Consider the following 72089-nt stretch of genomic DNA (forward strand, 5'->3'; position numbering starts at 1 on the left):
CTCTTGGTGCAAACTAGGCTGTTCGGTTGCGAGCATGGAGTTCAACTTGCACTGCAGTCGAATCAAAGCATCCGCTACCACATTGGCCTTGCCGGGTGGTAGTGAATCTCCATGTCGTAATCCTTGATCAATTCGATCCATCGGCGTTGTCTCATGTTTAACTCCTTCGGGTGAAAATGTATTTGAGGCTTTTGTGGTCGGAATAAATCTCGCATCGATTACCCATGAGGTAATGACGCCAAACTTTCAAGGCTAAGACCACGGCTGCAAGCTCGAGGTCGTGGGTTGGGTAGTTCTGCTCATGTTGCTTGAGTTGTCTAGAAAGGTAGGATACAACCTTTCCTTCTTGCATAAGCACGCATCCAAGTCCAGTCTTGGAGGCGTCGCAATATACGTCAAAGGGCTTTGCGATATCTGGCATGATCAGGATTGGGGCTGTTGTCACTACTCTTGAGCTGTTGAAAGCTCTCTTCACACTTGTCGGTCCACTCAAACTTTCTGTCCTTTTTCAGCAGTTGGGTCATTGGTCGAGCGATGCTCGAAAAACCTTCTACAAATCTGCGGTAATATCCGGCTAATCCAAGAAAAGCACGGACCTCAGTTTGTGTGGTCGGAGCTTTCCATTCCATAACAGTTTTGATCTTGGCGGGATCTACGGCAATTCCTCCTGCAGACAAGATGTGTCCGAGGAATCCAACTTCTTCCAGCCAAAACTCACACTTGCTAAACTTGGCGTACAACTGGTGCTGTCTCGTGGTTTCTAGAACAATCTCCGAGATGCTGTTCATGTTCTTCTTCGGACTTGGAGTAGACCAAAATGTCGTCGATGAAAACAACGACAAATTTGTCCAAGAAGTTCATGAAGATCTTATTCATGAGATTCATGAAATAAGCGGGAGCATTGGTCAGTCCAAATGACATGACGTTGTACTCATACAACCCATATCTGGTGGTAAAGGCAGTTTTTGGAATATCGGTGGCTCGGATTTTCAGTTGGTGGTATCCAGTTCTAAGATCAATTTTCGAGAAAACTCGGGATCCGGTGAGTTGGTCGAACAAGTCTTCGATCTTGGGTAAGGGGTATTTGTTTTTGATGGTGACATCGTTAAGCTTACGATAGTCGGTGCATAAACGTATTTGCACCATCCTTCTTGTCGACAAACAAGACGGGGGATCTCCAGTGGGGATGCACTTGGTCTGATCAAACCTTTGGCTAACATGTCATCTATTTGCTTCTTCAGCTCCACAAGCTCGGCCATGCGTTCATGCTGTAGGCTCTGGGCGATGGGTCCAGCCTCCGGGATTAACTCGATGATAAATCGATATCCCGGTCCGGGGGCATACCGGGTAGATCATCCGGAAACACATCAGGGTAGCGACAGACGACCCTGATTTGATCCAGAGTAGGCTTGGATACACTTTGGTTGCAGGTAAATTTTCTGGGTAGTTTTTCAGAGACGTGCTCAACTACGATACCGGTGCTGCTAGTCATGGTTATGGCTTTCTTGGCTGATCTATCAATCCATTGTGCTTGGACATCCAGTCCATTCCTAGGACAACTTCCAAACCTTTGGTTCCAAGTATGATGAGATTTGCAAAGAAATCAACATCATGGATTTTGATTGGCACATTTTTACAAAATTTTCTGGCTTTGGTGGTTGATCCGGGGATTTGAACTATCATAACATGCTTCAAACCGAGGGGTTGAATTTTACTTGTTGATGCAAAATCTTCGGTGACAAAGGAATGCGATGCTCGAATCAAACAACACTCTAGCAGGGGTGTAGTTGATGTAAAACATACCCAGTACCACATCTCGGGGCTTCCTGGGCTTCTTCGGCGTTCATGTGGTAGAGGCGGCCGTTGCGGTTGTTGGGGTTGTTGGGGGCGAACTTCTTGCCGGTGGAGACACGGCGTTGCTGCTGAGCAGAGCAGCGGTGTTGCCGGCGAGCTTGGCAAGACGCTTGGGACACTCGTTGGAGTAGTGCCCCACTACACCACACTCATAACAAGTGATAGTGCTCTTGTCTCGTTTGTTCGCAACGGGAATGGCATTGCTCCCGCTCCTGGGTTGGTGTTGGTGTTGGTGTTGTTGGTGTTCGGGGCTCGAGGTGGAGCGCGGTTGTAGTTGTTGTTGTTGTAGTTGGGGTTGTAGCCTCCGGCTTGGAGTTTCCTCCACTTCGGTTACGATAACCCGGGGCGAGAGTTACGCATCGGGGGTTTGTTATGTCTCGGATTGAAACCTCCGCTGAGCTAGGGCGAAACTTTTGGGGGTGGCTTGATCCACTCTGATTTGCCAAGCGGCGCTTGCGGTTCTCATTGGCTTGGTTCAACTTGCCCTCCATCTGGATGGCGGAGTCAACCAGGGCTTCGAGGTCGGCGAAGGGGATGTTGACGAGACGGGCCGCATCTCATCATGCAGCCCGTTCAGGAATCTCTCCTTCCTCTTTTCAACGGTGTCCGTCTCATCGGGGCATACCTTGACAAGGTGAGAAACTTGTCGCGGTACTCAACCACCGTCATGCGACCTTGTTTCAGTTCACGGAACTCATCCCTCATCTTCTTGATAAGACCCGGGGTACATGGTACTTGCTGAACTTGAGTTTGAAATCCTCCCAAGTCATGAATTGACCTCCGTTCATGGCACGGGTACTTGTCCACCAAGCGCGAGCTGGTCCAGCGAGGTAGTGAGTGGCGAACAACACCTTCTCGTTGGCTTCCACTCCAGCTACTTCCAGATTGTTCTCCATAGTCTGGAGCCAATCGTCGGCGTCGAGGGGCTCCTCGGTCTTGCTAAACACCGGAGGGTTGGTGTTCTGGAAGTTCTTGAGCTTGGAACCGGGGTGGTCATGATTTCCATGGCCTTGGGCGATGTTCTGCAAGGCGATGATGTTGGCTTGGCGCTCGGCTCTCTCGGTTTCCCGGTCTGCAAGCTGTGGTTTGCAGAAGCTGCATCATCGCGTCGTTGGTGCGATTCGGAGGGGCCATCTGAAGGTATAGAAGATCATGAGATAAGAGGGAACATTCTATGGTTCATTTAAGTTTGAAAAACATTTGAAAACTTGTAATCTTTTCATGGCAAACATAACATTCATTCATTCATGCAACACATAGTACAAACTACACACATACTCCAATGGTTTTAAGAACCATTCTCATGCTACGATACAAAGGACGGGATACAACTCACACCTACTATAAGTGAAACTAGTGCAACTACTCCTCATCGTCGATATCAATCGGGACGTAGTCATCTGTCCGGCCTCCGTGAACTCGTAGTCCTCCTCCTCGGTGTTCTCGTCCTCCTCAAAGTCATCGTCATCGCTCGAAAGGCGTCTCCTCCCCGAATATCGATGCCTTCATCGTCCTCCTCCATGTGACGAATCTGATCCTCCCGGGCCGTGACAAGGTGGCCTCAAGTGACGCGATCCGGTCCGCGAAGGCGGCGAATCGTAGCGTCCTTCTTGGCACGCTGCCGGCGAAGGTTCCCGCGGTCGTTGTTGAGTAGCTTGATCGCCTCACCCTGCTCGATGATGTGAGCATGGGTCTGGTTCGCGTAAGCGCGAGAGGCGTCGAGGTCCCTCCGAGTCCGGTAGAGCATGAAGTCCAAGTGATCCACATGGTGCCTCAACCGGGGGTGGAGTGGCACATCCATGGGTCTTCCGTCGAGTTACGCCGTGCGAGATGCGCAAAGCGTTCCTCACGAAGGGCTTCGGTATTCTGTCCGCACATGCACGAGCAAGTGCTTCTCGAAGAGCACGTGCAAGCCCGTCGAGCCGCTTGCTTTCCCGAAAGAGAAAAGGATCCTCTCCGAGGTGGGAGGCTCCAGCTTGCCCCTCAAGTCGGCGGTGATAATCCACCGCAGCTTCCTCCCGGCTGGTCGTCCACCTGAATCCCGTGGAAACTCGGGGTGTGGGCGGCCAAGGTGATCCGACAGGGAGTCGAGGTCATGCTCGAAGATCAAGCTTCCTCCGTTTCCAAGCTGATAGAACTTGGTGTTGAGGGGTTCATTCGGCTCCATCTGAAAGAGAATTGGATGAGTAAGTTAGAGAGTGCAAAGTGTGGCAAGGTTTTAAGTTGATTTAAATAAGATAGAACATGATCAAATTTTGGCAAAGTCTCAAAGACAAGAGTGTAGTAAATTTTCACAAATAAGTCCTTTCATTTGATTTCAAAGTTAAATTTTTCAGAACGCCCATTCTAACTAAGGTCTTCTAAGGTCAAACAATGGCTACGATACCAACTTGTCAACACCGGATTTTTTACGTCCGAATGCCTATTATGTCATACATCGCAATCCTGTGAATATTGTTGTTGCGAGGCATAATAGTTAAGTATCACAATCATCATTCATTACAAACCATAAGTCTTACAAATTGGAATCACATGATCCATATTACACGAATAGTTGATCTATTGATCAACGGACAACACAAGTTCATAGTTCAACATAGCGAAGCGTAAGATACAAGGACTCTCTAGTCCATGTGCCAACGCTTGACGTCGGAAGGCGCTTAGTTGTCGTAGGCATCCTGCTGGTCATCTCCTTGTTCATCTTCATACCGGCCATTTGAATAGCCAGGGACAAAGCCGTGAGTATGTTGAGTACTCGCAAACCAATACTAATGTAAGTGCTAGACATTCTAGTAGGGTTTGCTAAGCTCTAGTTTATTTGCATAAAGCTAGTTTTAGTTCACAAAGCTTTGAGAAAAGCCTACTCAAGTGCTAACTAACCCAAGTGGGAACATTAGTGTCATTCCCACCATTCAAGTGGTGATTTCAATTCAATCCACCACAAGTCATTTCACCATCACCTTTCAACATCATTTTCAAAGATATGACATCGGAAACTGTATGGCCTTTCCAACCGTCCGTAACCGTGGACGCGGCTATTCGAATAGGTTTACACTCTGCAGAGGTTGCACACTTGTGCCACAACATTTGATTTCATCCGTCGGGATTTCCCCGAATAATCGTAACACAGTACGCGGATCATCAACCATAACCTTTCACTTACGAATCCTAGTATGAGCACCTCTCCCCATGAGCTTGGCCTCCCAGTGAAGACCAACTGTCAACCTGGGAACTGCACAGGGCTTGGGCCGGACATTCACCTCATTTCGCATCATATCGTATCGTTTCTTTTGTGGTAGAGGCAGCTTTCGGCATAACCCCGATGACGCTTGTTTAGAGGGAACCCATACTAAGACGCATAAACTTCCAGTTAAGCCCTACCCATAATCAGGTATTGTGGGGGTACTTGAGAATTGGAAAGGTATCGCATTCAAACCAACATCATGTTTTATCAAAAAAATCACCATCTTCTCTTGGTCATATTCACCTTCAAAAATCATTCAATGGAATGCATCTTCATTCCAAGGTTTCAAATTCTTTTCAAAATCACAAAGTTCCCATCTAAAGTAGTTTAGTTCATTAGCACTAGCTCTAATTCAGGAGGGGTGCTACCTTGCTTTGCTGGGAAAGGACTAACTCACTACTCTAGTATCCAACTTGTATTTTGACCAAAGTTAACTATAAAAGGAAAATCATTTGGAAAACAAGTAAAAACTTGGGATGGGTTCACATAAGAAAAGGTAAGACATGGTGCCTTGCCCCAAGGGGCTTTGCACTGGGCAAGAATAAAAGCTTGCATAGTAAATTAGCTTGCCTTGGTAGTTCTCAAACTGTTCCTCTTCCTCCTCCTGGTAGCAACCTTCTTCTTCGGCGTACTCTCGATTGCTACCGTCTAAATTTGAATACGAGTATAATTACTCACTAATTCCAGGGCTATTCCACACATCACAAATAAACACACAAACTACTCTATGCACACACATAAATAAACTAGGGTGCATGGGTTGTGGGATTAAAATAGGATTTGTATTCTATATGTAAATGATAGTTTCCATAGGGTTCTTGAGAAATAATTTCCTCTCATTGAAATCTTCTTAAGATTTAATTTCTCCAACAATCATGGATGAACTCATCTTGACCTAGATCAAATGTTCATCATCATCATCATTTGGTAGAATGATTTAAATGAGGTGGAACACCTCATGCCATTTATATAACACTAAATTTGATTAAAATCTCAAGAAATTCATATAAGAGAGTTTGGAACCAGGGGTCCAAACATCCCATGAAGTCATGTGAGACAAGTTTAAATGAAGTGTAAGACTTCACACCATTTAACTTTAATAGTTTTGGATAATATCAACTAGTTAAACTAGTCAAAATATCCATTCATTAAACCATGGCATGATCATGCAAAGTGACCACACCATTTTATTGCATAAACAATTAGTGTAAGTCAAAAGTGAGCTATTAGAGTTGGAATTAACTTAATATCTATTTTGGTTGATTTTTAAGAATTATTTGAATAGGGAAAAGTCCCTGGCTTGTTATTTTTGTCACATTAATTCTACAAAGAATTTGACCAAGAGGCCAGTGGCATTGGATAGAAAATTTCAGTGGCTTTCCAACAATGTCAAATTCACTAAATTTGGTTTAGCCAATTGGAAACTATTTAATTTCAAAGTTTGGGCAGTATTGAAAAATGTTTGGAAAATGTTTAAAACGAATTTGAATTAAACAGGCCGGCGGGAAAAGCTAACGGGCTGAAATGGTTTAAACAGGCCCAAGGCCAGCCCACCACGCGTCTGTGCCCGCGTGGGCTGCCTGACAGGGGGTCCCGCATGTCAGCGGCGTTTAAACGCCGAAGCGGTACGGGGCGACGTGGAGCGTAGGATTAGAGAGGGATCTAACGGCTGAGGTGCATCGTCTCGCCGGCGAGAGAGAGGTTCGCCGGCGGCTCGGGTAGGGGGTCGGAGCGCTTACGGTGGCTCCAGCTAGGGTTGGCAGTGTGCGTGGTGACGATGTCGACGACGGCGAAGCTCCTGGTACCGGCGGCTCGTCCTGGGGCGGCTCCAATCGACGGCGAGCTTCGGCGGCGACCACGGGCAGTGAGGCTTCAATTGGGCGGCGTCAGTGGCTAATCGAGGCAGTGGAGTGGCTCAGGTGATCGAGTGAGAAGAGGGGAAGGTGATGGTGTGCTCAGATCGACGAGGAGAGGTCTCCTTTTATAGGGACGCGAGGGTGCTGCGGGGCCGTGAGGAAGTCGACCATGGCGCGGCTCCTCCGGCGAGCTATCGAGCTAGGCGATGTGGTGGCAGTGTTCTACGGCTCCTGGCGATGCTATTGGCGGCGACAACGGGGTCGGGCGGTGGCTTGGTTGGTCGCGTTGCTTCCGCGACGGGCGCGTCCGCGGCGGATCGGGGTTCTCTTCTCCGGCGACGGCGGGCACGGGTCGTGGTCGAGATCATGTCTAGGCGCCGCGGTGTCACTGTGCTGAGGCTCAACGTGTTCGCCGGGGTCCAGGGGGTGCTCGAGGTCATGGCGTGGCGCGTGGCCGTGGTGTGTCCGCGGCGTGCACGCGCCGACGCGAGCGGCGTCCAGGGCGCCATGGACGCGTGCTGGTCCGGCCAATGCAGGGCTCCTCCTCGACAACGGCCGAGGCTAGGCGACTCAAGAGAGTGAGGTGGAGTGCAGGGACATGGTGGCCAGGGTCGGCGATGAAGGAGAGAGGGGAGGTGCGGCATGGCCGGCATGTGGCCGGCATGGCCATGCCATGCATGTTCTCTCTCTCTCCCTAGGGTTTCTATGCTGGGGTTAGTGAGAGAGGGGACCAGGGGACCATTTGGGGTTGGTTAGAGTAGGTTAGTTTGAGTAGATCACTATTTGCTATAGTGTATGAATAGGGTTCAAATTTGGAAAATACAAAAATATCAAAAATGGAAATAATTCAAATGGTGAATGTTTTTGAAAAGTGAAAGTTGAGATAAGTTGTATTTGACCAGAGATGAGTTGAGGTGGTGGTGGAAAAATTGGATTTCAAAAATGGCCCAAAATGGCTAAGTGAAGATTGTTGAACTTATTATAAAGTTGCAACTTTGGATGAGCATAGCTAGTGATCAAAGATGAATTTGGCAGGGTGGTCTTCATCAAAGTTGTTCACCTTGATGTTGACTTTGAAATGGTGCAAGGAGTTAGCAAAGAATGGTTTGGGAAAATTGAATTGCAGGGGCTCAAAGTGGTGACCAGACTATAATTGGCAGATTTGGTCATCATCACATGTGAGTGGGAAAAGTGTTGGAAATTCATTTGAATGGTGAACCCTTGATTCCAAAAGTTGTAATAAGTGTTTCACAACATTATTCAACTAATGGTGAAGACCAAATAGGTCTAGGGTTAAAATTTCGAAAAATGCCATAGGGCATATGTGAGGGTTTTTAGGGTTTTTCAATTATGGGAATTTCTTCCCTTTGATTTATTTGGTTGGTGATCTTCACATGATCACTCTAGGGTTTTAGAGCATAACAAATACAAGTAATAACAATCATCATGGCATATCACTCAAATGCACAAGTCCTATGCATGGTACTATATGCAACAGAAAAGTTTTTGTTGGTTTGAAATTTTGTATTTCTGGAAATCTCTAACTTTCTTTTTCATTGAAATTTGGGGTGTTACACAACATTGATCACATAATAAAACTACTCTACACTCTCTTGTTGGATGATGAACACCATTAATTGTGTAGGGCTACAAGAGCACCTCGATGCCGGAGTTAACAAGCTCCACAACATTCGATGTTCATATTTAAATAATCTTAGAGTGCATGATAGACCAACGCAATTATACCGAGTACTAACATAGCATGCACACTGTCAACATCAGCTATGAAAGGGGAAATAGATCACATCAATACTATCATAGTAATAGTTAACTTCATAATCTACAAGAGATCACAATCATAGCATATACCAAGTACTTCATGATGCACACACTGTCAACATTACATCATGGAGGAGGAATAGACTACTTTAATAACATCACTAGAGTAGCACATAGATGATATTCAACTAGATCACACAGAGAGAGAGATGAACCACATAGCTACAGCGGAGCCCTCAGCCCCGGGGGTGAATTACTCCCTCCTCATCATGGAGACAGCGATGGCGGTGAAGATGGCGGTGGAGACGGCGGTGGAGATGACTCCGGGGGCAATTCCCCGTCCCGGCAGGGTGCCGGAACAGAGACTTCTGTCCCCCGAATTGGAGTTTCGTGATGGCGGCGGCTCTGGAAGGTTTTCTCGGGTTTCGTCAATCGGTATCGATGTTTTAGGTCAGGAGGCTATAAATAGGCGAAGAGGCGGAGTCGGAGGGGCCACGGGGCCTCCTCACACTAGGGGGGCGCGCCCCCCTGGGCCGCGCCGCCCACACGTGTGGGGCCCCCAGGGCTCCCCTCTGGTCCCCCTTTGACTTTCTGGAAGATTCGTGGAATTATAAGAACATGGGAATTAATTTCGTCCGATTCCGAGAATATTTCCTTTGTAGGATTTCTGAAACCAAAAACAACAGAAAACAGCAACTGGCACTTCGGCATCTCGTCAATAGGTTAGTTCCGGAAAACGCATCAAAACGATATAAAGTGTGAACAAAACATGCAGGTATTGTCATAAAACAAGCGTGGAACATCAGAAATTATAGATACGTTGGAGACGTATCAGCATCCCCAAGCTTAGTTCCTACTCGTCCTCGAGTAGGTAACCGATAAAAGAATAATTTCTGAAGTGACATGCTACCAACATAATCTTGATCATACTATTGTAAAGCATATAAGACGAATGCAGCGATTCAAAGCAATGGTAAATACAATGGTTAAACAATTGAATCATATAGCAAAAACTTTTCATGAATAGTACTTTCAAGACAAGCATCAATAAGTCTTGCATAAGAGTTAACTCATAAAGCAATAAATTCTAAATAAAGGCATTGAAGCAACACAAAGGAAGATTAAGTTTCAGCGGTTGCTTTCAACTTGTAACATGTATATCTCATGGATAGTTGTCAATGCAAAGCAATATAAGAAGTGCAATAAGCAAGCATGTAAGAATCAATGCACAGTTAACACAAGTGTTTGCTTCTAAGATAGAGAGAAATGGGTAAACTGACTCAACATAAAAGTAGAAGAAAGGCCCTTCGCAGAGGGAAGCATTGATTGCTATATTTTTGCTAGAGCTTTTATTTTGAAAACAAGAAACAATTTTGTCAACGGTAGTAATAAAGCATATGTATTATGTAAATTATATCCTACAAGTTGCAAGCCTCATGCATAGATTACCAATAGTGCCCGCACCTTGTCCTAATTAGCTCGGATTACCTGGATTATCATCGCAATACATATGTTTTAACCAAGTATCACAAAGCGGTACCTCTATGCAGCCTGTACAAAGGTCTAAGGAGAAAGCTCGCATTGGATTTCTCGCTTTTGATTATTCTCAACTTACACATCCATACCGGGACAACATAAACAACAGATAATTGACTCCTCCTTAATGCATAAGCATTCAGCAACAAATAAGATTCTCATAAGAGATTGAGGATTGTTGTCCAAAACTGAAACTTCCACCATGGATCATGGCTTTAGTTAGCGGCCCAATGTTCTTCTCTAACAATATGCATGCTCAAACCATTCAACTCATGGTAAATCGCCCTTACTTCAGACAAGACGAACATGCATAGCAACTCACATGATATTCAACAAAGTGTTGATGGCGTCCCCAGGAACATGGTTATCGCTCAACAAGCAACTTAATAAGAAATAAGATACATAAGTACATATTCAATACCACAATAGTTTTTAGGCTATTTGTCCCATGAGCTATATATTGCAAAGACAAAGAATGGAAATTTAAAGGTAGCACTCAAGCAATTTACTTTGGAATGGCGGAGAAATACCATGTAGTAGGTAGGTATGGTGGACACAAATGGCATAGTGTTTGGCTCAAGGATTTGGATGCACGAGAAGTATTCCCTCTCAATACAAGGCTTAGGATAGCAAGGTTATTTGAAACAAACACAAGTATGAACCGGTACAGCAAAACTCACATAAAAGACATATTGCAAGCATTATAAGACTCTGCACCGTCTTCCTTGTTGTTCGACCCTTACTAGAAAATATCTAGACCTTGGAGAGACCAATCATACAAACCAAATTTTAGCAAGCTCTATGTATTTCTTCACTAATAGGTGCAAAGTATATGATGCAAGAGCTTAAACATGAGCACCACAATTGCCAAGTATCACATTGTTCAAGACATTATACCAATTACTACATGTAGCATTTCCCGTTTCCAACCATATAACAATGAACGGAGCAGTTTCAACCTTCGCCATGAACATTAAAAGTAAAGCTAAGAACACATGTGTTCATATGAACCAGCGGAGCGTGTATCTCTCCCACACAAGGATGCTAGGATCCAACTTTATTCAACCAAAACAAAAACAAAAACAAACAGACGCTCCAAGTAAAGCACATAAGATGTGATGGAATAAAAATGTAGTTTCACTAGAGGAACCTGATAATGTTGTCGATGAAGAAGGGGATGCCTTGGGCATCCCCAAGCTTAGATGCTTGAGTCTTCTTGAAATATGCAGGGATGAACCACCGGGGCATCCCCAAGCTTAGAGCTTTCACTCTTCTTGATCATATTGTATCATCCTCCTCTCTTGACCCTTGAAAACTTCCTCCACACCAAACTCAAAACAACTCATTAGAGGGTTAGTGCATAATCAAAATTCACATGTTCAGAGGTGACATAATCATTCTTAACACTTCTGGACATTGCACAAAGCTACTGAAAGTTAATGGAACAAAGAAATCCATTCAACACAGCAAAACCGGCAATGTGAAATAAAAGGCAGAATCTATCAAAACAGAACAGTCCGTAAAGACAAATTTTTAAGAGGCACCAAACTTGCTCAGATGAAAATGCTCAAATTGAATGAAAGTTGCGTACATACTTGAGGATCACTCACGTAAATTGGCAGAATTTTCTGAGTTACCTACAGAGAATTCGACCCAGATTCGTGACAGCAAGAAATCTGTTTCTGCGCAGTAATCCAAATCTAGTATCAACCTTACGATCAAAGACTTCACTTGGCACAACAATGCAATAAAACAAAGATAAGGAGAGGTTGCTACTGTAATAACAACTTCCAAGACACAAATATAAAACAAAAATACTGTAGCAAAATAAACACATGGATTATCTCTCAAGAAGTGCTTTCTTTATAGCCATTAAGATGGGCTCAGTGATTTTAATGATGCACTCGCAAGAAATAGTAGTTAAAGCAAAAGAGAGCATCAAGAAGCAAATTTGAAACAAATTTAAGCCTAACCCACTTCCTATGAAAAGGAATCTTGTAAATAAACAAGTTATGTAAGCATAAGGCAACAAGCATAGAAAGATAAAACAAGTGCATCTTCAAGATTTTCAGCAAAAAGAGAGGTGTTTTAGTAACGGGAAAATTTCTACAACCATATTTTCCTCTCTCATAAAGATTTTTAGTAGCATCATGAACAAACTCAACAATATAACTATCACATAAAGCATTCTTATCATGAGTCTCATGCATAAAATTATTATTACTCCCAACATAAGCATAGTCATTCTTATTAATTGCAGTGGGAGCAAATTCAACTAAGTAGCTATCATCAAATATAGGAGGCATATTGTAATTATAATTAAATTTATCCTCCATAGTAGGTGGCACCAAAAGACCACTATCATTATAATCATCATAAATAGGAGGCAAAGTATCATCAAAGAAAATTTTCTCCTCAATGCTTGGGGGACTAAAAATATCATGCTCATCAAAACCAGCTTCCCCAAGCTTAGAATCTTCCATATCATTAGCAACAATGGTGTTCAAAGCGTTCATACTAATATGTTCCATGAGTTTTTTAATTTTCGCATCAAACCATCCATGTCTTAACTCAGGAAATAGATTAAAAAGCTCCATGTTGCTTTCCATTATGCCTTACTAGTGTAAAATAAGAAACAAAAAGATGCAATTGCAGGATCTAAAGGAAATAGCTTCGAGCACTTACAGCGACACCAGAAAATAACTTAGTTACCTGGGACCAGCGTGTGAGTGCCTTTTACCTTTCCTCCCCGGCAACGGCGCCAGAAAATAACTTGATGTCTACTCACGCTTCTTTTCTTGTAGACAGTGTTGGACCTCCAAGAGCAGAGGTTTGTAGAACAGCAGCAAGTTTTCCCTTAAGTGGATCACCCAAGGTTTATCGAACTCAGGGAGGAAGAGGTCAAAGATATCCCTCTCAAACAACCCTGCGATCATAATGCAAGAAGTCTCTTGTGTCCCCAACACACCTAATACACTTGTCAGATGTATAGGTGCACTAGTTCGGCGAAGAGATAGTGAGATGCAAGTAATATGGATGAGTATGAGTGGTAATAGCAATCTGAATAAATTATGGCAGCGAGTAAACATGCAATAAAACAGTAAACAAACTGAGATTCGATGTGTGGAAACAAGGCCTAGGGATCCTGCTTTCACTAGTGGACACTCTCAACATTGATCACATAATAAAACTACTCTACACTCTCTTGTTGGATGATGAACACCATTAATTGTGTAGGGCTACAAGAGCACCTCGATGCCGGAGTTAACAAGCTCCACAACATTCGATGTTCATATTTAAATAACCTTAGAGTGCATGATAGACCAACGCAATTATACCGAGTACTAACATAGCATGCACACTGTCAACATCAGCTATGAAAGGGGAAATAGATCACATCAATACTATCATAGTAATAGTTAACTTCATAATCTACAAGAGATCACAATCATAGCATATACCAAGTACTTCATGATGCACACACTGTCAACATTACATCATGGAGGAGGAATAGACTACTTTAATAACATCACTAGAGTAGCACATAGATGATATTCAACTAGATCACAAAGAGAGAGAGATGAACCACATAGCTACAGCGGAGCCCTCAGCCCCGGGGGTGAATTACTCCCTCCTCATCATGGAGACAGCGATGGCGGTGAAGATGGCGGTGGAGACGGCGGTGGAGATGACTCCGGGGGCAATTCCCCGTCCTGGCAGGGTGCCGGAATAGAGACTTCTGTCCCCCGAATTGGAGTTTCGCGATGGCGGCGGCTCTGGAAGGTTTTCTCGGGTTTCGTCAATCGGTATTGATGTTTTAGGTCAGGAGGCTTTAAATAGGCGAAGAGGCGGAGTCGGAGTCGGAGGGGCCACGGGGCCTCCTCACACTAGGGGGGCGCAACGCCCACACGTGTGGGGCCCCCAGGGCTCCCCTCTGGTCCACCTTTGACTTTCTGGAAGCTTCGTGGAATTATAAGATCGTGGGAATTAATTTCGTCCGATTCCGAGAATATTTCCTTTGTAGGATTTCTGAAACCAAAAACAGCAGAAAACAGCAACTGGCACTTCGGCATCTCGTCAATAGGTTAGTTCCGGAAAACACATCAAAATGATATAAAGTGTGAACAAAACATGCAGGTATTGTCATAAAACAAGCATGGAACATCAGAAATTATAGATACGTTGGAGACGTATCATTCGGCTAGGCAGTGTGTTGAAATTTCTATCTAATATAAGCCTAGCTCACTTATTTAGATTACAATTTATGGAATTTTAAAAGTCTAATTGACCTATTCATGCAGGGTATGAGGTGTGAACAAACGTTCAGTCTCACCTTAATAGCTTAGAGAGATAGTTAGATCTCTTTATATGGGCTGCTTAACTCGTGGTATGAGCATGAGAAGATGGCTCCTCCTCTGCCGCCCGCCTCATCACGACGCGCGCTCCTCTATAGGGATATGACACACACAACAAAAAAGTTGATACTGGTTCCAGAGCCTTGCGCTGTCGATCAAGCTCCATGGCGCCGTGTGGTGATGGACTACCACTACTAGAAAAAAGCCAGCCATAGGATGACTAGCAGTGGCGTAGTACGATAAGGTGCTCCACTGCTAACCCATTATCAGTGGCGCACTAGGGATAGAGCTGCTCCACTACTAACCCATTACCAATGGCGCACTAGGCATTTTTATGTTTTGGGTTCACCGCCTGCCACAACCAGGCCCATGTGGCTTTTTTATTTTATTTATTTAGGGAGCAGTGACACCCCCTCTCACCCCATAGTGGCGCACCATATTTCTCTAGTAGTGGCGCACATACGACTTAGCAGTGGAGCACTTGCTAGTGCACCATTGCTCCCAACTTACCAATGGCGCATCTTGAGGTGCGCCACTACTAGCTCTTACCAGTGGCGTGTTAGTAGTGGCGCACCTAGGTGTGCCACTGGTAAGCAAAATAGGTGCATCAATGATAGCCTTTTTTCTAGTAGTGTACGATCATGGGGAGCCGCCGGCGTTGTTGAGATGCTCCTGGTGGTGGTTGACATAGGCATCCCAAATGGGCCTGCCGAAGATAGTACCCGGGGTTTACTGAAGGCCCACTACCCGAAGAATAAGAAGATTCGGGAGCCCAAGATATATTAAGGAAAGTTAAGAATTGTAATAGGAAGTGTTATTTGTAATCTGGCGGGATGAGTTAGAAACCGTCCTGGACTCTGTAACTTGTATAGCACGAATCCCTCGGCTCCACCTCCTATATAAAGGGGGAGTCGAGGGACGAAGAGAGAATCGAATCATTGTCTACAAACCCTAGTTTTCACAATCGTCGAGTACTTTTCGGCTGAAACCTTCGAGATCTACTTGCCCTCTACTTCCAACTAAACCCTAGCCTACAATCCATAGGCATTGACAAGTTGATACCTTGTCAATTGGCGCCGTCTGTGGGAACTAGAGGCGTAAGGATCTGATCTCGATGGCACGTTCAAGATCTTCGACATCGTCAACCGCAAGCAACACAATGGATCGAGGTAAACAGATCGCTGCTGGTCTCGTCGATTTTGTTCCTCACCCACCCTCCCGTTTGGATGCATATGCGTATCTGGCGGAGCCCATGGAGATGATGTTCGGAAGGTTTCACTTTCGCGTCGAGAAAGAGGGATCGTATCGTGTCGAAATTCCGATTTCGTCGGGATCGTCGGCGGTCGATTCTGATTTTTCAAGCTATGCATCGTCAACCGAGTCAGGAGAAGAAGAAACTTCGGCGACACACTACGTCAGCACCAGAGCAAGAGAGAAACTCGCCAAGATCTTCGGCGACATGTCGTTTGAGTCATCTGCGGACTCATGCATAAGCGATGGCTCAAGCGATGTCGACAGTTACGACTTCATCGACAAATCCATCACAGTGGGCAAGGTCTTCATCAATCTCAACGATGATGTCACCAAACCCAACATAGATCTGAGTACAAAGTATCATCAGATTTATGCCATTGAAGATCAAGAGGAAACATCTGAGGCTTTCGACGATCTGGGAAATCCATACGTCGATCCCTCCAATCTGCGACAAGGCCTGGGCAACAAATACGTCGGGCCAGAGCCGCGAGATAGAGTTCAACTTTCACAAGCAGCGTGGGACAGAGCCGCGAGAGCTATGAACGGTACAGAACCAATGGCTACCACGGCCACACCAGAGGAATTACAAGCATATCAATATAGGCTCGCACGAGCTGCCAGGGAATTGGAAAAACAGACAGCTGAGTTGAACAGGAGAAAGGAGGCAGCTTCTGCATCCAGCAGGAGAAGGGCAGATCTAAGTCGACAATCTAGAACTTCGGGTGATAGCCACAGGGAGGCGCGGAACAGAGCAAGATCAAGGCTGCAACACATACCCGAAGCAGAAAGAGAACACTTGGTCCAAAACCTCGACATGTCCTTCATGTCGATAGATACAAGAGGAAACATCATCCCTAAGACACCAGAAGCTGGGTATATGGCGACACATGCTTTTATCCTTGCATCTAAACCACCTCCAGGTGATCCAAGGGAAACACTGTACAATATGGCGGTAGCAGGAGTTGGAGCTATGGGGACAGCGTTTGTATCAACGCCTCCCGAAGGAGCGGCAAGGCAAAATAGTCCACGACCCGCAGCAGTTAGCAACAGCGGCAAAGACTCGAAGGACCAAGTGGAGCAAGAGACACAGCAGCACAAGCAAGGGTCGACAGAGGGCGGCAAAGCAGAAGGGATCATCGGCAATCTCCAGAGCTTAACAACGAGGATATGTGCGGCTTACCATGCTTCACGAGGAGAGTCCGAAAAACTCGAGTCCCCTCAGGATTCAAGTTACCCGATAATTTTAAGAAGTTCAACGGCCTTCAAGATACAGAGGATTGGCTAGTCGACTATCTGGAGACGGTGAAGCTCACAGGAGGAACCAGGGCAACAGCTATGCAAAGCATCCAGGTGCATTTGAGTGGAGCCGCACGATCTTGGATAAAGAAACTCACTCCAGGATCCATCGACAGCTGGGAAAGTTTCGAGGATGTGTTCGTCAAGAACTTCAGATCCACGTGCAAAAAACCTGCGTCGTTAGAGGAGTTGAGAGCATGTCGACAAAAGCCAGACGAGCCAATGAGAAAGTATATCCAAAGGTGGAATATCATCAAAAACTCGGCAGAAAATATATCTGACGAGAGAGCAATAGATGCGTTTGTCGCAGGAGTCAGGCGTGGAGATTTTGTCGAGGACTTGGGAAGGACTAATCCAAAGACAGTATCTGCGTTAATGGAGATAGCAAACAAATGGGCAGATGGAGAAGACGCTGTCCACAACAAACGGCACAGGTCGCCAGAGGAAGACCGTGGTCGAAACTATCAATCGAGGCGACGATTTCCTCGGCAGTACCAGAACTATGACACCCCAGGGCAAATTTCGGCAGGATTTCGGACAAGCACAGGAGGGAACAACAGAGAGGATTATCAGAGAAGCAGTGAACAGCGAGGTGATTACAGGGATGATTCTCGCAACAACAGGCAAAATAGCGGACCCAGGTTCCCAAGGCCTTTCGTGTCCCCTGAAGAGATGATGAATGGACCGTGTCAAATGCACTTTTTCCTCGACAGCAACGGTAAAAGACAGTCAGGGCATCTGCAGAAAGATTGTCGAAATTTTCAGGCAATGCTGCGGTATGCAGAGAACGCTAACGCGCGGGCAACACAGAGAAACCCTCGAGAACCCAGAAGCGAGATTCACTTGCCACCTCCTCCAGCGATTACAGACGACAATCGGCATCAGCTCAGAATAGCGGCAGCACCTCCACCACCACCTTATGTTGATCCTAACTCCAACGGAGCAGTGTCGATGATTCAGAAGGGAAGGCCGTCCAATAGAGCTCAGAAAGTAATCTCACGACAGGTGTTTATGGCAGAAAAAATGCCTCCACCAACAGTTGAGTACCTTAATTGGTCAGGACAAGATATTGGCTTCACCATAGCAGATCATCCGCAGCAAGTTCCTCGACCAGGGCAGTCAGCACTTATTCTGCCAGCAGTTATCGCAGGATTTGATGTCTCCCGAGTGTTCATAGACGGCGGCAGCAGCCTAAACCTTATGTATGCAGATACATTGAGGAAGATGAACATATCCTTAGCAAACTTGAAACCAACAGACACAAGGTTCCACGGCATCACACCGGAGAAACCAAGTTATCCATCGGGAAGATCAATCTCGACGTTCAGCTTTGGGACCCGAGAAAATTATAGAATCGAGAGGCTCGAATTTGAAGTCGTGGATTTTCCGTCGCAATACCACGCTCTCGTTGGGACGACCAGCATATGCTAGATTTATGGCGGTGCCACACTATACATACCTGTTGTGGAGGTTGCCTGGACCAAAGGGACCAATCACGCCAAAGGAAGCTTTGCCTTAGCCGATAAGTGCGACAAGGATTTTCACCTACTGTCGAAACTTTCGGGATGCAAGCTGAGTACTTGGCGTCAAAAAGCATGACTGATTACGACGCATCGCCAGACGTTGGAAGGCCAAACAAAGAATCAACTTTCAATACCGAGAAAAATTCAAAAGAGGTGCAGATTCACCCGACAGACCCGAAAAAGACGACATCTATCGCAAACGACATGGATATCGCATAGGAAAGCGCGCTCGTCGAGTTCCTCCGTGAGAACTGGAAAATCTTCGCATGGTGTCCAGCTGACATGCCAGGAGTACCCGTGGAACTTGCCGAGCACCACCTAAACTTGGATCCAAAGAGCGAGACCAATCAAACAACCTTTGCGGCGTTTTGAACCAAACCGCAAAGCCATGCTGTCAGAAATTAATCGACTACGAGAAGCTGGTTTTATCAAAGAGATATTCACAGAAGCCACATGGGTAGCAAACCCTGTGCTGGTGCCGAAGAAAAACACTAAGGTCCTTCGCATGTGCGTCGACTTCACGTGTCTCAATAAACATTGTCCAAAGGATCACTTTCCCCTCCCGAGGATCGATCAAATTATCGACTCCACGGCTGGATGTGAACGTCTTTCCTTCCTGGATGCATATTCTGGTTATGACCAGATCAGATTGAAAGAAGAAGATGAAGTAAAGACCGCGTTTATTACACCTTACGGCGTGTTTTGCTACAGAACAATGCCCTTCGGTCTAAAAAATGCGGGAGCAACATATCAGAGAATGATGCAGAAGTGTTTGGCGACACGGATCGGGAAAAACGTGCAAGTATACATCGACGATGTCGTCATAACGTCAAAAAAGGGGACAACACTGATCGAGAATCTCAAGGAAACTTTTGACAACCTCGACAAATTCTGCCTGAAGTTGAACCCTACGAAGTGTTCTTTTGGCGTCCCAGCAGGAGAACTCCTGGGGTTTCTAGTCTCAGCAAGAGGGATTGAAGCAAATCCCGATAAAATACAAGCTATCGTAACAATGAGGAAGCCAACAAAGTTGAAGGAAATACAACAGCTAACGGGGCGAGTCGCAGCTTTGAGCAGATTCGTCGCTAGGCTGGGAGAAAAAGCGTTACCATTCTACGCTCTGATAAAGCAAGGAGATAAATTCCAGTGGAACGAAGAAGCCGACAGAGCTTTCGAGGATTTGAAGCGCACAATCTCGACACCACCAATTTTGGTGGCGCCAAAGGAAAAGGAACCTCTCCTGCTGTATATCGCAGCCACGCCCCAAGTGGTGAGCACGGTGCTAGTTGTCGAAAGGGAAGAAGAAGGAAAACTCCATGGCGTGCAGAGGCCAGTATACTTCGTCAGCGAAGTTTTATCACCCTCAAAACAAAGGTACCCTCAGTACCAAAAGCTAGCATATGGAGTGTTCACAACAGCACGAAAATTGCGCCACTATTTTTCGGCACACCCGATCATAGTGGTCAATGAAGCTCCCTTGTCAAATATACTAAACAATCCAGAAGCTACGGGTCGTGTCTCCCTTTGGGGAATAGAACTTTCCCCTCGGGACATCACGTATGAAAAAAGAAAAGCAATCACGTCGCAAGTTCTGCCGGACTTCATCGCAGAGTGGATGGAGTTGCAAAACACAGGACCTCCAGACTTGTCGAGAACCTGGACCATGAACTTTGATGGGTCCAAAAGACTAGAAGGGGCTGGCGCAGGAGTAGTACTCATATCACCTGAAGGCGACAAGTTGAAGTACATCCTTCGGATGACGTTCCCTAACGCATCTAACAATGAAGCAGAATATGAGGCTCTCATACACGGGATGAAGATGGCGAAAGCCTGCGGTGCAACTCGACTAAAAATCTTTGGCGACTCACAATTGGTGGCTCAGCAAGTTATGAACCAATGTGACGCAGTCAATGATAGCATGATGGCATACAAGGAGGTGTACAACAAGCTCGAGAAGTTGTTCGATGGATGCGAAGTAAATCATATTAGTAGATTGAGCAACGACGAAGCCGACGTTCTTGCAAACATCGGGTCGCAATGCCTTGCAGTCCCGCCAGGTGTATTCTGGGAAGAGATAACAGAGAGATCCACCAAATCGACAAAATCAAAAAAGAAGGAGAAGAAACCCTCGGGGGCTACCAAGGAAAAGCAAGAGGAAGAAGAAGAAGATCAGGACCTGGTCATGGTGATACAGATACCATGGATGCAGACGTACATATCGTACATCCTCAGGAAAGAAATACCCGATGATCCAGTTGAGGCAAGGCGAGTAATTCGACGCTCCAAAGCTTTCACGGTAGTCAAAGGGGAATTGTACAAACGGAGTATTTCAGGCGTCCTGCAAAGATGTGTCACACCCGAAGAAGGAAGAATAATTCTGAAGGATGTACACGAAGGAATATGTGGCCACCACGCAAGTAGTCGAGCTATTGCAGCCAAGGTTTTTCGGGCAGGATTCTACTGGTTGACAGCAATCGAGGACGCCAAGGACATAGTAAGAACTTGCGACGCGTGTCAAAGGTTTGCCGCAAAACCTCACTCTCCAGCAGCAGAGCTAGCACCAATACCATTGTCATGGCCCTTTGCCCAATGGGGACTTGATATGGTGGGCAAGTTACACAAATCCTGGCCAGGAGGAAAGGAGTACATGCTAGTAGCCGTCGACAAATTTACAAAGTGGATAGAAGCGAAGCCGATAAATTCACCAGACGGAGCATCCGCAGTAAAATTCATAAAAGGCCTCGTCTTCAGATTTGGAGTGCCCCACAGCATCGTCACAGACAACGGCAGTAACTTTACATCCCACGAATTCAAAGATTATTGCGAAGAGGTGGGTATCAAGTTGCACTTTGCGTCAGTTGCACATCCTCAAACCAATGGGCAAGTCGAGAAAGCCAATGGCATCATCTGCAATGGCATCAAGAAACGCTTGTTAGGACCACTGGAAAAAGCTCGACATACCTGGCCAGAAGAACTACCAAGTGTGTTGTGGAGCATCCGAACAACACCAAACACAGCAACACAGGAAACTCCGTTTTTCTTGGTTCATGGAGCAGAAGCAGTATTACCAATCGAGATAGAGCACAACTCTCCACGCGTCGTCGAATATGACGGAGAAGTGTTGAGAAAAGCGCTAGAAGATGATGTCGACGCACTTGATGAAGCTCGAGATGAAGTACTGTCTCGGGTAACCAAATACCAACAGGACTTGAAGAATTACCACAGTCGACGTTTGCGGCCAAGATCCTTTCAGGTGGGAGACCTTGTTCTTCGGCTCACGCAAAAAAGTCATGAAAAACTCGAGTCACCATGGCTTGGCCCTTACATTGTCACGGAAGTAATCGGAGGAGGAGCATACAGGATAAAGGACAAGAAGACAGGGGTGGAGGAGCCAAACCCCTGGAACGTGGCGCAACTCAGGCGGTTCTACACCTAGAGTTGAAATATAGTCCTTGTAAAACTTCAATGTACTGAAACGCCCGCGAGTTTTCAGACGCACTCTTTTTCTTTTTCGGGGCACCGAGTGGGGCCGGAAAAGGTTTTTAATGAGGCGGGCTCGCGGTGCTGCAATATAATAAAGATAGTGTCAATATAATTTTTCTTTATCGGCATACTCAAAGTTTCTGACTCGACGAAATTCAATATAGTTCCTCAAAAAAGAAAAGCCTTGCCTTGGTATTAAAATACCTCGTGAGTCAATAAACATACAAAATAGTGCTCAATAAAGAAGCTCGGGGGCTGATGTTCGCCATAAATACATATTAAATAAATGCTTTGGTTCAAAACCTCGCAATATACAAATACAGCAAATAGCCACCGAAACACTCGGGGGCTAGGCAAATATAGAAATATGATGATTGTTTTACAGTATAATCACAATCATGGGTCAAAAAGAAGAGTTATCTACCAAAGGAAAAAATTAGTCATGATTTAGAATGTCATCAAGGGTAATTCTGTTTTCTTCGGGAGCAGCGCCAAGAAAATCAGCATAATGACCATCTGCAAAAAAGTCGGCATCCATCCGAAGAAGGTCTTCAATCATTTCTTCGGCTATAGGCGAAACCTTCGTGTTGATCCGGTCGACACCAACTCTTCGGCGCTTTACCTTCTCATGAACTTTCGCAACAACTTGGGTCAGGTCAAGATTTGAGTGGCAGATCTGAAGCATAATAAGAGCAAATCTGGCGCCAGCTATCAATTGAGCCCTGACAAAATCATGGATACTGCGGGCATCCTTGAATTTCTCCATTAATTCAGGAAGAATTTTTGGTTGGACGTTCCGAGGAAACATGGAGTTATAAACCATGGACAAGGTCTTGGTACAGAAGTCAAGAAAATCGCGAGTTTGAGAGGCGCGATCCTGAAATCTGACAATCTGGCGGGTCCTCTCCGGGGTAGCCCAAAACAAAGAACCATGATCAAGGGAAAGGTTAACAAGGAGGTTCATCCTAGTATTCACCCTCTCTTCTTCGGCAATAGCATCAGTAAAAAAACCTATTAAAAGCAATGGAGTCGAAAACTTTAAGAGATGAAGCATGAAGATGAAAGATACCGGAGGATGAAACAAGCATACCCGACATATCTGCACTGGCTTCATTCATTAACTCGAGCATGAAATTTTCTCGAGTAGTCGCCTTTTCAGCCTCGGAAGCAGCAATTTCCTTAGCAGCCACGGCCTCGCGAGCTTGATGAAGTGCAATTTTTTCGGCTTCAGATGACTTATGAGACTTTTCCATCATCACAAGTGTTTGCTTCTTCGCATACTGAAGTTGCTGTCGAAGTTCATCCAGTTCTTGCGACAAGGTATCTTCGACAGGTGCAGTATCAGCAAAAGCTCTCCTCGAACGAGAAGAAGAAGGCGAAATATTGGAAGGAGCGGAAGATGGAGTATAGTTATCAAATATCAACTGAAATTTAAACAAGACAACATCAAACAACAAGCAAAGACAGAGTTTTCATTAATCTCTCGGAATAATTACAAAGGCATTACAGTGGAGCTAAGGAAGTACGTGTCGCCAAATGACTACTTTGGCGACAAGAGCAAAAGAAACATAGAAAGAAAAATAAAGAGGCATGCAACTAGACCTCCGGCCTTGATGAGCTAGGAGTCGACGCTGGTTTGATCCCGAGATAGGCCAAGATCTTCTTCGTGTTGGGCTTGGCTGCCTTAATCAGCGACCTCCATCTTGATTGCTCTATCTGCTCGGTGTCGCCAACTTTCGTCCAATCAACAGCCTGTTGATCGTCAAAGAACCAAAGCGACAGTGCTTTCGACGGCAATCTTCATATTTTCTTGGCGCATCTTCAGTCCAAGATCTTCTGGTGAACTGAACATCTTGGCAAGGTTAAGGAAAGTCGAGGGCTCCTCTTTTTTCGGGAAGAAGTAGGGGAACAACGCCGACAATCCTGCATTAGCATTTGCCACGCCTTCACGAATTTCGGACCCATGCAGCTCCAGATAGGAAAGTGCGTCAAAGAGAGGGTCATCGATAGGATTCGCCAGATCAAAATCTTGGTTTGTTTGGTCTGTCAAGGAAACAAAGCGTTGGTCAAACAACAAGAAACAACGACTCTCATAAAAATAGAAGGGATCAATAATATTACTGAAAGTGCGGCGACTTTGGGTTTTCAGGCGCTTGAGGATCCCCTGTTCACGAGAAGCTTGTGCAGCTTTGTGCTCGTTTAAGGCAGATGCAGTATCCTCAAGTTTTTTCTGCAGTTCCTCGGCACTAGCAGCTTGTGCCTTGGCTTCATCAGCCTCGGCCTTGGCTTCGCTAGCAACAAGTTCGGCTTTCTTGCGAGCCGCCTCACTTTGCTCAAGTTTTTGAGCAAGTGCGTCGGCACGTTTGTTGGCCTCTACAAGTTTCTCTGTCGAGATATAAAAAAAAAGAGAGAGAGAAGAAAGATGGAAAATCACGACAAGCAACAGGAGCAAAAAGACAAGGAAAAACGGCAAGTATAAAAGTTGTTACCTTCGGCTCTGCTAGCATATTCACGGTACCCAATACATTGGGATCCGATGCGGAGAAGCTCTTTGATCATGGGCTGTTAAAGAAGAACACAGCAAGAGAAACATCGGCATGAAAAAGAGAGTGAAGGCGTGAAAAAAAAACAAAATAGAGAAAATATAGATATCGACAAACTTACATCATCTAAGAGCAGAGTCGACGAGCTGCCCAATTGAGGGGCAGGTTCAACAAACTTTTCAATCCTTGACCTTTTTGGTGAAGGAGCAAGGGGGCTTGCCGGCGGAGTTGTGGTGACGACGTTTTGTTGAGGAGGCGAGGATTCTTCTCCTTCAACTAGCGTGTCTGAGGCAAGTACAGTATGTGACGTGCTTGTCCGAGGAGCCACATCAATAGTTGGTACTTCTTCCTCGTCATCACTGTTGATCAAAAATCGGCAGCATAAAAAGCAAGACAAGATAAACATTTCAAGTACAAGAATAGGAAGAAATAAAGATAACTTACGAGCTGACGAGGGATTCAATATAAGGATCATAAGCTGCCTTCGGATGAGAAGGAACAACTTTTTCAGCCTTAGAAGTGCCAGAATCCTCGGCATCATTCCTTTTCCTTTTGTTTCTTGGGGAAACAGCAGGAGGAAGGGATTGCGTTGACTCGCTGGCTGAAGATTCAACTTCTTTTTCATGGGAAGCCGCAGATTTGTGAGAACCTGTGACTTCACTTTCAGGAATAGAAGAACCTTGGGTGTCTTCGGCAACGATAGCCTGTTCTTCGACTTCTCCATCCTCAGGAAGAGGAGGAAGGGAAGTCATAGTAGGATGGTTCTGCAAGAAAATATCGACAAAAGAAAAATTAGAGAGATATCAATACAATGAGATGCAGGGAAAGTTCGGAACAAGACAGAAACTCGAGAAGATAAAAATACCTCGGGGAGAGGATTGGCGGAGCTGTATGGTTCCACGCGACAAGAGGAGGGAATAGGATCTTTCTTGCCCAGGCGAGAAACTCTTCGAATCAACTTCTCCAAGTCCTTTGCAGAAAGATCACTGGAGATTCTGTTGGCGTCATTTTCACCAGAATACGTCCAAAGGGGATTTTTGCGAGCCTGAAGAGGCTGCACTCTAATCCTAAGGAAGTAGGCAGTGATTTGAACACCAGATAGTTCTTTGCCTCGAGTATTTTGAAGCTGATGAATACGAGACATAAGTGCTTCTGTCGCCTTTTTCTCTTCTTCGGAAGCTTCAGCGTCCCAGGAACGGCGGCGCTGAATTTTGGCACTTCCGTCGAAAGGGATTATGTTGTGTTCCACAGAGTTGGCACTTTCTTCGTAAATGTAGAGCCATCTTTTGCGCCATCTTTGGACAGAATCAGGAAGTTTGACGTCGAAATATTCAACGTCAGTTCGGACACAGATAACAACGCCGCCTATGTTATAGGTGACGTTGTGGGAGCCATTGCGGCGGAGGCAGAAAATGCGCTTCCACAGAGCCCAATTAGGAGGGACTCCAAGGAAGCATTCGCACAGTGTGATAAAAATGGAAATGTGGAGGATGGAATTTGGGGTCAACTGGTGCAGTTGAATCCCGTAAACAAAAAGGAGGCCGCGGAGGAAATCGTGAATTGGGGCCGAAAGGCCGCGGATGAGGTGATCAACGAAACTAACCCGGTACTCCATTGGAGGGTTGGGGTAGCTTTCTTCGCTGGGAAAGCGGATGGCGTCTTCCTTCTTCATGAGGCCAAGCCTCTTCAGTGTGTTGATGTCCTGGTTGGAGATTTTAGATCTCTCCCACTCAAGATCTTCGGCGGCCATCTTGGATTCTGGAGTGCTGTGGCGAGTGAGTCGCGTGCGCGGTGGCATCAACGGCAATGGGCAAAGCAATGTTCGTGAGTGCGGAAGATCAGAGAGAGTTGGGCGCAGGGGAAGCTTTTGCAAAGAGGAACAGATGTGCGGCGCAAGCGAGGGAGTGAACGGAGGTTGAAGAAAGGTTTATATAAGAATCGGGTGAAGCAATGCACCGTTGGATGAAGAAATCGTGTGGTGACAACAAATCTTCTAGATAAAAGGGTAAAAAGGTATTTTTACTGAGATAAGCGTTACTGTACGTGCGCCAGGAAAAGCGGAGGACGTGTGTCCCCCACTAGCACGACGTGTCAACGTGGTAGAAGCAATGGACCCACAGGGCAGAAAAATCACGACTATTAAACAGAGATGAAGTAAATTTGATTAAGGGAAGCATGCCGACAAGAAAATAAAAGAAGATTGGCGACAGGAGGAGTTATTTGAATACTTCGGGAGCCTTTGATCAAATACAAGTTTTTGCCCAAATGCTCGGGGGCTACTTCGACAAAAAGTAAAATTTCGAGTATGGCAGTATAGAAATTGCGGGAGCCTACAACCAAGCACAAGTCCTTGGCTGTAGCATCGGGGGCTACTCCCATCGGGAGCGCTGTTCGCGCACCCGAGAGATAGAAAGAAGATCATATTGGAACATAATGACAATATAGTGACAAGGTGGACTAAAATGTTGAGCCTACAACCAAGCACAAGTTCTTGGTTGTAGCCTCGGGGGCTACTCCCATCGGGAACGCTGTTCGCGTACCCGATGAAGTTCAAAAATAAAAGATAGAAAAGTAAGAGAGTATATTTCGAGTTATAATTAACTCTACATATACTCCCATCGGGAGAGCAATATAAGTCATATTCGACTCGATAAAATGTGCCATTCCAACAGCCGGAAAAGCACTCGACAATATATTCTCAGAACGCCAAAGTTGCGATCAATTTCTGAATGCCGCAAATTTGCGAAGGTAAGACCCCAGATCCGTTCTGCTGGGCGTGGCATCGCCGAAGACTGCGCTCGTTACATTTTTATCCGTATCAACAGATACGAAGAAAAATCCTAACGGACGCGTTAGGTACTCGATAAATTTGACTGGACTCGACGTAATGGTAAGACCTTAAGCGGCACCTGTCGAAGTTTACACCAGTATCCCGAGATCATGTCCAGGGACGTGATCTTGAAGTAGGTTTTTGCGGATTGCCACTAGAGCAGTTAACTAGTACCTGATCCGTCAGAAGAACTAGCCCCAACTACCAGTATCCCTGTACAATATAGAATTTTATGTGAAGAAATATAAAAAGTTAAAGCTCTCGAATAAAAATAAACAGTGGAGATTTTCCCTGATTCTACGATTCAAGCAAAATCTCGGGGGCTACTGACATAGGCATCCCAAATGGGCCTGCCGAAGATAGTACCCGGGGTTTACTGAAGGCCCACTACCCGAAGAATAAGAAGATTCGGGAGCCCAAGATATATTAAGGAAAGTTAAGAATTGTAATAGGAAGTGTTATTTGTAATCTGGCGGGATGAGTTAGAAACCGTCCCGGACTCTGTAACTTGTATAGCACGAATCCCTCGGCTCCACCTCCTATATAAAGGGGGAGTCGAGGGACGAAGAGAGAATCGAATTATTGTCTACAAACCCTAGTTTTCACAATCATCGAGTACTTTTCGGCTGAAACCTTCGAGATCTACTTGCCCTCTACTTCCAACTAAACCCTAGCCTACAATCCATAGGCATTGACAAGTTGATACCTTGTCAATGGTGCTGAACCTTCTTTCCCCAGAGGTCCTTCCTCCTTCAATTCCGGACGGGACCAACCCAATCGACGCCGCCCTCCTTTGATTCCGGATAGGATCGACCCAATCACGGTAGCAGAACCACTCCCTAGCCTTGCACGTGCCCTAGGATGAACTGCAGCGGCTATGCGGCGGACGTTATCTCTCTCGGCTACCTTGGTCTGGTGGTTTTTGCGCTGTGGTGAATTTGGGACATTGATTGCTTTTCTGAAGAAGAAAAAAATGTAGAGTTCTGCTTGTAAAAGTTAAGGACCTGTTTGTAGCACATGTGTTGAAAAATGGTGGCCTATTTTGAAAACTGTTGTCGGCTGGGAGCCTTTTTGTGCATATAAAATAGCTACCGTCGGTTTCGTTCCAAAAAAACAGAAAAGGTAGGGTCTTAAAATCAAAAGGTGACGCCCTCAAAAGTAAGGCATATATTGGAGATGCTCCTAGGGCATCTCCAACCCGGCGACCCAAACGGACGCACTGAGCTGTCTTTTTTTTAGCAAATAAACCATGATTTATTTTTGTCGCGTGCGTCGCGTGTGTGCGCGAGTTTCTGCTCGTGTAGTTTCTGTAGTAGCATGCAATACGGGCCGTTTAGAGCTGATTGACCCAGGCTGTTTAGAGTTGTTAGAGCAGCCGCGTTCTACGCGTATGTGCGCGTCGTGTGCGCCGGCCGGATCGCAGCGGCAGACTGGAGGACGTGGAGTTCGTGCTCCCTAGTTAGCTATAAAACCTCATGTATGTGTGTGCACTAGTGGAAAACTGCTCTTTTGCACCGGTTCATAAGGCCCATATGCACCGGATGGCCAACCGGTGCAAACCATCCGGTGCAAAAGGCCCCCCCCCTTTTGCACCGGTTCTGTTACAAACCGGTGCTAAAGGGGGCACCACGTGGCCGTCTGTGGTGAGTCCGGCGGGGGACCTTTTGCACCGGTTCGTAATACGAACCGGTGCAAAAGGGTTGTGCCGCGGCAGGGTTTTGGTGCCAGTCCCTGCCGCGGTAGACTCTGCCGCGGCAGAGAATTGCACTAAAACGCTGCCGCGGCAGACTCTGCCGCGGCAGGAATTTTCACTAAAACGCTGCCGCGGCGACTCTGCCTCCATTCGAAACACGGTATAATATTAATGCAAACAATTCAAATATATATATAGGAAACCATTGTATTACATATATCGATCAAAGTGACACACGTTCATGCATATATATATATGTCTACATCAACTTTGATATTGGCGGTTGTCCACATAGTGTTCTCCATCTGGAGCTATGACTTGCTCAAGTAAGAACCCCGCCAGTTCTTCTTGAATTGCTCGTACACGCTCTGTTGCTAGAAGACCGTCCCGCAACCGTTCGATCTAATAATTTGAAGAAGGTACGATGGTCAGTATATATATATGTGTGTATGTGAATGAAACACAAGGTGATCGATAAAATAAAGCCATGAATGTTGTTTAATTACTTACATCAAGTTGTTCCAAAATGTCCCTCACATGATGGGTATTCTGGCGGATGAACTCGCAAACGTAGAACCCGCATAAATTATTCCCGTCCTCTTGCCTCAAGCACTTTACGAGAACAAAGTTCAATCAAAATAATATATATATAATCAAGGATGATAATAATTGTATTGAAACTAGAATCAAAGAGATGCGCGGCCTAGCCATTAGTACTTACCGGTACATGTTTTATTCGAAGATCTTTATTCTTTAAACCCGGAGCTTTGTTGGTGAACCGTTTCCAAGCCTTGTGGAGGATATCAGCCATGTCCCCCCACGCCTCAAGGGGTTTACTCTTCGAGTCCATGACTTCTACTATCCCGGTGTCGGGTTCAATGACTAGCAGGATATAGTGAAACCTGCGGACACACACATATATATATATATATGCATAACTCATCAATTACACTTAACACATGGAGTAAGCGAAAAAGATTTAATGTGTGAAGAGAGTAACACTCACGCGAAGTTGTAAGGAAATAGTATTGCCCTTTTGTATGAGTTTTTCCTTAAGACATGTACCAAGTTATTCTCCGTGTCCTTGGGAGAGTTGTCGACAGTATACCCATTCACGGTATATGGGTCAACGAACCCAAGATCATAGATTTGCCCCTTGCGGCATTCGCGAATCTTCATTCTGCATAATACAGTGAGAGTATGGTTATATGCATGCAATAATGGACGAGTCGCGGTAGAGACTTAATTACATAAATAATACTTACAATTATGCACTCAGCAGAGATTTGTCGAGGGCGTCTTGGTTGAATAACTGAAATAATTCACAAAATTCGATGTTCATCACGTCAGTTCGCCCGTAGTGCTCATCTCTTATTGCCACCATGATCCAGTTCTGGCCGTCCTTACATGCATCCAAGTACCAATTATGTAGTCTTCGCACCTGTGTTGATAGATTAGGCAACTCCGCAGCTCTGACAAGAGGTTCCCCGTATGTGTAATGGTATGCTAATTGGACATCGTCCGTGGCCATGAATTCGATGCGGCTTAAGTACTCAGGAATACTCATACCGGCCGCATCTGCCTCATCTTTGTATAGTTTTACCATCGTTGGATCAAGGCACGCTAGGACATCGGGATACACTTGGAGCGGGGGGCACGAGTTTTTCTGGGCTCCAAGCTGGGGAACTGGTTTCCCATCTACCTTACTTTTTTCCCACCGCTCTTTTGCTAACACATTTGACTTGCGAATAGACCGGTCATAGTTCGATGAAAGACTTGGCTCAGGTTGATGAAGGTTCTTCAGCAGTTTCAACTTCTTTTCCAGAGATATAGCTGGCTCCGGCTCAAGCTGGGGCTTTTTAAGTTTCAACATTTGTTGCTTGTGCTGTTCAGCTACGATCTTGGCATTTTCCTCAACTGTATAGTCATAAGGTCTCTTGGGAGCAACCTTAGGCACTCTTGGGAGGGGCTCTTGTTTGCGTCTCGGTGATTTGTTACGACTCAGCTGTGTCGTAGCGGCCCGCCTAATTTTCCTCTTATACTTGGGCGGCGGAGAAGGCTCACGCGGCGGCGGAGATGGCTCACGCGCCGGCGGGGAAGGCTCACGCGGCGGCGGAGATGGCTCACGCGCCGGCGGGGAAGGCTCACGCACTGGAGACGGCTGCATCGGTGGAGAATGCTGGCTCGGTGGAGACCTTGTTGGCGCCTTCCAACCCGGAATCACAATGAATTCCTTTCGCCATAGAACTGTAGTGTTCTTGGCCTCTCCCAGCTCTAGCAAATCCCCTTCACCGGCAGGGTGGTCAAGCCTCAGCGGCCCATACCCATCCATAACTTGATCCACCCCGGCAACAGCGTATCCAGGTGGAACCGGCTTGACGTGATATCCCTTGTTGGAAGAAATCGACGATGCCTCTTTGGAAGAAATCGACGATATTGCCTTTCTTGATATTGCCTTTCTTTCTGACGGGGTGCCTCTTTGGAAGAAATCGACGATGCCCCAGGTACACAACCTTCTTACATTTATGCAAATAGGCACCTTCGGTCTCATCTAAACAGTGCATGCATTGTATCCCTTGTTTGTCTGTCCTGAAAGGTTACTAAGAGCAGGCCAATCATTGATGGTCACGAAAAGCAACGCTCGTAGGTTAAATGACTCCTGTTTGTACTCATCCCATGCATGTACACCTGGTTTGCTCCACAACTGTAAGAGTTCTTCAAATAATGGCTGTAGGTACACATCAATGTCGTTGCCGGGTTGCTTTGGGCCTTGGATGAGCACTGGCATCATAATGAACTTCCGCTTCATGCACAACCAAGGCGGAAGGTTATAGATACATAGAGTTACAGGCCAAGTGCTATGACTGCAGCTCTGCTCCCCAAAAGGATTCATTCCATCTGTACTTAGGCCAAACCTTAAGTTCCTCGCGTCATCTGCAAAATCCGGGAACTCTCTATCGATTGTCCTCCACTGCGACCCATCAGCGGGGTGTCTCAGCATCTCGTCTTTCTTACGGTCTTCTTTGTGCCATCGCAACAACCTGGCATGCTCTTTATTTCTAAACAGACGTTTCAACCGTGGTATTATAGGAGCATACCACATAACCTTGGCAGGAACCCTCTTCCTAGGGGGCTCGCCCTCAACATCACCAGGGTCATCTCGCCTGATCTTATACCGAAGTGCAGTGCATACCGGACATTTTTCCAAATTTTCATACTCAGCGCGGTAGAGGATGCAGTCATTAATGCATGCATGTATCTTCAGCACCTCTAATCCTAGAGGGCAGAGAACCTTCTTTGCTTCGTACGATCTTGTCAGCAATTCGTTATTCTTTGGAAACCTCCTCATCAATATTTTCACGCACTACCCAAATGGCTTGACACATATACCAGCCTCTGCCTTCCATTGCAAAGCAACTCCAGTGGTGGCACCGAGCTTTGTGTTGCCATCTTCGCAATTTGGGTATAACTTCTTTTTGTGATCATCTAACATGCCCTTTAACTTTCGCTTCTCGTTTTCTGTTTCTGCATCTCTGTGTGCATCGGCGATGGCCCGACGAAGATCATCATCAACAGGCTCATCTGATGCCTCTTCATCTTGATCACCTCCTCCTGCATCTTCATCTTCATCATGCCCTGTTGCAGTATCACCGTAGTTAGGGTACATATCATCATCCTCTTCTTCTTCTTCGTCGTCTTCCATCATAACCCCTCTTTCTCCATGCTTGGTCCAACAATTATAGCTGGGCATGAAACCTTTCCAAAGCAGGTGTGAGTGAATGACTTGCCATTCAGGGTATTGCTTCAAGTTATGGCAATCAACACATGGACAACACATAAAACCATCCGCCCGTGGGTTTTCCCCGAGCCACACGGATAAATTCTTCCAGGCCCGATCTGAACTCGGGTAGACGTCGGTCAACGTACATCCATTGCCGCCGGTTCATCTACATCAAATAATTAATTAAGTTTATCAATAAACAATTACAAAACATCATAATATTTATAAATAGTGGAAATTAGCACCGTACAAATGAAAGGGTTAAGTTGTTGCTTAAACCTTGATCGAGGAGGAAAGAAAGAGGAGAAAGCTTAAGTGTCGCTCCGGCACCTCATCTCATTTTTGTTGGGTGTAAAATCAAGCGGCATCACTCTCTCACACATTTCATCGAGCACCTTATGTGCATGCCAAAGAGAAGCAACTTAGCACTCAACACGCACACCTTCTCCTAGCAAAAATGAAGTGAGCTGGGCTGTTTGGCCGGTAGCTGAGCTGAAATAGGGCTGGGGACCTTTTAGCACCGGTTCGTGTTACGAACCGGTGCAAATGGTCTATCTTTTGCACCGGTTCGTAACACGAACCGGTGCTAAAGGTTCCTCGGCTGACACGTGCCTGGCGACGAACCTTTTGCACCGGTTTGTGTTACGAACCGGTGCAAAAGATAGATCATTTGCACCGGTTCGTAACACGAACCAGTGCAAAAGGTCCCTCGGCCGGCTGCTCCCCACGAACCGGTGCTAATGACCCCTTTTAGCACTGGTTCGTGCCAAATCCGGTGCAAATGACATTTGGGGCAAAAAACCAAAGCCCTTGTTTCTACTAGTGGTGCTTGTAAGTACCGGTTTTGAGCCAGCTGAAAAGAGAAAAGGATTCGGGCGTTGGTGCGCCCATGGCGGCGCTCCGTGCGCCGGCCAGCAGAGCGCCGGCCAGCACTGTGTCTCTACTCTCTACTCACGTCGTCATCTCCCACCTCCTGTCCTTGTTCGTGCCAGAGCAGAGGTCGAAGAGAGAGAGAGGGTGCAGCCTCGGGCTGCACCAACATTTGCTATCTTGTTGTTGCCAGACTAGCTAGCTCTCCACTCAGCTCACGAACAGAGGTAGAAGAAAGCAACGGAGACAACACAGAGATTTTCCAGCCGGCGACGAACGCCGCCACGGGCGCACAGACGTCCTAATCTTGTTGATCTTTTCAATGTCTGCATGGTGCTCAACTCGGGTGTTTACAAGAGTACACATGAGGGAGCTTTATATGCAGCTCGCACACACGTCGCTGCGCGCCACACGCTCATGATCCGCTCGCCCGGCCACGCGCACACACGGCCAGCTTCTGAACAGATCAACGCACTCACCCCGGTACTGTAGCTAACAGCCTAACCGACTGGTCCTGCGCGACTCACGCACACGACCTGCTCCACTCGCCATGGCGGGACGATGCGCACGCACCGAAACACGCCAACCAAGTCCTGCGCTAAGTCAAGATTACGGCTAACATTTTCCCCTATAATCTTGACTTGCTGCTGCCGGAGTTGCTGCACTGCCGTCGTCTTCATCGTCACCGGCCGCCGCTACAGCCTACCGACAGTTGATGCTGCACTCCGTCATGATCGACATTGCCCTCAGCTCACGCCCATGCCGCGCACTGACGCAGGCAACGCGGCCGCTCGAGCAGCTCGATCTTGTCATATCCTCCTCGATCATCCCGCGATCCACCCGCCCCAGCTTGTTGCCATGATCGCACGCCGACGCGATCAACACAGTCGGCCCTGCGTGCCCAGGACGCGGTCTTCTTCGTCGGCGACACACGCCGAGCTTCTTCTCTACCGGTGACACACGGAACAACCAGAGCGCACACACACGCCGGTCGTCACCGTGCTCACGCCGGTCGCCGCTTCCACGGTCGTCGCATGGCGTCGCTACAACCTCCGTGGCCGCGCAGCTCCTCCACGCTACCGCCCTGCCGCGCCACCGCGGCCTCTGCTCCACTACGCAGGTCGGCCTTGACCTCTGCGCTCGCCGCACATACGGCGCACAGCGCGACGCCTCCACGTCCACCGTGCTCGTCGCGGACTTACCGCGAGCCACGGCCTGGAACTTGAGGCTCTGATACCACTTGTTGTTGCCAGACTAGCTAGCTCTCCACTCAGCTCACAAATAGAGGTAGAAGAAAGCAACGGAGACAGCACAGATATTTTCCGGCCCGGCAACGAATGCCGCCACGGGCGCACAGACGCCCTAATCTTGTTGATCTTTTCAATGTCTACATGGTGCTCAACTCGGGTGTTTACAAGAGTACACATGAGGGGGCTTTATACGCAGCTCGCGCACACGTCGCTGCGCGCCACACGCTCATGATCCGCTCGCCCCGGCCATGCGCACACACGGCCAGCTTCTGAACAGATCAACACACTCACCCCGCTACTCTAGCTAACAGCCTAACCGACTGGTCCTGCGCGACTCACGCACACGACCTGCTCCACTCGCCATGGCGGGACGACGCGCACGCACCGAAACAGCCCAACCAAGTCCTGCGTTAAGTCAAGATTACAGCTAACAGTTTTAGGCCGTTTGGGTGGCCGCGCGAACACCCGGATAGCGCCTCGCGTCCGAGTGTGCGTTTGGATCGCATGCTGCGCCGGCCACCCATTTGCCCATTTGGCCTATTTCTTTGGAAAATAGGCCATTTGGCCACACATACTTATGAATAATATCTTAAAATGTAGAATAATATCTAACAAATATTGAATAATATCGAATAGCATAAAATAATATCAAATAAAATGTAGCATAATGAAGAAACGAAATGTGCCATAGTTTGAAAAATATAAAAATTACAAATTGAGATTGTCAACTCAATTTGTGCGCTCTAGGATCTCCTTCTGCCTCTTCTCGAACAAAGCTCTCTTCGCCTCACTCATGGTGGTCAAGTCGGTGTTCATGATCAGGTTGTCCTCGGCTTGCCGTTTGAGCTCAACTTCCTTCGCCTTCAACTCCACCTCTTTGGCCCTTGCTATTGCTATGAGCTCAATTTCTCTCTCTTTGAGCTTAATTTCTCTAGCTTTGGTCTTGGACTTCACCTCTTCAATCTCAAGCTTCTTCTTTTAGACATCGAAGTAGTTCTTCCTTCCTCTTCTTTCTCCCGGCGCCTCCTCTCATCCCTCTTGTCCATGGACACCTCTCTGTCAGCATGCATCTCCTTCAAAGTGCCAAACAATAGCATGGACGAAGCATCACGCTTCATGTTGGCTTTGTTTGACTTGTGGCCGCATGGACGAATTGCACGAGAAGCGGAGCTACCGCAAGGCTGCCCACCATCAAGGTCGATGACCGTGGCATCTTTGGCGGTCTTGTTGCCAGTCAAGGTCTCCATGTACCCGTCGTACCCCTCCTGGAACTTGGGGGTGCCATGAAGTTCCTTCCAACAATGAGGGAAGGCAAAGGTCTTTTGTTCATTGTTACTTTTTGTAGAAATCCAAAGCTTGCCACACCTAGAGCAAAGCGAACAACAATGATAAGCATATGTGCAAAGACCGAATGAACAAGTTGAGGTTAAAAATCATACCAAGTCCTTCATGCCCATGCCGCTAACGGGCATCCGCTTCACGTGATCATACGCCACCTGGAACTTGTTGCATTCAGTTTGAATTGCTCCCCACCTCTTTTGGAGGGATAGCTCGCTGCGGTCGCTCTCAAATGGCTCCAGTCCGTATTTGCGATGTTCATGGAAGTATTCATAGATCCGGCGCCAAAATGCGGTCCCCTTCTGCTCGGCACCTGTCAATGCATCATGCCCAATGGTCAACCATCCATTGACGAGCAACTTGTCCTCCTACACCGTGTAGTTGCTGGTTCTTTTGCTAACCCGGCGACATCGAGCTGCGGCTTGTGTCAGCTCGTCAGCGAACAACGGCTCCTCCTCGATGTTCATGCTGCCGGGTTATGGCACGGTGGTGTCCTCCTGTGTGTCAATGGGAGGTGGCTGGGGAGCCTGCTCGGTTGAAGGATATGGCACGGTGGTCAGTATTGTCAGCGGGTAAGACAGAGGGACCTGCACGGTGGACAGTGCCATCGATGGCGGTGCGCGCTCGGCCGACAAATCGTCGAGCAGGTTGCGTGCACCGGTCATCGTTGCTGCTCCCAGGTGTTTTGGGCATTTCGAGTTCGCCGGCGCACGGTTGAGGTCAATGGACGAAGGCGACGGCCCCGTCATGGACTCGCCCACCTCCGGTGACCCATCCTGTGACGGGTACGCGTAGCGCCCCGAACGCGCCCGCAATTCCTGTGCGCCGGGCGTGCACCCAAACGGGGCAGTCAGCGGGGCTGTTGACCTTGGAGGAAGGGGTCGGGTCACGGACGAGGCCGAGCTCCCCCCCCCCCCCCCCCCGAGGCAGTGCCGGCGCCCGGGATGATTATGTGCTGACCGAGCGCTGTGTGGCCGTAAAAGTGCATGGCCTGCTCTTGCATCACATTCGCCTTCACCTGCGTTTGGAGCTGGAGGAGCTGCTCCGCCGCTAGAACCTGCTCCTTGGCGGCAGCGGCCTCCTTCTTCCGTTGCTCGAGCGCCCTGCGCCGGTCGCCCCGCTTCTTGGTCTCCATCGCCCTCTGCTCCGCGGTGAGCTCGGGCTTCGCCTTCTTCGTGGGCGGCCTGGGCTCCACGACCACCGGAGCGTCCAGGACAGGAGCCGCCTCCACGGGAGGAGTGACAATGGATGCAAGATGGGCCTCGTCTCTGATGGTGGCGGTGGTGGCGGCAGGAGCTTCGTCGGCCATCTCTACGTTTTGGGAGTGGAGTGAAGTGGGTGTGTTTTGAGAGACAGACTGACGGGCCAGGGGCGGACAAGGGGAGGACGCGAGCTGCCAGCCATCGGCGTCCGCGGCCACGCAAAGTCGTCCCAGATTTGGGCCGGGTTTGGGTCGCCCCGGACGCCACGGCCATCCGTTTTTGGAATGGGTCCGCGCGTTAGGCCGCGTTTTTGTCTGGTTAGACCCATCCGGACGCGCGGGATGGGTCGCCGCGTTGGAGATGCCCTTAGGCACTCTAATCGCATGCACTCTCTTCTCAAACACGGATAGTATCACAAAATCTGAAGTAAAAATGAGAAAAGTCGGCCAGGAGCTAGAAATGTTGGTTTGTTCGTATCCGCAAGGAGAAATCGTCAAGCCACACTGCACTCTGCGTCTCTGCCGTTGCTTTGCTCCAAGCGGTCTAGTAACTGGCACCGGCTTTCGACGTGCACCTGACGTGGACAAGCCAGCAACGATGATGATCGCGACATGGTTGATCGGTGTAATCTTTGGCCCAGCAGGCAATCAGTGTCACTAATAGCGTACGATATTGCAATGGTGCACTGATTGCCTTGTGGCTGTCGTGCGACTGAACACTGCAATCGCATAAGTAGCCTGAATATCTAAGGAAACCGTTAGATGTGTGATTGGTTCCTTCTTTTGAAAACGCTTTGACGTTTGACATGTACAATTCTCAGCGAGTAGGTTCGGAAAAAAAAACTTCCTCGTTCATATAAGTATGTTGAAGATTTATCTGATAGAAACAGACCCCTCGCGTCGCCCTCCTCTGGCGGCCGGGGGGGGGGGGGGGCAAACCTAGCCGTCGCCGTCTTAGTCCCCCACCTCCTCCCTTCCTTGCCTCGCCGCGCGCTCCCCGAGGAAGGTGGCGACGGGGCGCTTCTTCCCCTCCCGCGTCCCTGGCGAGGAGGAGCTCGCTCGGGCGCGGCTCAGGGCAGCGGGCGCGGTGGGCTCGGCGGTGTGCTGCGCGCGTGTAGGGTGTCAAAGTGGGATCCCGGTGGGATGTTATTTTGTACTATGTAGTTCAAATTTTGATGTCAAAATTTGTACTAAAAAAGTCAAATTATACTACAAGTGGGACAAAAGTGGGATCCCACTTGACACCCTTACGCGCGTGGCTGCTTGAGGCGGGCGCAGCGGCTCTTCTAGCCGCTGGCTGCGCGTGGGGCTCCGGCGGTCGAGGGCGGCCGGGCCAGATCTGGGTCCGGCGGGCCGGCTCGGGGGCGCGGATGGTTGTGGCGGCGCGGCGGCTGGCCAACGCGGGCCCCTGCGGTGTTGCGTCGGGAGCCCGTGACGGTGGCGCAGGCGGTGGTGGGCGGCGCGGCGACCGGCGCCATGGGCGGGCCCCGATCTGGGCTTGGTAGGGCCGTGCGGGCCACAGGCGCGGTGGCGGCGTGGTGCTGGTCTGGCCCTGGGCCGGGAGGGCTGCGCTGTGGCAGCCTTGGGTTGGCCACGAAGATGCTGCAAGAGGTCAGCCATGGTGGCGAGGTTGCTGCGGGACATCCGCGGCGGGTCTGCTTGGTGATGTCGCGGTGCGCCGCGGATGCAGGCCAGGGGCGGTGGCGCTCGATGGTGGAGGTGTGCCTGGAGGAGGAGCTGGGTGAGGGGCGCGACGGGAAGGCGGCCCCGGATTCCTCGGCGGTGCGGCGGCTGCGGTGGCCGTGTGGGCGGCCCGGCGGCCGGATCTAGGAGCTCTTGTCTGCGGGCTTCAGCGTTTGTCATCGAGCCCCGCGTTGGTGTTGGTCGGCGTCCCCTCTATGTGGCGTTCCGGCGGCGCCACGGTGCTCTTCGGCGGTGCTCCGTTGGCTTCAGGCGTGTTGCACCGGGGGTCGCAATACAACGGATGTAGGTGGTGGTCTGTGCCGGTCCTTGTTGGGCGAGCGCGAGATTTTGGGACTCTTGCTGGGCGAAAGCTTTGTCTTGGCGGCCGGCTAGTACCGACGACGGTGACGCCCGTGGGCGCCGCATCCTTCTTGAAGGCGTCGTCGAAGTGGGTGTCTCATGATCTCCGCCCGGGCTCTCCGGGGGAAACCCTAGATCCCTCGTGGGATCGGGCGTGGGTGGCGCTCTTGTGTCGCTTTGCCTCTTGGGGCCTCGCTTTGGACGTCCGCCGGACAGAGGGGCTTGTGCAATGTTTTGGTGGTTCGGCGGAGGCGGGTTCGTCTTTGGCCAGGCGGGGCGCGACCTCGGGGTCGGCGTGGTAGTTGGAGCGGTGGCTCCGGTCTTTCGCCTCCGCCTGTTGCGTTGAGGTGTGGTGTCGACCTGGTTGGTCGTCGACCCGTGTGGAGCGCAGCCTCGGGGCTGGTGTGTGGTATCGTGTTGTACGGTTTTTCGGCCAGTTTTTCTCATAAATGGGCCAACTCTTTTCTCCTACATCAATGAAAGGAAAAGCTTTTGCCTCGTTTCAAAAAAAAAGATTTATCTGAATTCAGATATATCTGTAGACACTAGAAGATACTATCTAGATGCATCAAACTTTAGATTAACTTAAGACATTTTTTATAGACAGAGGTAGTAGATAAATCATGAATGCGTGTGTAATTAGTGGCTACGAAGAATTTGTACTACCGTGAAACTAGAACTACTCTCCATGACATATCCAACACAATAAATCCGCTCTAACAAATTAAATCTAGATATTTTCAATTAACTGGTGACTAAATATGAAGTTTCGCTACGCGCATTCTAGATGCAAAGCGTTCTTAGATAGACATAGAATTATACAGAATTATAAGAGCATCTCCACCAACAACCAACGGCCCTAATAATGATCTCATAGGCTTATAAGAGTTCCAGCTTTTTTTAGCTCACACCGAAGCACCCTATAAGTAGCCGCCAATTTTCGAGCCAAACGGAATAGTGTGGTGGCCCCTACGAACAGGAGAGGGATGCTCCGGTGCTCCCCCCTAAGTGAAGTTGAGGGGTCATATTGAGTTTTTTTTTTTTTAAGCGTTGGGCTAGCCCGAACCCATATCCAGCCCGTGTATACCCATATGTATGGATACGGTATATGTACGTGACGTTTAAAAAAAAAAAGGTGATCACGTGAGCAGTTAATTAAGATCTAATCCGCTTAAAACTCGCCGATCGTCGTGCATGTGTCTTCTGTTGCCGCGATCGTCGTGAGAAGAAGTTGTACTCCTCCGTCGTCGGAAACCCTAGCGCGAGCACGAGTTGGTGGTGGTAGGGTTGATCTTCCTCTCGGGAGGGATCGATCTGCCGCCGGCGCGCCGGCCGTCTCCGCCGTCGTGCACGTCCCCTTCTGTTGCCGCGATCGCCGTGAGCATTTTACTCCTAGTTGGAACCCTAGCGCGAGCCCGACGCATCAACCGAGCTGGTGGGGGTAGGGTTCCTCTTCCTCCCGGGTGGGATCTGCCGCTGGCGCGCCGGCCGTCTCCGCCGTCGCCGTTGATCGCTCCAACCAGATAAGTGTTGGCGAGCGCGGCTAGGGTTAGGGCCGGCTCCTCTTGCTCTTGAGTGTGGCCTAGCGGCTTCTTCCTCCTCGGACGCATCGATCGACCCCTGTGGTGGGTGTAGGTTTACTCCGGCCGGCGCATCGATCGATTGGTAGGTACGTACATGATAACTCACCTCTTGTTGGGTCATTTTAACTTGTGAAAGAATTTGATGCGGATGTACTGAATTTGAGATTTTTGTTGTAGCTAGGAAATGGATGAGACGATGTCTGTTGTTTGTGAGGTAGAGAATGTTCCTGGAATTGGAGTTCATGGAGATGAGTCAGATAATTCTAGAACGGGGCTTGGTAATGAATCTTTGTCAGGGAGGGAGAATATTTTCGTTGGTTCAAGGTCAGATAATTCCATGAGCTCAGAGCATGGGATGGAAGCAATTATTAATGTAAGTGTATTTGATATATTCAAATTTTTTCATGGAAAGCAAATGCAGAAGGATAAATGTTTTAACATTGTCATGTTATCATTGAATATGTAGATGGACGACATTGACAATGATTATGAGAGAGATATTAGTGATGATGTTGAGTTGGATGAAAACAGCAATGAGGTACATGTAGTGTAATTGTTATTTGATATGCAATGAAATGAGATTACCATTAGAAAGTGGGAAACAGTAATGAGGTACATTTACTTGTTGTCTTAAATTTTTGCTGGAAATATTTGGACTTGAAAATGTGTATGACTATTATGGTGAATCCGACATGGAGAATTGTTTTTATGATGAGTCAGTAGTTGGCAAACATTATGTGGAAGCAAAGCCGTCGAATAGCAATGAGGTACGTATTGGTTAATTTTTTGTGGAAACCAAATTTTTTTTAATAGCCACATAAAAAAATTAGAGTTTGACTGCTATGTTTTTATGTGACAGTCCCATGTTGATGATGGTGATGACGCGAACCTCAGTCAAGCTTGTCAGGCAGAGGATACGATAGAGTTGTACATGATGATAAAGGAGATGACTTTTCCTAGTGAAGAAGCTGCATTCGAATTCTACAACAGCTATGCCAACGATAATGGATTCAGCATCAGATTGGATAAGGTCAGATATAGCAAAAAAATTACGAAACATAGGCGTTACAGGCGTTTTTTGTGTTCAAGGGAAGGTGAGCGTGATCCAAAGTTGATGACCGAAGAGGGACATAGCCGGAGGCTCAGACCACTGTCTCGATGCAACTGTGAGGCGCACATGACTGTGAAGCTGAATGAAAAACTTGGTTTCTGGTATGTTGATAGTTTTGATGACAAGCACAGTCATACGTTAGCAAGAGCGGATGAAACACCTTTTCTTTGGTCGCATAGAAAAATCAGAGATCATCAGAAGGCTGAGATCTTAGCTATGGGAGCTGCAGGTATTAGGAAGCACACCATAATGGATTCCATGATTAGCAGAAGTGGATGGTATGGCGGCGTTGGGTACGTCCGACGGGATCTGTACAACCTTTGCGGCAAGGAAAAGAGGAAACTACTTGCGAAGGGTGATGCTGCCACGACCATAGGCATTATGCTCAGCAGAAAGGAGAAGGACCCAAGTTTTTATTTCGACTATGACTTGGATGAAGAAGGACGGCTGAAGAGAATGTTCTGGTGTGACTCGCAGTCTGTACAGGACTATGAGGACTATGGAGATGTGCTTGTGTTTGACAAAGACGTACAAGATGAATCGCTATCGTATGCCATTCATACCTTTTGTTGGTCTGAACAATCACCGTAGGACTACGGTTTTTGGTTGTGCCATAGTTTCAGATGAGAAAGAAGAAACTTATGTGTGGTTGCTGCAAACATTTCTGAAGGCAATGTGTCAGAAGAAGCCTTTGAGTGTAATTACGGACGCCGACTCAGCGATGATTAGGGCAATCCGCACTGTATTTCCCGATGTCTGGCACCGCATATGTTCTTGGCATGTTGAAAAAAATATGAAGATCCATCTCAGTCACAAGTCGTTGGGCGAGTTCCGGTCTATGTTGTACTATAGCACGTCCATAGCCGAATTTGAGCAGAGATGGCAGGCTTTTTTAAAAAGATGGAAGACAGAGAACACGGAAATTTGGTTGAGGAGGATGTACAGGAAGAGGCACCTGTGGGCTGCAGCTTTTCTGACAGAGGGTTTTTGGCTTGGTATGAAGAGCAACCAGCGGAGTGAAAGTCTGAATTCCTGCCTTCACCGCACCTTGATGGAGAAATGACTTTGGTGGACATGATATTGCACTATGAGAATTGCATTACCCGCATCCGTGAGAACGAGGCACATGATGACCGCACGGCCTCACGTACATTACCTCGTGCCCGTAACAAGCTGCAGGGATCTGGAGGTATTTGCTACCCACGTGTTTACGCCGGCAAACTTCTATATATTGCAGCTAGATTTGAGGTCAGTTGGCGGCATAGTGACTTTGGAAAGAAAGCTGGGATGTGGGTCTGAAACTTTTGTCGTGGCATGGCATAATAAACCAAAGAGGCAGTTCACCGTGGAATATACACCGGAAATCCTAAAGAAACTATAAAGTGCAGCTGCAGGAGAATGATTCGAAAAGGACTCCCTTGCAAACATATATTCCATGTTCTATGTGTTCTGCAAATATCTGAAATTCCAAAGTGTTGTGTTCTTCGTCGGTTATCAAAAGACGCAAGAAATGGACTGCCTGCTAGGCGAACGAGTGATATGTTTGGAGTAGGTTGGTCAGGTACAATGGATAGAATTGAATATAGCAAGGTCAGTGTGTTATCCTCGCAAGCTATGCATGCAGCATGCAAACACCCAACACTTTGGGCTCGATTACATGTGACAGTTTAAAGGACGTGATAGCAAAGGCGATTGAGTACGACAAGGAGGGTACGGTGGGTGCTGTTCCGATTTGTCTAAGCTCATTAGCAGTTGAACATGTGGAGGACCGAGAAGGAAACATGGTTAAGGTCCAGGATCCTATTAAAGTATCGAGCAAAGGTACACATAATTCAGATGATGACAACCGTCCCAAGTCTAAAAATGGAAGACCTCTATCGTACGACGAGCACAAAATTAAGTGCGGGGCTTGCAAAGAGCCAGGTCACAACCGCGCAGCAAGAAATGCAAACTTAACAACAAGTGAGTGCCTACAAGCTGTCCTACTTACATAATTCAACAAAAGTAGCATTTTATAATTAGCATGTAATTTCCAATGCAGGTAGTACAAGAACTGTTACCATTATATATGTACTGGCGGCATCAAAGTGGACTCATGCATCATCTTATGTTGAATGGCAACTCTTATAGATGTAGGGGTTTAAGTTTCAGACGATGAACCTACTGTTTGTAAAGTGGTGGATATGTTCACTCTGGTGTCTTTTGTGCTAATCTATGTAATCGTCGCGACTATTTGAACTACCTCTCTTTTTATGTGAAATTGTATGTTCTTTTGCTGAACTTCAATAATCATGGAAGGATTACTGTGTTTATTATGTTTTTATGAGTGATTTGTACTGAACTATGTTCTCTTTTTATGAGTCAATTAACTCAATTCTTGTAAAGCTGATTTCTACTCGTGGCTTCTCTTTTATGTATCCTGTTTTTTTCTTCAATTTTTTCTATATTATTGTTTGCTTTCATGTTGGTTCTCTCGTACTATAGTTTTATTCTTTCCTATAATGTTTCACAATAAATCGTAATATTTTCGATTCCATTACAAATTTGTGATAACACAAAGAATTATCTTTCCTAAATGATGTTAAAATAATAAACCAACAATATTTTTTGCATGCGTGGATGTTGAGCTTTACGTGGTGGGTATAGCATGTCTTGGGCCGATAGAGTTGGCGGCCCAATTAAATATAAAGCCTAACTCGATGGGCCGTTTCTATTTAACAAAGTGTTCCCTAACTCGCTGTTAGGGTTCGTCTGTGTTGCCTATGTCTCGCCGCGGGGGTGATCGGCGGCTGCACGCGATCGTGAACTCATCGGATAGAGCGGATCCGATGGACGGCGACCACGGATGGGCGAAGCTTACATCTGTTGTGCATTACAACAGAGGGAAGATGAAGACTGCGGCAGCACATACCCTAGTTGAGCCGGTTAGTACCTGATTATTTGCTGTTTTATAAAAGAATTCTTCCATAACCCATAATCTGCTATGATGAAATATAGGATGATGACGAAGGCATGGTTCAGTTTGTTGATGTTTTGCCGCAGTACGAGTTTGATCCATTGTACTACGGTATTGAGAAGAACACAAAGAACAGTGTGTGGCCACTCGGTGTTCCTGCTCGCCGTGTTTGCAACGACGGTTACGACACCGAAGACGGTTTTTGGGTTGTCCATATGAGGTATACTTTCAAACCATATAATTTCATGTTTGAACTTTATTTATATGCTATGTTTTCATATGATATGTTTTCTTTTCAGGGAATACATACATGCGCGTATGTAGAGTGGGTTGACAGTGAATGGAAAGGAAGAGAAAGATATGTGATAGGGCAACTATCCGAGAAGATCAACAAGGTGCAGAACGAAAATGAAGACAAAGAAAAAACCTTGAAGATACAATTGAAAATGCAGAGAAAAGTGTTGAAGTCTAAGGACAATATTATTTGCTTTCTAGCAACAATGTGTGTTGCAATGTTTGGGTTAGTAGTAGGAATAATATGCAAGCATTTCAAGTAGTTGTTTTATTTGCAACATATTCAAATTAGTCAGGTGTGTAATTGGAAATGTCAAGATGAAAAAATTATTTCCAATGATGTGGTCATGTCAAAATATCATGCAAGTGTGTTTCGGTGTGTGGATGAAAAATTAAATGTGGTTTCAGATGAAATGGAAGTGTGTTTTTGTTTGTACCTGAAAAATGCTACTGTGTGTGAGTTTGTAGCTGAAAAAAGGCTACTATGCATATCCGTTCGGAACTTTAGCCCCATTTTTTGAAGCAACCTATTTTTCGACCTCCTCCAAATGTCCTCAAAATTTTCACACATGGTATGTAACAGAAATAAACATGGAATGTGATGATATTTTTATCATTATGAATATTTTTGAATTAGGATGTATAAAAGGGTTTTATGGTGAATATGAGTCTAACTTGCACTAAAATAGAGAAAACACCTTGGATGGGGCCAATATTCTTGTAGAGTGAATGGTGCAGGCATGTGCAAGTGTGGCCTCAACCTAGCATGCCCATCTACCTGATTTACCCAAAAAATGCATGTTTCCGCTTAAAACCCTATGTTTCGGGTGTCTGGGTGCAACTAACCATGGTGTACCCCACAATATTCTTGTAAACTTAATTTTTAAATGTTTTTTATTAATAATTGATATTACATACATGGGAGCCTATAAAAAATTTGAGGTGATTTAGAGATGGTCGAAAAATTCACTTGCTCTACGACGGACCGTTTGGTATAACTTTATCCCCATTTTTTAAGCAAGTGATTTTTTCGACCTCCTCCAAATCACCTCAAATTTTGTAGACATGGTATGTAACACAAACAATCATGGAATGTGAAGATATTTTTCATTTTTAGATATTTTGGAAGACCTAGTGGATGCTCCATGGTTGGGAGGTGCCGATACAAGGGTTTTAGGGTCAAAATGGGTCTACCATGGCCTAAAACATACCCAACCACCTTGGATGGGGCCAATATTTGGCACACTTGTGCATGCTGGTGTGCCCCACCCTTTTTTAATTGCTCTTTGTAGGTTGGTTTTTGCATTCATGGTGATCCCATGGTTGGGAGGTGCCGATACAAGGGTTTTAGTGTCAAAATGGGTCTACCATGGCCTAAAACATACCCAACCACCTTGGATGGGGCCAATATTTGGCACACTTGTGCATGGTGGTGTGCCCCACCCTTTTTGGATTTCTCTTTGTAGGTTGGTTTTTGCATTCATGGTGATCCCATGGTTGGGAGGTGCCGATACTAGGGTTTTAGGGTCAAAATGGGTCTACCATGGCCTAAAACATACCCAACCACCTTGGATGGGGCCAATATTTGGCACACTTGTGCATGCTGGTGTGCCCCACCCTTTTTTAATTTCTCTTTCTAGGTTGGTTTTTGCATTCATGGTGATCCCATGGTTGGGAGGTGCCGATACTAGGGTTTTAGGGTCAAAATGGGTCTACCATGGCCTAAAACATACCCAACCACCTTGGATGGGGCCAATATTTGGCACACTTGTGCATGGTGGTGTGCCCCACCCTTTTTTAATTTCTCTTTGTAGGTTGGTTTTTGCATTCATGGTGATCCCATGGTTGGGAGGTGCCGATACAAGGGTTTTAGGGTCAAAATGGGTCTACCATGGCCTAAAACATACCCAACCACCTTGGATGGGGCCAATATTTGGCACACTTGTGCATGCTGGTGTGCCCCACCCTTTTTTATTTCTCTTTCTAGGTTGGTTTTTGCATTCATGGTGATCCCATGGTTGGGAGGTGCCGATACTAGGGTTTTAGGGTCAAAATGGGTCTACCATGGCCTAAAACATACCCAACCACCTTGGATGGGGCCAATATTTGGCACACTTGTGCATGGTGGTGTGCCCCACCCTTTTTTAATTTCTCTTTCTAGGTTGGTTTTTGCATTCATGGCGATCCCATGGTTGGGAGGTGCCGATACTAGGGTTTTAGGGTCAAAATGGGTCTACCATGGCCTAAAACATACCCAACCACCTTGGATGGGGCCAATATTTGGCACACTTGTGCATGCTGGTGTGCCCCACCCTTTTTTAATTTCTCTTTCTAGGTTGGTTTTTGCATTCATGGTGATCCCATGGTTGGGAGGTGCCGATACTAGGGTTTTAGGGTCAAAATGGGTCTACCATGGCCTAAAACATACCCAACCACCTTGGATGGGGCCAATATTTGGCACACTTGTGCATGCTGGTGTGCCCCACCCTTTTTTAATTTCTCTTTGTACGTTGGTTTTTGCATTCATGGTGATCCCATGGTTGGGAGGTGCCGATACTAGGGTTTTAGGGTCAAAATGGGTCTACCATGGCCTAAAACATACCCAACCACCTTGGATGGGGCCAATATTTGGCACACTTGTGCATGCTGGTGTGCCCCACCCTTTTTTAATTTCTCTTTCTAGGTTGGTTTTTGCATTCATGGTGATCCCATGGTTGGGAGGTGCCGATACTAGGGTTTTAGGGTCAAAATGGGTCTACCATGGCCTAAAACATACCCAACCACCTTGGATGGGGCCAATATTTGGCACACTTGTGCATGGTGGTGTGCCCCCCCCGTATTCCCTTTCTCTTTCTAGGTTGGTTTTTGCATTCATGGTGATCCCATGGTTGGGAGGTGCCGATACTAGGGTTTTAGGGTCAAAATGGGTCTACCATGGCCTAAAACATACCCAACCACCTTGGATGGGGCCAATATTTGGCACACTTGTGCATGCTGGTGTGCCCCACCCTTTTTTAATTTCTCTTTGTAGGTTGGTTTTTGCATTCATGGTGATCCCATGGTTGGGAGGTGCCGATACTAGGGTTTTAGGGTCAAAATGGGTCTACCATGGCCTAAAACATACCCAACCACCTTGGATGGGGCCAATATTTGGCACACTTGTGCATGCTGGTGTGCCCCACCCTTTTTTAATTTCTCTTTCTAGGTTGGTTTTTGCATTCATGGTGATCCCATGGTTGGGAGGTGCCGATACTAGGGTTTTAGGGTCAAAATGGGTCTACCATGGCCTAAAACATACCCAACCACCTTGGATGGGGCCAATATTTGGCACACTTGTGCATGGTGGTGTGCCCCACCCTTTTTTAATTTCTCTTTCTAGGTTGGTTTTTGCATTCATGGTGATCCCATGGTTGGGAGGTGCCGATACTAGGGTTTTAGGGTCAAAATGGGTCTACCATGGCCTAAAACATACCCAACCACCTTGGATGGGGCCAATATTTGGCACACTTGTGCATGCTGGTGTGCCCCACCCTTTTTTAATTGCTCTTTCTAGGTTGGTTTTTGCATTCATGGTGATCCCATGGTTGGGAGGTGCCGATACTAGGGTTTTAGGGTCAAAATGGGTCTACCATGGCCTAAAACATACCCAACCACCTTGGATGGGGCCAATATTTGGCACACTTGTGCATGCTGGTGTGCCCCACCCTTTTTTAATTTCTCTTTCTAGGTTGGTTTTTGCATTCATGGTGATCCCATGGTTGGGAGGTGCCGATACAAGGGTTTTAGTGTCAAAATGGGTCTACCATGGCCTAAAACATACCCAACCACCTTGGATGGGGCCAATATTTGGCACACATGTGCATGGTGGTGTGCCCCACCCTTTTTGGCTTGGTGTTTCTAGGTTGGTTTTTACATTCATGGTGATCCCATGGTTGGGAGGTGCCGATACTAGGGTTTTAGGGTCAAAATGGGTCTACCATGGCCTAAAACATACCAAACCACCTTGGATGGGGCCAATATTTGGCACACTTGTGCATGGTGGTGTGCCCCACCCTTTCTGGATTTCTCTTTCTAGGTTGGTTTTTGCATTCATGGTGATCCCATGGTTGGGAGGTGCCGATACTAGGGTTTTAGGGTCAAAATGGGTCTACCATGGCCTAAAACATACCAAACCACCTTGGATGGGGCCAATATTTGGCACACTTGTGCATGCTGGTGTGCCCCACCCTTTTTTAATTGCTCTTTGTAGGTTGGTTTTTTCATTCATGGTAATCCCATGGTTGGGAGGTGCCGATACAAGGGTTTTAGTGTCAAAATGGGTCTACCATGGCCTAAAACATACCCAACCACCTTGGATGGGGCCAATATTTGGCACACTTGTGCATGGTGGTGTGCCCCACCCTTTTTTAATTTCTCTTTGTAGGTTGGTTTTTTCATTCATGGTGATCCCATGGTTGGGAGGTGCCGATACTAGGGTTTTAGGGTCAAAATGGGTCTACCATGGCCTAAAACATACCAAACCACCTTGGATGGGGCCAATATTTGGCACACTTGTGCATGCTGGTGTGCCCCACCCTTTTTTAATTTCTCTTTGTAGGTTGGTTTTTGCATTCATGGTGATCCCATGGTTGGGAGGTGCCGATACTAGGGTTTTAGGGTCAAAATGGGTCTACCATGGCCTAAAACATACCAAACCACCTTGGATGGGGCCAATATTTGGCACACTTGTGCATGGTGGTGTGCCCCACCCTTTTTTAATTGCTCTTTGTAGGTTGGTTTTTTCATTCATGGTGATCCCATGGTTGGGAGGTGCCGATACTAGGGTTTTAGGGTCAAAATGGGTCTACCATGGCCTAAAACATACCCAACCACCTTGGATGGGGCCAATATTTGGCACACTTGTGCATGGTGGTGTGCCCCACCCTTTTTTAATTGCTCTTTCTAGGTTGGTTTTTGCATTCATGGTGATCCCATGGTTGGGAGGTGCCGATACTAGGGTTTTAGGGTCAAAATGGGTCTACCATGGCCTAAAACATACCAAACCACCTTGGATGGGGCCAATATTTGGCACACTTGTGCATGGTGGTGTGCCCCACCCTTTTTTAATTTCTCTTTCTAGGTTGGTTTTTGCATTCATGGTGATCCCATGGTTGGGAGGTGCCGATACTAGGGTTTTAGGGTCAAAATGGGTCTACCATGGCCTAAAACATACCCAACCACCTTGGATGGGGCCAATATTTGGCACACTTGTGCATGCTGGTGTGCCCCACCCTTTTTTAATTTCTCTTTCTAGGTTGGTTTTTGCATTCATGGTGATCCCATGGTTGGGAGGTGCCGATACTAGGGTTTTAGGGTCAAAATGGGTCTACCATGGCCTAAAACATACCCAACCACCTTGGATGGGGCCAATATTTGGCACACTTGTGCATGGTGGTGTGCCCCACCCTTTTTTAATTGCTCTTTCTAGGTTGGTTTTTGCATTCATGGTGATCCCATGGTTGGGAGGTGCCGATACTAGGGTTTTAGGGTCAAAATGGGTCTACCATGGCCTAAAACATACCAAACCACCTTGGATGGGGCCAATATTTGGCACACTTGTGCATGCTGGTGTGCCCCACCCTTTTTTAATTGCTCTTTCTAGGTTGGTTTTTGCATTCATGGTGATCCCATGGTTGGGAGGTGCCGATACTAGGGTTTTAGGGTCAAAATGGGTCTACCATGGCCTAAAACATACCAAACCACCTTGGATGGGGCCAATATTTGGCACACTTGTGCATACTGGTGTGCCCCACCCTTTTTTAATTTCTCTTTCTAGGTTGGTTTTTGCATTCATGGTGATCCCATGGTTGGGAGGTGCCGATACTAGGGATAAGGTGCACGCGCCAATACAAACTTTTCCCCTAAAATTTGAGTAACAAAATCTTGATTATAATATATGTATATAGTATCGTTGGATTCACATTGAAAATACACTTTATAATGATACTAATCTAATACAAATATTAATCGTGTATTTGAAGTAATGTTTGGCAAACATATCCGCCGGCTCAGTCTTCTGGAGGTGCTCATAGGGGTAGGGTGTGCGTGTGTGCGTTCATAGGGGTGAGTGTATGCGCGTGTATATGAGCGTCTGCGTTTGTACTGTGTTTCTAAAAAAAAAAAAAAAAAAAAAAAAGCTCCTAAACCGATGACTTGTAGAGCAACGTGGCAAGGGAGAGGAGGCTATGGTGACGTGTAAAGCTACCTGGCGAGGGACCTGAGGCGTCCGCGCATATAAAAGCTTCGTCTCCCACATCTGCGGCCATTTCCCCCCGTTCCCCACCTCGCCGAGAATCTCTCCGCCAAAAAACCCCTCTCCCTCTCCATCTACCTCGCTCCGCCGGTAGTTTAGGTTTTCACATCGCCGATCCAGTCGATTCGGCGGCGATGGAAGCTGCGGGAGTATGGCTTGGCGCGGACGATCCGGGAGAACTTGGCGGCCGTCGATGTTGCTGCATCGGCGGAGGCGGTTGGAGGCGAAGGCGGTGGTGGAGAGTCCAAAGCATTACGGCGGTCGCCGCGAGGTCCACCGTCGTCGATGCCTCTCGTCATCGGGTCGGCCGTCGTCGGCCCGGTGGTCGCGGCACGGGCGGATCTCGGACGCGGAGGAATCTGCGTGGAGGAGGATTCGTCGCCCTTGGCGGAGAAGGCCGTGCCGGATCTGCTCGCCGCGCCGCGTCCGCGACGTCTCGGAGGTGAAGCCGGACTTGCATATGGAGGTAATGCTCGTTCTGCCCCTTTTTTCCCGTGGATTAACGGGTCTACCAGGCTACCTTATCCAAACAACATCTTAATTACTTGCTCGATAATGTTGATACCGGGTAGGTTATGCTCGGGGTTTACTCGACGTTATCACGGTAGCAACTATGGAGCTTAACTAATGTTCTATCTTTGTGCCGTGATGTTTGTTCATTTTGGTCATGTGCTGGATAGTTGCACAAGGATCTCTATTGTACAAATCAGAGGGAGTAGTTGATGTAAATGAACTATGCCTGATTACAAATGCATAACACAAGTTAGAATCTCAAATCATGATAGTGATTCTTAGTTTTTACACTAGGTCTAACCCTTTTAAGTATTTTACTTTTGCAATAGGTACTACTAATTGCATGATATGGTCCACATAACCTAGCTTATAAATTCCATGTTTCGGTACTTTATTATCAAATTTATTTACCGCACCGTAGGAACATACAAAGAACTTATAAATGTTGATCAAAATCATTTCTATTACAGAATAATAAATAAAGCATTTCTGTATGACATGATTACCATTACTTGTTTGTAATTAATAATAAGGACTTAGGAGTTAGGAGTATACATAAGATGATACAATGAAAGAATGTTAAATATGATATGGATTATTGTTTCCTTTTTGATTTTTTGGTATGCAAACTATTTTGATGACTTTTTCCTTGAGGGGATTAATGTGTGGATTTATCTTTTTGGTATGTAGGTTGGCGAAGGGTCTAGGAAGAGGAAGCGGGAGGACGTGGAACCTGTGCCTCCTCCAAACCAGCATGAGGAAGAACACATATCGCCGATGCAAGAAAACCAGGAGGAGGTGGTGGAACCCGTGCCTCCTCCAAACCAGCATGAGGAAGAACCCGTTATCGCAGATGCAGCAAACCAGGAGGAGGTGGTGGAACCCGTGCCTCCACCAAACCAGGAGGAGGAAGAACTCGCGATGCCGATGCTGCAAACCAGGAGGAGGTGGTGGTGCCTGTGGATGGTCCATACCAGGACTTGGAGGAATTCGATGGCTCGCCGGAGGTGAGCAATATATTTAGTTGTGTACCCTTCCATCTATTTCATTTTGTTTGGTTTGCATCTGTAATTGTAATTTGTACACATTGTTCTTGTCTAGTATGACTCACAGGATTCTGCGGAGTCGGTTGACAGCAGGAACATGGGGTCATTCAAAAGGAAGCTCCTGGAGAAGCTGCATAATGGGGACCTGCCTTTCAAGAAGCGTGGGAAGTACTTCTGTCCATGGCACAGGTCGAAGCCGAAGGGTGGCAAGCTTGATCATCTGAGGCAGCATGCCGAGGAGCTAGCCATCTCCGGCACCTCTAGGCAGATTAGGGTACAAAGCATTATGGACTGCCGGTGGTGCTCTCTGTCGAGGATGATGCCTAGATGTTGTGGACTGATGTGATGTTGTTGCTTTTGCTTTATGGCGTTGAACTATGTCAGTAATGAGTGTTGAACAAAGTTAGTTTTGTAAATAACTAAGTTATTTACCTAGTGTGACCATCTATTATATTGATGGTCTTATTTTGTGAATATGTGTGGAACTAAGTTATGTAATTAAGTATAATGTATGTATTGGTGTGCTGATGCTTAGCTATGTCTTGCCTTTGGAATGATGGTGGTTGCATGTTACATCCATATGCATCATCTGGTGCAACTTGTCATCTGCATAATTGTGCCGAGAAAATTGCTGATGGCTTCGGAATGCTGGTGGTTGCATCTTTGAGCACTTTGCGTCGCCTTGGTTGCCCTCCTCTCCACAAAGAGCTATGTCCGCACCGAATTGTGCATAGGTGTACCAATTTTATGTTGTAATACAAAATTACAGAATAAAAATATAAATGAGTTGAGTCGGTCGGGCCGCATTAGGATAACTTAATAGTTCCGGTGGCCCAAAGATACCCAAATTGAAAAGCTAAAAAATAATGGCCTGACGGCCCATCCCGCACCTATATACAAGCTCAACGCTTTCTTATACCCTAATCGTGGGATTGCCTGATAAATTATTCCCATTTTTTTGCCGTCGCCGCCTCAGAACCCTGCGTACCATTGTGGAGCCGCTGTCGGTGAGAGGTATGATAAAACCCTATGCATATCCGTCCGGAACTAGATCATCTATCTCCCCTCTGTTGCTCATCTATCTCCCTCTATTCTCCGTGCGGTTGTTTCGACAATTGATCAAATTGTCGACAACACATAGATCTCATACATTAGCCGCAGCAATTATTGCCCAAGACATGCGCCATGTTAGATCTGTTTTTCCTCTGTGGTCCCGGGCCTAATATGCATTCATTTTTGTCATCTATTTGTCGACAACACCTACATTAGCTACAGTAACTGCAATCAGTTTCTCATCTATTTGTCGACAACACCTAGATCTGCTACAGTAACTGCAATCAGATTCTCGTCTATTTGTCGACAACACCTAGATCTGCTACAGTAACATGCAGTACTAAAAGATTGAATCTTGTACATTTTGAGGTCATACTATTGAAGTTGTCATGTAACATATGTCATAGATCATCATGAATGTTACATTAAATGCATTTTTTATAACTATGTTTGATCACTCGTAATGGTATGAAGGTGAACATGGACGCTCACGTACCTGAAGTTGTTGCTCCTGGGGATGCGCAGAAAAGAATTACTATGAGAGGTAAGAATGATCCTTCCAACAAAAATGTTAAAGAAAATATATTATTTTTCATTAATATCCAAAATTATGCATTCAGGTCCAGGAATTATGGGGAATGCAGATTTTGACTCCTTCGTGTGTTTGCCAACTGGTGGAGATGGATGATGAACAACTTGCTAGACTGAAGCGTGTAGTTTGTAAGCACAACCCAAGTAGACCCCTCTATGTCTTCACCATAAAAAATTCAATCATCATCAAGGGCAAAGCCAAAATGGTAATCAATTTTTGAATAAATCATAAGCCATCATTACTGTCCAAGCGTATGTCAAATTTTTTTGCTAACAAATGATTGCTCATTGACTCCTTTTGCAAGACTTCTCAAAGGCCTACACCATGGAGTACATTGTGAAGAATCTGAAATTACCATCCGAAATTCAAGTCTTTTCCAGAATAGAAAAGTTGCTAAAGTTAGGATGGTCTTGAGCAAAGTAGGGAAAACTGCCATGATTACCTCAAATTGGATGGATGTTGTGAAGCAAAATAAGATGCAAGTTGGTGACATCTACATATTCTGGTTTCGTGGTAGCAAGGAGGGTGGTCTGAAGCTCCTAGTTGATCAACTATGAAATCACCACGTATTTTAAATGCTTACACATGACAACTGTGTCATGAAACATGGACATTAGTGTGTGCTACATATTATGTTTGATTAATTGTTAACGCATGTTTTATTGTCATGACATTAGTGTGTGCTGCATATTATGTTTCAATAATGATTTACGCATGTTTTATTGTCATGAAATAGTGGTGTTTGCTATTAATCGATCACATAAGCACTGCATAAAAAGTGGCGTCATCATGCACCAAATCTAGGCCATATTGCGTAGCTTCAAGCTGTGCAGGGCCCGCGTAAAAAGGTAGCCCATTTCGGTGTGTTCCCACATAACGTGATTTAATTTCGGCTGGGCAGTTGCCATTTTTTGTGCAGGGCAGTTCACACCGAGTCATCTTCCCTCCCCTTCTTTCTCCTCCTCATTTGCCATTTATTCTGCAGTGCATTTCCCACCGATTCATCTTCCCTCCCCTTCTTTCTCCTCCTTTCTCCACACTGCCCTCTTCGTCTACCTCTCCAAATGGACCAGGAAAGAGAGTTCAGCAATCACAAGACCGACATGGATCAGAAAGGGAGGTTAGCAATCAGAGCGATGACACGGATCAGGAATGGGAGGTTACCACCACAAAACTGAAATCCGGAAGATTGTCGCACATCAAACTGAGATTGAGGTTGTCTACACCGACGACAACCATAAAGCAGCCGAGATTGTGGACATGTACGAGCAGTGGTTGAGCAAGGATGAATACAAGTTCATGGGCCTGGACTTCGAGTACTGCGACCCGGAGTACAAAGGTGACTATCGGATCGCCGTCGTCCAACTGGCGATGAAAGATCACGTATTGGTCTACCAATGGTCAAGGTATGTATATTTGATTTTTACAGTGGCTCTTGCAAACTTGAAATATGAAACCCGGTTTTACATAACCTCTATCATCTTGATTTGATGCTTCATGCTAGTTCATTTCTGTGATTTGATATTTTTGATGTGGTTACTTAGTTGTTATTTAGTTACTCATGTGCCTGTAGTTATGGTAAATCCCCCTCACAAACATAGTACTGGTACTCATTCATCTTTAAGGATAAAATCTGAACTTCTAAATCCATTTGAATGTACTGATATGAACCATGATATGTACTTCCATTCAAGTTCAGACAAAAAATGTTAAATGACACGTAGGAATGAAATATTATCACATAATTTCATTGCATTTCACAACTCAATTTGAGCATTTTTCCCAACAATATTTTACCAGTTAATCTTTTCCATTTTTATGGTGGAGCAGTAGCCAACCGTGGTGTCCCAAACTCATGGATTTCCTACGCAGTGGTGTCCACTTTGCTAGCGTCGATATCAGAAATGACAGAATAGCAATGCAGCGAAGTTGGAATATTGAGATACCAATTGAGTACCACATCGATCTGCAGGACTTGTTCCAGCTTGAACGCGACAGGACTGGGATGGCTGACATGGCAGCCGCACTCATCGATATGAGCTACAAAGGAATGAAGAAAGAATTCCCATCTGTCCAAAGACAAGTTCGGGAGAAGAATCCCCTCGATGAAATTAATCTGGAGTATGCAGCCAGAGATGGGTTTGTGGCGTACAAACTGTACCATATAATCCGTCAATGCAACTATGGACAGCGCCACCGGCTACCTCCGCAAGCAACACCAACTGCATTGCAACCCAGTTCAACGGGCGGCACAAAGGCTTCTTCATCGAGCAGCAGCAAAGGAAAAGAATTGGCTGGCACCAAGCGCCCAAGTGGGGATGAAGCGTGGACACACACTCGCATCACTGATGGGCATGAATATTGGACTGCCGCGTCCTGGAGTTTTCCCATGTGTTATCAAACAAGCCCTCCTCGTTTTCGTGGGGGCCACTGGGACGAGTGGCCAGAGGAGAAGAAGCCGAAGATAGATTGGAGTGGTGCTGCCCCAAACACACCCTAGATAGATCTATGTTCTGTGAAGTGTGTATGTTGATACTACGGTTTTGTAAATGGGTTGAACTACTTGACTAAATGCAAAGTGTGTGTGTGCACCTGAAAAAATCTTCAACGAAATTGATGTGTGTACGTGAAAAATTCTAGTGTGTGTGAGTGTGTAGCTGAAAAAAGGCTACTATGTTGGTGTATGATTCTTTACAAATGCAAAGCGTGTGTCTACACCTGAAAAAATCGCACAACGAAAATGATACCGACTTGGTACACTGTGTTTGTGTATGTAGCTTAAATGTTACTTTCAGTGTTTGTGTGCAACTGAAAAATCATCAAGAAATCATGATCAAAAAATATGTACGTGTGTGTCTGTATGTGCACCTCAATAAAACAAGAAACAAGAATATATGATTAAGCAAACAAAATAATAGGATAGCCATATGTCTTGAACAAAACGAAAAAAGTATTCATGGTCACTTGACAACATAACATAGTTGATAGAAGGAAAAAAGCTATTCATGGTCAGGAAACCTTCTTCGGGACTAAAACCTAACCACTCAAACTTTTATCTTCCATTTTCTATGTCTTCTTGTTGATCCTGGAAGCGACGGACCGAATTCTCTCTTTCACCATCTCTAACGTGTTCGAAGGTGATAACATCATTTCAGCGACAATTCGTCTTCGCCTTCCATTAATTTTGATCTAAACAATATTACGAAATATGGGTTAGATGTAACACATTTTTGTTAATCCAAGGGTGTACATACAGACGATTTTTAACAAACCTGTGAAATCTCTGCAGTCATCCGGTCCCCATCCCAATGCTCCATGCATTCCATCACAAACAATCCACAAGAGTTCCTGTTGTAAATGCAAAATCTCGATAACGTTAATCCTCTCATGTATTGATCATAAACTTAAATTGGTGTAACATTAACTCACCCGTCATGTTGCTGCGGCATGTCGTACTCTAATATCGGCCACTTTGAAACGTCGGGATGATTTCCACTCGTGACTTCGTTGGCCACTTGCATGTCATCTGCAATTTGGCGCCGCTGTAGAGAGATAACAGTTATGCTAATTTGCGCAATTCAGTGTGTTAGAAGTAATGTGGACAATTTGTTTTTCACTTACAAGTGCCTCAACAGTCTCCAACGTAAACTCTAGAGGATAAAGCGAGTCGAGAACTTGGAATTCTTGCTTCGGTGTGTGCATGACAACGGTCGTCCAGTGTGTATTGCCAATGTTGAGTGGAAAATAAACCTGCAAAAAATTAGAACATATGAAAAAAATGAGATGTCATTCGGCAAGTTTATTAGCAGAGTACTACAATATTTTATAACAATCATATATTACGTACCTTGTCACGGACGGTGTATTCCGTCAACACTCTACCAACCGCGCCAGATCTTACCATCGCGCTATCCATGTTCTTGCTGGATTCTTTGGGTTTGTCTCCGGCAATTGCCCGGTCTACTAGATATTTTGATCTCCATGCTGGACACAAGAAGCGATCATCCCCAACACGGAGGTTCAAATGCCCAATGTAACCATCAATGACCTGCGAATAACATAATGACATTATATGTTAATAACATACATGTAAATATTAAATGTATGGAATAGATGTGTTCTACACACTTACATCATCGGACAACCATTTTTCGTCGAGAACAACACGTAGCCGCTCAGCGTTAACTTCATCGCCCCTGGCACTCCGGTAAACATTCTTTTTTTTGTGCTGGTCTGAGCGAGATGCAAGCTCGAGGAAAAAAAATGAAGATGAATCAATAAGTAATATGCAAAAATAATCCACGAATTACAAATGACATATGAACACGTGATGAAATATTACGTAATATACATGTGAGAAGGTGTACCTGATCAATATTGTACGCATCTTCACAGAAGGAATCATCATCATACTTCTTAAATTAGTTAGAGCTAGTCTAGCACGTTGATCCACGGTAAGACGGGCCATGAGCCTACACCATTTTTCGATGTTGCAGCAAACTTCACCCCTAAGCTCGTCCATTCTATCAAGGAAAAACACTATATTACGAAAGTAATATGTCACGTACAAAAAACTAAATTAAATGTGCAAGAGGGAGACTTGAATACAACATGATTTTACATACGATGCGTGGGATGACATTATTAATTGTACATACGATGTGTGAGATGATATGCTTTCAACAGACAAATCATGGTGAAATTTTATACAAAAAAATTGAGAGCAAACATCTGCCCGGCCTATATATGAAACCCCTCAATAAAATTTACATCTTAAAAACCGATAATTGCAGTGTTTGCTATTTTCATGCTACAAGAGCGATGCATATATAGGAAAACTGCTGACAAAGGATCGACTGGATCCGACGTATTCGGGCATGAAGTCACGTTAAAGTTTTACTTAACCTAAACGAATTGACTACAGGTGTGCACATGCATGCACACAACCAGCACAACAACTCCAAGTCCTAATCAGATTCAACACTTAAGAAAATTATTCTAACAACTGCAAATATGAAGACACACGGCGACTCTAGAGGAGGGGCGACTCTAGAGGAGCGGCGACTCTAGAGGAGCGGCGACTCTAGAGGAGCGGCGACTCTAAACTATACAAATTTTAGTTGCTTCATACGATGTAGATACGAAGGTCTTGATGTGTACTTACTTGACGAGGCAGTGTTGGAACCGTCTTGGTCTGTCTCCGATGAGATCTAGGTGACGGTGTTGGGCCTGGCGTGGAGAAGATTCCTGGGTACGGCGGTCTCAGGTGAGGGTGCCTTGCAGATGGCGGCGGTGGCGGGGATGAGAGCCTTGGAGACGGAGGAGGCGAGAAGAATAGAGAGGGCGACTGCGCGGGCGGTGGCGGTGGCGGTGGCGGTGGCGGCGGCTGTAGCTAGGGTTTGCACGATCTCAATGACGGCAGCACGAACACCTTTTTATAGGCCGACCACGTCGTCCGTCATTTCCGGAACATGCCATGCGCAAACCATGCACGATAAGATCGTGGCGCGCGTGAAGATCCTAATGGTGCGTTTCCATCCGCCGTTTCGGGTTGTGCCTTTTTTTAATAACATTTTTTCACTTTCATTATTGTTGCATATGGCATTTTGGTTGGTCCATGTTGGGCCAACGAAATTAAACAACAAAATTATAGTCTATACTTATCATGAACAATGTTGATATGTAAATATGGACAACATTAATAAAACCCATTTTGACCCTAAAACCCTAGTATCGGCACCTCCCAACCATGGGATCACCATGAATGCAAAAACCAACCTACAAAGAGAAATTAAAAAAGGGTGGGGCACACCACCATGCACAAGTGTGCCAAATATTGGCCCCATCCAAGGTGGTTTGATATGTTTTAGGCCATGGTAGACCCAATTTGACACTAAAACCCTTGTATCGGCACCTCCCAACCATGGGATCACCATGAATGCAAAAACCAACCTACAAAGAGCAATTAAACAAGGGTGGGGCACACCACCATGCACAAGTGTGCCAAATATTGGCCCCATCCAAGGTGGTTTGGTATGTTTTAGGCCATGGTAGACCCATTTTGACCCTAAAACCCTAGTATCGGCACCTCCCAACCATGGGATCACCATGAATGCAAAAACCAACCTACAAAGAGAAATTAAAAAGGGTGGGGCACACCACCATGCACAAGTGTGCCAAATATTGGCCCCATCCAAGGTGGTTTGATATGTTTTAGGCCATGGTAGACCCAATTTGACACTAAAACCCTTGTATCGGCACCTCCCAACCATGGGATCACCATGAATGCAAAAACCAACCTACAAAGAGCAATTAAAAAAGGGTGGGGCACACCACCATGCACAAGTGTGCCAAATATTGGCCCCATCCAAGGTGGTTTGGTATGTTTTAGGCCATGGTAGACCCATTTTGACCCTAAAACCCTAGTATCGGCACCTCCCAACCATGGGATCACCATGAATGAAAAAACCAACCTACAAAGAGAAATTAAAAAAGGGTGGGGCACACCACCATGCACAAGTGTGCCAAATATTGGCCCCATCCAAGGTGGTTTGATATGTTTTAGGCCATGGTAGACCCAATTTGACACTAAAACCCTTGTATCGGCACCTCCCAACCATGGGATCACCATGAATGCAAAAACCAACCTACAAAGAGCAATTAAAAAAGGGTGGGGCACACCACCATGCACAAGTGTGCCAAATATTGGCCCCATCCAAGGTGGTTTGGTATGTTTTAGGCCATGGTAGACCCATTTTGACCCTAAAACCCTAGTATCGGCACCTCCCAACCATGGGATCACCATGAATGCAAAAACCAACCTACAAAGAGAAATTAAAAAGGGTGGGGCACACCACCATGCACAAGTGTGCCAAATATTGGCCCCATCCAAGGTGGTTTGATATGTTTTAGGCCATGGTAGACCCAATTTGACACTAAAACCCTTGTATCGGCACCTCCCAACCATGGGATCACCATGAATGCAAAAACCAACCTACAAAGAGCAATTAAAAAAGGGTGGGGCACACCACCATGCACAAGTGTGCCAAATATTGGCCCCATCCAAGGTGGTTTGGTATGTTTTAGGCCATGGTAGACCCATTTTGACCCTAAAACCCTAGTATCGGCACCTCCCAACCATGGGATCACCATGAATGCAAAAACCAACCTACAAAGAGAAATTAAAAAAGGGTGGGGCACACCACCATGAACAAGTGTGCCAAATATTGGCCCCATCCAAGGTGGTTTGGTATGTTTTAGGCCATGGTAGACCCATTTTGACCCTAAAACCCTAGTATCGGCACCTCCCAACCATGGGATCACCATGAATGAAAACCAACCTAGAAACACCAAGCCAAAAGGGTGGGGCACACCACCATGCACATGTGTGCCAAATATTGGCCCCATCCAAGGTGGTTGGGTATGTTTTAGGCCATGGTAGACCCATTTTGACACTAAAACCCTTGTATCGGCACCTCCCAACCATGGGATCACCATGAATGAAAAAACCAACCTACAAAGAGCAATTAAAAAAGGGTGGGGCACACCACCATGCACAAGTGTGCCAAATATTGGCCCCATCCAAGGTGGTTTGGTATGTTTTAGGCCATGGTAGACCCATTTTGACCCTAAAACCCTAGTATCGGCACAAACCAACCATGGGATCACCATGAATGAAAAAACCAACCTACAAAGAGAAATTAAAAAAGGGTGGGGCACACCACCATGCACAAGTGTGCCAAATATTGGCCCCATCCAAGGTGGTTTGATATGTTTTAGGCCATGGTAGACCCAATTTGACACTAAAACCCTTGTATCGGCACCTCCCAACCATGGGATCACCATGAATGAAAAAACCAACCTACAAAGAGCAATTAAAAAGGGTGGGGCACACCACCATGCACAAGTGTGCCAAATATTGGCCCCATCCAAGGTGGTTTGGTATGTTTTAGGCCATGGTAGACCCATTTTGACCCTAAAACCCTAGTATCGGCACCTCCCAACCATGGGATCACCATGAATGCAAAAACCAACCTACAAAGAGAAATCCAAAAAGGGTGGGGCACACCACCATGCACAAGTGTGCCAAATATTGGCCCCATCCAAGGTGGTTTGATATGTTTTAGGCCATGGTAGACCCAATTTGACACTAAAACCCTTGTATCGGCACCTCCCAACCATGGGATCACCATGAATGAAAAAACCAACCTACAAAGAGCAATTAAAAAAGGGTGGGGCACACCACCATGCACAAGTGTGCCAAATATTGGCCCCATCCAAGGTGGTTTGGTATGTTTTAGGCCATGGTAGACCCATTTTGACCCTAAAACCCTAGTATCGGCACCTCCCAACCATGGGATCACCATGAATGCAAAAACCAACCTACAAAGAGAAATGATAAAAGGGTGGGGCACACCACCATGCACAAGTGTGCCAAATATTGGCCCCATCCAAGGTGGTTTGGTATGTTTTAGGCCATGGTAGACCCATTTTGACCCTAAAACCCTAGTATCGGCACCTCCCAACCATGGGATCACCATGAATGAAAAAACCAACCTACAAACAGCAAAGACACAAGCGAGGGGCACACCACCATGCACAAGTGTGCCAAATATTGGCCCCATCCAAGGTGGTTGGGTATGTTTTAGGCCATGGTAGACCCATTTTGACACTAAAACCCTTGTATCGGCACCTCCCAACCATGGGATCACCATGAATGAAAAAACCAACCTACAAAGAGCAATTAAAAAAGGGTGGGGCACACCACCATGCACAAGTGTGCCAAATATTGGCCCCATCCAAGGTGGTTTGGTATGTTTTAGGCCATGGTAGACCCATTTTGACCCTAAAACCCTAGTATCGGCACCTCCCAACCATGGGATCACCATGAATGCAAAAACCAACCTACAAAGAGAAATCCACATAGGGTGGGGCACACCACCATGCACAAGTGTGCCAAATATTGGCCCCATCCAAGGTGGTTTGGTATGTTTTAGGCCATGGTAGACCCATTTTGACCCTAAAACCCTAGTATCGGCACCTCCCAACCATGGGATCACCATGAATGTAAAAACCAACCTAGAAACACCAAGCCAAAAAGGGTGGGGCACACCACCATGCACATGTGTGCCAAATATTGGCCCCATCCAAGGTGGTTGGGTATGTTTTAGGCCATGGTAGACCCATTTTGACACTAAAACCCTTGTATCGGCACCTCCCAACCATGGGATCACCATGAATGAAAAAACCAACCTACAAAGAGCAATTAAAAACGGTGGGGCACACCACCATGCACAAGTGTGCCAAATATTGGCCCCATCCAAGGTGGTTTGGTATGTTTTAGGCCATGGTAGACCCATTTTGACCCTAAAACCCTAGTATCGGCACCTCCCAACCATGGGATCACCATGAATGCAAAAACCAACCTACAAAGAGAAATTAAAAAGGGTGGGGCACACCACCATGCACAAGTGTGCCAAATATTGGCCCCATCCAAGGTGGTTTGATATGTTTTAGGCCATGGTAGACCCATTTTGACCCTAAAACCCTAGTATCGGCACCTCCCAACCATGGGATCACCATGAATGAAAAAACCAACCTACAAAGAGAAATTAAAAAAGGGTGGGGCACACCACCATGCACAAGTGTGCCAAATATTGGCCCCATCCAAGGTGGTTGGGTATGTTTTAGGCCATGGTAGACCCAATTTGACACTAAAACCCTTGTATCGGCACCTCCCAACCATGGGATCACCATGAATGAAAAAACCAACCTACAAAGAGCAATTAAAAAAGGGTGGGGCACACCACCATGCACAAGTGTGCCAAATATTGGCCCCATCCAAGGTGGTTTGGTATGTTTTAGGCCATGGTAGACCCATTTTGACCCTAAAACCCTAGTATCGGCACCTCCCAACCATGGGATCACCATGAATGCAAAAACCAACCTACAAAGAGAAATTAAAAAGGGTGGGGCACACCACCATGCACAAGTGTGCCAAATATTGGCCCCATCCAAGGTGGTTTGGTATGTTTTAGGCCATGGTAGACCCATTTTGACCCTAAAACCCTAGTATCGGCACCTCCCAACCATGGGATCACCATGAATGAAAAAACCAACCTACAAAGAGAAATTAAAAAAGGGTGGGGCACACCACCATGCACAAGTGTGCCAAATATTGGCCCCATCCAAGGTGGTTGGGTATGTTTTAGGCCATGGTAGACCCATTTTGACACTAAAACCCTTGTATCGGCACCTCCCAACCATGGGATCACCATGAATGAAAAAACCAACCTACAAAGAGCAATTAAAAAGGGTGGGGCACACCACCATGCACAAGTGTGCCAAATATTGGCCCCATCCAAGGTGGTTTGGTATGTTTTAGGCCATGGTAGACCCATTTTGACCCTAAAACCCTAGTATCGGCACCTCCCAACCATGGGATCACCATGAATGCAAAAACCAACCTACAAAGAGAAATCCAAAAAGGGTGGGGCACACCACCATGCACAAGTGTGCCAAATATTGGCCCCATCCAAGGTGGTTTGGTATGTTTTAGGCCATGGTAGACCCATTTTGACCCTAAAACCCTAGTATCGGCACCTCCCAACCATGGGATCACCATGAATGTAAAAACCAACCTAGAAACACCAAGCCAAAAAGGGTGGGGCACACCACCATGCACATGTGTGCCAAATATTGGCCCCATCCAAGGTGGTTGGGTATGTTTTAGGCCATGGTAGACCCATTTTGACACTAAAACCCTTGTATCGGCACCTCCCAACCATGGGATCACCATGAATGAAAAAACCAACCTACAAAGAGCAATTAAAAAAGGGTGGGGCACACCACCATGCACAAGTGTGCCAAATATTGGCCCCATCCAAGGTGGTTTGGTATGTTTTAGGCCATGGTAGACCCATTTTGACCCTAAAACCCTAGTATCGGCACCTCCCAACCATGGGATCACCATGAATGCAAAAACCAACCTACAAAGAGAAATTAAAAAGGGTGGGGCACACCACCATGCACAAGTGTGCCAAATATTGGCCCCATCCAAGGTGGTTTGATATGTTTTAGGCCATGGTAGACCCAATTTGACACTAAAACCCTTGTATCGGCACCTCCCAACCATGGGATCACCATGAATGAAAAAACCAACCTACAAAGAGCAATTAAAAAAGGGTGGGGCACACCACCATGCACAAGTGTGCCAAATATTGGCCCCATCCAAGGTGGTTTGGTATGTTTTAGGCCATGGTAGACCCATTTTGACCCTAAAACCCTAGTATCGGCACCTCCCAACCATGGGATCACCATGAATGCAAAAACCAACCTACAAAGAGAAATTAAAAAGGGTGGGGCACACCACCATGCACAAGTGTGCCAAATATTGGCCCCATCCAAGGTGGTTTGGTATGTTTTAGGCCATGGTAGACCCATTTTGACCCTAAAACCCTAGTATCGGCACCTCCCAACCATGGGATCACCATGAATGTAAAAACCAACCTACAAAGAGAAATTAAAAAGGGTGGGGCACACCACCATGCACAAGTGTGCCAAATATTGGCCCCATCCAAGGTGGTTGGGTATGTTTTAGGCCATGGTAGACCCATTTTGACACTAAAACCCTTGTATCGGCACCTCCCAACCATGGGATCACCATGAATGCAAAAACCAACCTATAAAGAGAAATTAAAAAAGGGTGGGGCACACCACCATGCACAAGTGTGCCAAATATTGGCCCCATCCAAGGTGGTTTGATATGTTTTAGGCCATGGTAGACCCAATTTGACACTAAAACCCTTGTATCGGCACCTCCCAACCATGGGATCACCATGAATGCAAAAACCAACCTACAAAGAGAAATTAAAAAAGGGTGGGGCACACCACCATGCACAAGTGTGCCAAATATTGGCCCCATCCAAGGTGGTTTGGTATGTTTTAGGCCATGGTAGACCCATTTTGACCCTAAAACCCTAGTATCGGCACCTCCCAACCATGGGATCACCATGAATGCAAAAACCAACCTACAAAGAGAAATTAAAAAAGGGTGGGGCACACCACCATGCACAAGTGTGCCAAATATTGGCCCCATCCAAGGTGGTTGGGTATGTTTTAGGCCATGGTAGACCCATTTTGACACTAAAACCCTTGTATCGGCACCTCCCAACCATGGGATCACCATGAATGCAAAAACCAACCTATAAAGAGAAATTAAAAAAGGGTGGGGCACACCACCATGCACATGTGTGCCAAATATTGGCCCCATCCAAGGTGGTTTGGTATGTTTTAGGCCATGGTAGACCCATTTTGACCCTAAAACCCTAGTATCGGCACCTCCCAACCATGGGATCACCATGAATGAAAAAACCAACCTAGAAACACCAAGCCAAAAAGGGTGGGGCACACCACCATGCACATGTGTGCCAAATATTGGCCCCATCCAAGGTGGTTGGGTATGTTTTAGGCCATGGTAGACCCATTTTGACACTAAAACCCTTGTATCGGCACCTCCCAACCATGGGATCACCATGAATGAAAAAACCAACCTACAAAGAGCAATTAAAAAAGGGTGGGGCACACCACCATGCACAAGTGTGCCAAATATTGGCCCCATCCAAGGTGGTTTGGTATGTTTTAGGCCATGGTAGACCCATTTTGACCCTAAAACCCTAGTATCGGCACCTCCCAACCATGGGATCACCATGAATGCAAAAACCAACCTACAAAGAGAAATTAAAAAAGGGTGGGGCACACCACCATGCACAAGTGTGCCAAATATTGGCCCCATCCAAGGTGGTTTGATATGTTTTAGGCCATGGTAGACCCAATTTGACACTAAAACCCTTGTATCGGCACCTCCCAACCATGGGATCACCATGAATGCAAAAACCAACCTACAAAGAGCAATTAAAAAGGGTGGGGCACACCACCATGCACAAGTGTGCCAAATATTGGCCCCATCCAAGGTGGTTTGGTATGTTTTAGGCCATGGTAGACCCATTTTGACCCTAAAACCCTAGTATCGGCACCTCCCAACCATGGGATCACCATGAATGCAAAAACCAACCTACAAAGAGAAATTAAAAAATGGTGGGGCACACCACCATGCACAAGTGTGCCAAATATTGGCCCCATCCAAGGTGGTTTGATATGTTTTAGGCCATGGTAGACCCAATTTGACACTAAAACCCTTGTATCGGCACCTCCCAACCATGGGATCACCATGAATGCAAAAACCAACCTACAAAGAGCAATTAAAAAAGGGTGGGGCACACCACCATGCACAAGTGTGCCAAATATTGGCCCCATCCAAGGTGGTTTGGTATGTTTTAGGCCATGGTAGACCCATTTTGACCCTAAAACCCTAGTATCGGCACCTCCCAACCATGGGATCACCATGAATGCAAAAACCAACCTACAAAGAGAAATTAAAAAGGGTGGGGCACACCACCATGCACAAGTGTGCCAAATATTGGCCCCATCCAAGGTGGTTTGGTATGTTTTAGGCCATGGTAGACCCATTTTGACCCTAAAACCCTAGTATCGGCACCTCCCAACCATGGGATCACCATGAATGAAAAAACCAACCTAGAAACACCAAGCCAAAAAGGGTGGGGCACACCACCATGCACATGTGTGCCAAATATTGGCCCCATCCAAGGTGGTTGGGTATGTTTTAGGCCATGGTAGACCCATTTTGACACTAAAACCCTTGTATCGGCACCTCCCAACCATGGGATCACCATGAATGAAAAAACCAACCTACAAAGAGCAATTAAAAAAGGGTGGGGCACACCACCATGCACAAGTGTGCCAAATATTGGCCCCATCCAAGGTGGTTTGGTATGTTTTAGGCCATGGTAGACCCATTTTGACCCTAAAACCCTAGTATCGGCACAAACCAACCATGGGATCACCATGAATGAAAAAACCAACCTACAAAGAGAAATTAAAAAAGGGTGGGGCACACCACCATGCACAAGTGTGCCAAATATTGGCCCCATCCAAGGTGGTTTGATATGTTTTAGGCCATGGTAGACCCAATTTGACACTAAAACCCTTGTATCGGCACCTCCCAACCATGGGATCACCATGAATGAAAAAACCAACCTACAAAGAGCAATTAAAAAAGGGTGGGGCACACCACCATGCACAAGTGTGCCAAATATTGGCCCCATCCAAGGTGGTTTGGTATGTTTTAGGCCATGGTAGACCCATTTTGACCCTAAAACCCTAGTATCGGCACCTCCCAACCATGGGATCACCATGAATGCAAAAACCAACCTACAAAGAGAAATCCAAAAAGGGTGGGGCACACCACCATGCACAAGTGTGCCAAATATTGGCCCCATCCAAGGTGGTTTGATATGTTTTAGGCCATGGTAGACCCAATTTGACACTAAAACCCTTGTATCGGCACCTCCCAACCATGGGATCACCATGAATGAAAAAACCAACCTACAAAGAGCAATTTAAAAAGGGTGGGGCACACCACCATGCACAAGTGTGCCAAATATTGGCCCCATCCAAGGTGGTTTGGTATGTTTTAGGCCATGGTAGACCCATTTTGACCCTAAAACCCTAGTATCGGCACCTCCCAACCATGGGATCACCATGAATGCAAAAACCAACCTACAAAGAGAAATTAAAAAGGGTGGGGCACACCACCATGCACAAGTGTGCCAAATATTGGCCCCATCCAAGGTGGTTTGGTATGTTTTAGGCCATGGTAGACCCATTTTGACCCTAAAACCCTAGTATCGGCACCTCCCAACCATGGGATCACCATGAATGAAAAAACCAACCTACAAAGAGAAATTAAAAAAGGGTGGGGCACACCACCATGCACAAGTGTGCCAAATATTGGCCCCATCCAAGGTGGTTGGGTATGTTTTAGGCCATGGTAGACCCATTTTGACACTAAAACCCTTGTATCGGCACCTCCCAACCATGGGATCACCATGAATGAAAAAACCAACCTACAAAGAGCAATTAAAAAGGGTGGGGCACACCACCATGCACAAGTGTGCCAAATATTGGCCCCATCCAAGGTGGTTTGGTATGTTTTAGGCCATGGTAGACCCATTTTGACCCTAAAACCCTAGTATCGGCACCTCCCAACCATGGGATCACCATGAATGCAAAAACCAACCTACAAAGAGAAATCCAAAAAGGGTGGGGCACACCACCATGCACAAGTGTGCCAAATATTGGCCCCATCCAAGGTGGTTTGGTATGTTTTAGGCCATGGTAGACCCATTTTGACCCTAAAACCCTAGTATCGGCACCTCCCAACCATGGGATCACCATGAATGTAAAAACCAACCTAGAAACACCAAGCCAAAAAGGGTGGGGCACACCACCATGCACATGTGTGCCAAATATTGGCCCCATCCAAGGTGGTTGGGTATGTTTTAGGCCATGGTAGACCCATTTTGACACTAAAACCCTTGTATCGGCACCTCCCAACCATGGGATCACCATGAATGAAAAAACCAACCTACAAAGAGCAATTATTATAGGGTGGGGCACACCACCATGCACAAGTGTGCCAAATATTGGCCCCATCCAAGGTGGTTTGGTATGTTTTAGGCCATGGTAGACCCATTTTGACCCTAAAACCCTAGTATCGGCACCTCCCAACCATGGGATCACCATGAATGCAAAAACCAACCTACAAAGAGAAATTAAAAAAGGGTGGGGCACACCACCATGCACAAGTGTGCCAAATATTGGCCCCATCCAAGGTGGTTTGATATGTTTTAGGCCATGGTAGACCCATTTTGACCCTAAAACCCTAGTATCGGCACCTCCCAACCATGGGATCACCATGAATGAAAAAACCAACCTACAAAGAGAAATTAAAAAAGGGTGGGGCACACCACCATGCACAAGTGTGCCAAATATTGGCCCCATCCAAGGTGGTTGGGTATGTTTTAGGCCATGGTAGACCCAATTTGACACTAAAACCCTTGTATCGGCACCTCCCAACCATGGGATCACCATGAATGAAAAAACCAACCTACAAAGAGCAATTAAAAAAGGGTGGGGCACACCACCATGCACAAGTGTGCCAAATATTGGCCCCATCCAAGGTGGTTTGGTATGTTTTAGGCCATGGTAGACCCATTTTGACCCTAAAACCCTAGTATCGGCACCTCCCAACCATGGGATCACCATGAATGCAAAAACCAACCTACAAAGAGAAATTAAAAAAGGGTGGGGCACACCACCATGCACAAGTGTGCCAAATATTGGCCCCATCCAAGGTGGTTTGGTATGTTTTAGGCCATGGTAGACCCATTTTGACCCTAAAACCCTAGTATCGGCACCTCCCAACCATGGGATCACCATGAATGAAAAAACCAACCTACAAAGAGAAATTAAAAAAGGGTGGGGCACACCACCATGCACAAGTGTGCCAAATATTGGCCCCATCCAAGGTGGTTGGGTATGTTTTAGGCCATGGTAGACCCATTTTGACACTAAAACCCTTGTATCGGCACCTCCCAACCATGGGATCACCATGAATGAAAAAACCAACCTACAAAGAGCAATTAAAAAAGGGTGGGGCACACCACCATGCACAAGTGTGCCAAATATTGGCCCCATCCAAGGTGGTTTGGTATGTTTTAGGCCATGGTAGACCCATTTTGACCCTAAAACCCTAGTATCGGCACCTCCCAACCATGGGATCACCATGAATGCAAAAACCAACCTACAAAGAGAAATCCAAAAAGGGTGGGGCACACCACCATGCACAAGTGTGCCAAATATTGGCCCCATCCAAGGTGGTTTGGTATGTTTTAGGCCATGGTAGACCCATTTTGACCCTAAAACCCTAGTATCGGCACCTCCCAACCATGGGATCACCATGAATGTAAAAACCAACCTAGAAACACCAAGCCAAAAAGG

At 46.4% G+C, this 72089-nt stretch overlaps 1 long non-coding RNA gene across 1 annotated transcript; it reads right to left on the reverse strand.

Annotated features, from left to right (window-relative positions):
• Positions 1-29414: 29414 nt before the first annotated feature.
• On the reverse strand, positions 29415-30366 carry LOC127349139 (uncharacterized). Its single transcript, XR_007880135.2, has 3 exons — positions 30253-30366; positions 29757-30148; positions 29415-29648 (listed from the first exon to the last, which is right to left on the reverse strand). It is a non-coding gene; the product is annotated as an uncharacterized lncRNA (long non-coding RNA).
• Between the last annotated feature and the right edge of the window lie 41723 nt (positions 30367-72089).

The sequence above is a fragment of the Lolium perenne genome, chromosome 4 (genome assembly GCF_019359855.2).
Source record: "Lolium perenne isolate Kyuss_39 chromosome 4, Kyuss_2.0, whole genome shotgun sequence".
In the NCBI taxonomy this organism is placed as follows: Eukaryota; Viridiplantae; Streptophyta; class Magnoliopsida; order Poales; family Poaceae; genus Lolium; species Lolium perenne.